Here is a 72,089-nt window from a genome sequence, read left to right as displayed (position 1 = left end):
CTAGATTTACGAAAAGTTGCTATGACCGCAGTAAAGCTATCAATACTATTAAAATAATGGCATGTATTCCCTTTAGTGTAATATCAAATGTAGCATGCCAAACATTTAATATACATATAAGCTGTTTATAAACTATTAAAGTTCAAAGAAGTACAGTCATATTTTGTGATGCTTCTCTCTCCTTAAATGCAAGTAGAAGAAAAAAATGACTTATCAAAGAGAGCCTTACAAGTCCACAGAAAAAGACAAATACATAAGCAACCTTAATTCAAATAGAGTAGAATATTTATTTTATTAGAGAAATAAAAATTATGTAAAAAGTATAAAGTTTTTACATAGTTATATGTAAAGTATATATATATATATATATATATATATATATATATATATATATACTTTATATGGTCTAAAATTGGTCTAAACAATGAAACTCCTATTCATTTGGATTTCTGACTAAACTCCTTTGGAATAAGACTATTAGGAATAAATTGAGGCCAGGAGATATAAAAATCTGTTACCTAAGACAAAGCCAGAAACACATTTTAGAATTGACATTTGAACCTAACATTAAATGGAAAATTGGAATTTTTCAGAAAAATATATTTTGGGAAAGATCACATGACTTCAAAGGAAGTAAATTGCTACATGGTTGATTCCTGTTTGTAATCTCACTTTTGCTTTATTTTAATTGATCAACTACAAAACATTTTCAACAATCTTCACTAATAAAGTATGACATTGTCAGATACTTGTATCTCTCTTCTTCTTGCTCCTGGAATGTTTCTCCATGACTCTTTCTACATATTGCAAACACACACAAACATATACAAACACATCATTCATCTGTTTTAAAAATTTTAATTGATCAGAGGAGTTTTAAGTTTGTATCATCTTCTTATAATTTATTGATCTACTTCTGCAGTTTATTGTATTGCACTGTTCTATGTCAAAATGAAAATATCTTCATTATTATCATTTTATATTTCTTCATATTTGATAATATCAGTACCCTCTATCTTTATTCTTCTCCTTTAATTGCTTGTTGAATTTTGGGGTTGTTTACTTCTCCACAAAAAATTTAGAATCATTATGCCAATTTCTACACAATAACTAAATTCTACAGTTTACTTAGAATTTCTGTTGAGATTTCATTGCATTTACACATCAATTTGGCAAAAATCAATGTCTGAACAATGTTAATTTTATATCCATGAATACAGAACTTATAGATTCTGTAGAATAAATACTTATCCTCAATCTTTTATTCAGCATTTGCGGTTGAACCATGAACTTTAACTATGTTTCTGGACACCTAAGTTCCCACTCATGTGGGATAGGATGACTGGTATGGTCTAAAACTGGGCGTTTGCATTGCCCTAAAAGGAAATTTTTATCTCTCTAGAGTTACACATTTCCCTGGAATAAAATGGCTACGAAAAATCTCCATCAGCTTAAAACTTGGTTATTTTTTTCCTGAAGGCAGAGTTTGTTTAAGAACATCTGGATTAGTTCAACATAATGTATTTCCCCTTTCCCATACCAGAAACAACATGTTCTGTAAGAATTTGCTTGTGCTGGGGCTGGGGATTTAGCTCAGCAGCATAAGCACCTGCCTTGCAAGCAGGCAGTCGTGAGTTCAATCCCTGGTACTGATAAAAACGAAAAAAAAAAATTTTAAAAAAGACCAAAAAAAAGAATTTGCTTATGCCCTTAAAGATAAATTTCACAAAATGTGGGAGTAATTAATCTATTGAATTCATCTGCACTGAGGCTCCAAAAATCAGTCAATTATATTTTGATAAAATTTAGATCTAGATGTCCCCTACCAGTCTCATGTTCTCAGAGGTGGGGCTTTTAAAATGTTATTGGATCATGAGGGCACTATTGGAACAGCAAGGTTCTTGTCCATAACCAAGTGGCACCAAATAGATGTGAGTATCAGCTTTATTACAGGGGCAGTCCTAAGTGAGATTGTCCCCAAAGAAGTTAGACCCCAAGTGCTCAGCAAGGGAGGTTTTGATGGGGTGCACAACAGAAGTACAGAGTGGTTTGATATTTGGGAATTGGTTCTTACAATGTACCTCATGGTGACCAGCCATGTACCATACTGACCAGCCATCCACCAGACTGACCAGCCATTTCTGGCCAACAATGTGACAGAAACTGAAATAAATACTGGGAATTTACATTCCAGTGAACCAGCACTGTCTTACAACCCTAGGGGTGGCAGTGGGGATTTCTGTAATACTATAACTGATTTACTCTTAGGAGATGGGATCTGGTCAGAACAGCAAGGCCCCTCTGCATGTGACCTCAAAGGGTCCATCTCTATTCTTGCTCTATTGCCTTTCTCTGCTCCCTAAATACCATGCAGCAGTCCTGCAGAGCTGGCTTTTCTTTGTGTTTGAGCCTGCCAACTATAGACTGAAACACTGAAAATCATGATCACAAATAAACCTCTCCTTTAAATTGTAGGTGTTGGGTCTCTGTCTAACAAAAAAAGGGGGGGGGGGACTAAAATAGACTTTTGGTACCAGAGAAGTGGGATTTTGATTACAAGTAAAATTGAAAATACGAGTTCACAGGTTCAGGGGAGAACTTTGGAAAAGATTGGAGAAGCTAGCTAAAAAGGGCCAATCATCTGTGAGCTGAAATTGATGGGAGATTCTGAAGGGAATTAAAAAATCAGAATGTTGATAAAATGCAGACAGTGAAGACCAGGCTCAGAAGATTTCATTTGCAAAAAAGAATCCCATTGGCATTTAGATTCAAGACTATGTGCATTACGCCCTGGCAGAATACTAGTCTATATTTTGCTCATGTCTGAGACTTTGCAGAGGACTGAGATTAAGAGTGGCAGATTAATTAATTTGGTGGAGGAAATTTTAAGGCAGCCTGGCATGGTTATTACTGAAGTCTTTTAGGCACATTTACCATGACAAGTAGGACCAAAACAGAAAGCTGAATAATTGAAGGAAAAAAATTAAAAAAAAAAAAAAAAAAAAAAAAAAAACAAAACATCATTTCTAGTGGCCAGGAAGGAAGCAACTATAAATTTGAACTAGTAAAATTTTGGCCCAGAAGACTTTGATTGCTGAAAATATGAGCATTAAAATGAAGCTAAGTACTGCCCTTTTCATCAGTAAAAGTTTTAGCTATTGAAATTTCAGATGGATATTTATCTATCTGGATATAGATAGAATAGATTTATATGCAGATAGAATGATTTTATATGTCTTCTTGAATATCTCTAAAATTTAGGGGCAAGTGCTTTGCCCTATGATATCATCTTCCTTACAGATCTAAGAATTGTGTTTATATTTGTAGGGTTTTTAAAATTAGCATTTAGGATACAGTGCTGACATCTTAAATTTTTATATGTGGAACTGATATTATCACATGCATCATTTTAATATCTAAGTTTTCTTTTAAATAATGACAAGTATTGTTTCTAAATCTCATGTTTCAGAATTGAAACAAACATTTCTGGCAAACTGAGCAGAAAGGTATCATGAAGATTCTTATTTGTCTGTAGCTTTCCAATGCGTGAAGAACAGCAGTTTGAGAAGAGCGCTTCACCATGTCTGATTTTCCTGCATTTTGCTAACACAATGTAATTTCAAGTTGTCTATTTCTTTTTTCAAGAAACCTTGAAATGTTATTTCACCAATACTGGGGCCACATTATTCTAAATGGGAGAATGACCATCTTAAACATGAAGAATGTGTGCTTATATGTTCACGTAGAAAATTCCCTATGTGTCAGCAGACAAGGGGATTACAAATGCAGGGATCAGACTGTAAGAAATTATATTAGTGGTTGTAGTGTGAAATGAGTTGTGCTAATTGGGTCACTAGGATTTCACTGTCAACAACAGCAATACAATAGGTAATTGAGGAATTAAGGAAATGCTTTAATTTTCCTTTGATCTATATGCAGCTTTTATAATGGTCACTAAGTTCTCAGAATGTAAATATTTGTTGGGTTGTTTGGACTTAATTCTAAAATAATTTGAAATGTTAAATGTTAAATATGTTTGGGGGTCATAGATTCATCTATGACCCCCAAACATATTTCTTGGACAAGAACTCTGAATAAAGCTGGGTGTGGTGACTCACACCTACAATCCAAGCACTCAGAAGGCTGAGGCAGGAAGATCATGAGTTTGAGGTCAGCCTAGGATTCAAAGTGAGGTAAAGACCAACCTGAACTGCAAAACGAGGCCCTGTCTCAAAAACAAAAAGGCAATTAAAAAAGAACTCTGATATCAGAATGTTTTGAATTCTTAAGTAATACTCTTTCTGACCTTGCAAAGGTAAGTGATTGCAATCCTAATTCTCCAATGTCAAGTTCTTCCCAAGTAGAAATACATCCATTTCTTGAGGACCTAAGTACAAGATGCTTCATGAGTTGCTACTACAAGACACCTGGCAAAACATGTAATGTTGGTTTTAAATAATTATAGAATAAAGCTTGAATAATAGTAAGTAGGAGGTGGAATAGGACCTCATTAACAAATTGGTGTTCATTTTTGTGTTTTAAGCATCACTCTGGCCTCTCTGAGATGCACTTTTTCTTGTAACCCTTTCAGATAATATTGTGAAAGCCATGTAAATCCACCAATCACTGAAAGCATGACCTTACAGCTCTCTGCAAAGAAATAGCCAGTATACAAACTCAGAACTTCTCCCCTTTCTCTTTACCTTTTTGACATTGTCACTGTGCTGGTTTTGAATCTTACCAATCTAGTAATTGCCTATATTTTGTCCAGTCTCAATTTCTAAGTAAATCACTTGAGAAAATATCATTGCTCACCTCAACTAATATAAGAATTGATAGTCATCATGTGAATATTCATTAGATTGTAGGTTCTTAAATATTAGCATCAAAAAGAGATTGGATATTTACCTATATGACATTTTTTTTAGAACTTGAGTTCTTCTCTGAAATATCCACAAACTCTTGGACACCTTAATGAATTTCAATGATAGTAGACAAGAGTATCTTTTTAAGATAGTTTACTTTTTGGCTCACTGAAAATCATTACAAAGCAGTCAGTATTTGATTACTTAGTTTTAAATGACTGAATTAGCAAAATAATCAAATAGAACAATTTATATTTAATATAGTCTTCTAATAATAAAACACTGTCATAGCTTACTTTTGCCATTTTAGTAATGTTCAAACCAAGAAAGAACTTAGCAATTGTTGAGCTATATTTTCACACCAAATACCAGCACAGGCACTGTAAGTATTTCATTACATGTGATAGTTATGTCTATCTTATAAAATAGTCTTACTATCCTATAAAGTTCCAACACTGAGGTCAGAGATAATAAATTGTACCATATTTGAAAAGCAGAAAATGTGTGATTTGGATTTACATCTGAGTTCTCCTTTTCAAACACAATTAAAAACATGAACACTTTTGGGAGTTAACAAAAAATTACACACAATACAGTGTTAATCATGTGCTTACCAAAATGGTTTCTAATAATGAGTTGAAAATGATAAATTAGCTCATTCATTATATGGGGGTTTAGTCTGCCATACAAGGAAAAAAAAATAAGATGCAGATGCACACTCCTCATTCTTTGCTCCTGAGGTTCTGCACACTGAGCCTTCCCACTGACTTCTGAAAAGATGAACACAGAGAGCATTAAAAGGCCACAATCTGATCTTGCTTTACCCCCTGCTGTGCTAATCTGAACTCCCTGAAAGCTCCTGTGAATTCAATATGAGCTCAGAGTTCAGTTCCACTTCTCTAAAAGAAGGGATGTGTTAAGAATTTGGATCCCAGTTAATGGTTCTTTCTATATGTCTTCCCAGAAGAGTTCATCTACTTAAAACTTGCAAGTCAATGTTTTTGAGGTTTTAATCTTCAATCAAGAGTCAATATCTGTCTTTCTCTTTTTAATCTAACCACCCTTCTAAACTTGTGTGCTATTTCAACAATATTTATCCTCAGTTCTTTCAGAAATCTGTTTGGTTAATGATCCTGGTTTAAAAATCATTACTGCTAACAACCACAGATATTTCACTTTTCACATCTCAGCTTACACAAGTGTTTAAATGAAATGTTTCCTCCTCCCAAAAGACAATAAAAGTTTCCATTACAGACCCGCCTGTATTTTCAGGTTTTTTTATATAGATATATCATGGTCACTTTTGTCAAAATCATTAGCACAGTATTGAAAATTCCTATGTTTTTGACTGGCAAATTTGTCAAAAGTATAATTTTTGTAGATGTCATTCAATAAAAGAATACACATTATTTTTGTTCTCTATGTAACTCTCATTTGTCATTCCTTGTTATAGATATACACTCTCTGTAATCACTCTTCTCTATCAGCTCTTTATAACTATAAATCTTTCTGTGGATTCCGGAAGACAAAAGGGATTAGTGTATTCGTGATTAGTGCACTGATCAAGGGTAGTTATCATGAAGTCTCCAGCATGAAAGAGCCACTCTGAATGGAGGCATGTGTCCTGATTATTACTACACCTACAATTATTTCTTTCAGTCATGTATCCTTTTCCCACACACCTAAATACATGTGGATCCTCATTGGGATTAATCAGTAAAGGGGATTACAAGATTTTACTGCACAACTGCCTAAAAGAAAAATAAATGCATTTAAGACAAAACAAGTCTGTACTTCTCAACGTCTAGTTCCAACATTTAGTAGAAAAAAAAAAATGACCTACAGGATTTAAGAGAAAAGCGATGTTATTCAAATTAGAACTCATTCAAACATAAATTTATTCAGATATGTTCACCTTGATTATCAGATGTGGAAGTAAGGGAGGTACAGAGAGGAAAAAAGAAAAGAACTGGATTTCTGGAGATTGTAAGACTGTATCCATCACCTGTTCATAGTCATGGCAAAGACTCGAGGCTGGGTGTTGTGTAAAAAGAGGAAACTGCTTGGCCCTGACAAGGGCCTACTGACAGATCTCATTGCATGGGCACACACCCATGAGAGATCAGAAGGCAGGACAAGAAGACAGAGTGACTTTAGAGGCCAGGGTTAATTTTTCTTATCAGTTTAGTCTCTCCAAGGATTTCATGGATTACATTAAGCCCTGTCTTTTAAAGGTTCTGTTACTTCTTAACATCGCCACATGGCAGAGCAAGTATCCACCACACAAATCTTTGAGGAAAACGCTCAGGCCATAGCCAAACCTTAGCAGAGATGAAGGATTCAGTTCCTTTTCATTATATTCCCAACATTTTAGAGAGGATTCAGTGCCCCTAGGAGCAGGATAACTGGCTTGCAATAATAGAAATATAGAGAATATAAATTCTAGATTGAATATATAAGTTTGTATCTATAAAATACGAATATTGCCTAATGATTTTGAGTCTCAGTTTCATAGGTTTATTTCAAGTATTAAATGACAGAATGTAGTTAAAATCATTAGTACATTGATTGTAAAATTGCTTGCCCTGACTGTTTACTTTTTGAATCAATTCACACTTCATATGTTTACACTCTCTCTCTGTCTCTCTCTCTCTTAATCTCAATCTCTCTCTCTCTCTGTATTTTCCTTATTTATCATAGATCTAACCTACAGAATAGTTTAAGAAACAAAATTTTGCTGAATTCATGGTCTACATGTCATATTGGTATTACACATATTTTTATGTATTATTTACACTACAGTCTACTAACTTATATGCATAACCTATAAATTTCTGCTTTGGTTACATTATAAAACCTATCCAACTGAACTAAACCCACTGTAGTAAAGCTATGGGCAAACAGTATATATTTTGCCCTCAGGTTTTTTCTCAAAAAGATGCAACTACAAAAGCCAGTCTGAGTTTGTCCAACAGAGATGTACCCGTTTCAGCTTTTTTTTTTTTTAATCAAACTGAAGTCCTGTCCGAATTTCTCTCCCTTCTCAATTATTTTTTTTTTTTTTTTGGTAAAGAAAAAAAGAATAAGGGGGAGAAGCAGGAAGAGGTGGAAAAGGAAGAAGTGAAGAAAAAAAGTAATTGAACCTACCAGTTAAAATCCCATGGATGCTTCTCTAGGGAAATCATCAATTTTTTGGTTGACAAATATTATAGATATTCAATGCACTCATTGTGTTCATCAGCAGTTATTAAGTATTCATGGGTCCTTTCTGCTGCATGTCCTTTTAAGTTATCCATTTAGAAGTCAAGAACTATGATACGATGGCATAACCTTGGTGTTCTTTGAAAACATGGAAAAATAATAATGTAGGAAGAGGAATATTACTAAAAATAAATGTTACTCTCAAAAAAAAAAAAAAAACCCACAGTGCAAACAATCAAGTAAGTAAAGGATATAGAAAAGGTTAGCATTCAGATCTAGGTAGTTTTTATACTAAAAATAGCACAGTCAATCTATCAATCAACGGCTTGTCTAGGACCACATCAGTACCAAGGAAAATATTTATTTCAGTTAGAGAAACTATGACTGTATTTGTATTTAAAAGGAGATAAATGACATGAAACAGAGAGTTATCCTAAAATACCATCATTAGGGCATTTCTATAAAGATCAGTTGTTTTATGCCCCATATAATTTTGATTATAATGTAGTAATTTTACCTATTAGTGGAGTATAGTGATGTTTGAACATATTCATATAACGTGGACTGAATACTTCTGGGTAATTAGCATTTTCCTCTGATTATCAGAGGAAACTTCTGAGTTGTTTTTTTTTTTTCTATACTTTCATTTAATTTATAGCAGTGTTGTTGTGAACTGTGTTTACTTCACTGTGCTGCAGTATAGAATTACTTACTCCTTCCTTCTATTTGTGTTATGATTCCCCTGGTCCAACCTCCTCTTATTTTACTCTCCTCCTTCCCATCTTCTAATGGCATTATTTTCCACTTAGATTAATTTGTATTTGTAACTACGTGAAATGTATCATGGAGTGTTTTGTCTTTTTCTGCTTCATTTCACTTAAAATAGTGTCCTTCAGTTCTATACAAATTATAGAATTTCATTTTTCTAAGTGACTGACCAATATTCAACCTAGGTAACTGTTTGAGTCACTGTCCCATCACTGGGACAAAATATCTGATACCCATCACTTGAAGGAGAAGAGGTTTCATTTGCTTCCTAATTTAAGTTTATCTTTGGTGGGCTCTGACTCAGAAACAGGATAACTGATGAAAAGATGCATAAACCACAACAGCCCAGAAGCGGAGGAAGATGGGAGGAACTCAGGGCAAGAACACAGCCTTTCTGCTCATTCCCCCAGGGACAGACCTCTAAGGAGGCTCCTTCAAAATCATTCTGAGCTGAGCTGTGCGTGTATGAAGCCATTAATGCGTGTACTGCCTCCGAGAGCGAATCTATGCACATACCTAGAAGAAAGTGGCGAAGAAGACATTGTGGATTAAAACCATAGTAGCAACTTAGCATGATGCAATCTTAAATTAAAAAAAAAAAAATGAGGATTCAGCTCAGTGGTAGAGTGACCTCAGCTTCAACCCCAGGTGCTTTGAGAAACGATGCAGTGTAAAAGAATGAGCATCCTGTATTACCTGCCCATCACCAACGTTTCTTTATTCACCCTGAGTGATTTTGTTCTCTTTCTGTTCATCAAAGATTTTGTAGATTTTAATGTAAGGTTAAACATGCAGAAAGTAAAACACGCTTTATACAGTTTCATAACTCAAATTATTAGTAATTTGTAGTGAAGGCATAATTGTAATGACAATAATTTGACTGAGGAACATATAGAATACCTATAAGATCATTGAGAAAATATTCATATTTGAAATCAGAAATGTAGGTGGTGTGGATGCATGGATTTGCTTTTCCAAGACAGTGTTATTATTTTTTTTTTCTGAACTTGGTTGGGTCCTGATTTGATCACATGAAATGGTTTGGTAAAATGAACAATGCTACTAATAACTTCAAGGATATTTTAGTACTTGTTAAAGGTTTTAATAGTTCAGTAGTTTTCATATATACATATTGGATGATGAACAAATAATTCAGTAGCTTTCATATACAGATAATGGATGAAGAAGAAATAGTTTTTCTCTTGGGTTGTTAAGCAGACAAATAAACGACGTTAATAACAAAATTAAATTTTATTTTAATGAAGTGTGCATTGAGTATGAAAATTAAAGCAGCATACAAAAGCACAAGGATGGATGCAGAGACTGCAGCATGATATGTGTGCATTTTCCATTGATATAAACTCATAATTGCTCCACAGTTAGTATCCTGAACTGAATCTTAAATATATTCAATCATAAGAGTCTTGATGGAGGCAATATTGGCAAGCTTATTGTTAACCAAACTCTTAGATCGGCATTGGATGTTGCAAAAAAAAATTATTATTTTGTTTATTTATTTTTTACATTCCAGGAGTCAATGTACAACACAGCATGGTGTTTACTGAACTATTCAGATTATCAGTAATGTATCAATAGTTTGTCAGTCAAATTATTACTATATACCCCACCCTTATCCAGTGTGTCAGATTCCTTTTAATTGTAGAAATATGCCACTTGAGTGCCAAGTTCTTTGATGTTTTTGCTCCTTGTTAAAATTTAAAATCATACATATGATTTCAAAATAAAATTACATATTTACTTTAAATATCAATTAATGATAAGAATTAAAATCTCTTCCTTGTTAGAAAATCACATTATCAAGCATGAAATTACTTTAAAAGCCATTTTTGCAAATTTGACTAATAATATAACCCCATTACTCAGATCTTAACATAGGATTGGTTTTAAATTTGCAACCATTAAGGCATGTCTCCATTTAATATTAGGGTTTTAATTTAATATTTGTCACTAAGGAAACCTGATTTGCATTTTAATAGGAAAAATTACTATGCAAACTTTTCATACATTTCACCTAGAGGTTGACAGCAAAGTGGGAAGAAGTTGGTTCCTAACTTTAAAAAGAAGTGAGTAAAACTTTACAAATTGAAATTATCGTGTTTTTTAAATTAGATAAGCTATTAGAGATTAAACTCGTTTTGAAATTTCTCTAAATAAATACAACTATGTAATGCAATTGGGTTTCAGAATATGACAGCATTACTTCATTATTGACACGAACATGTGTACATATTCTTGTTTAAATCATGTGTTAATTAATTCCTATTAATATTGTAAACTATCAAGTATTCACATTGTTTCTTGTCATTGTAGGTATATTTTTTAAAATATTTGTTCTATATAATTGTCCATATGTTGAGCTTTGCATCCATATGTACGTATATTGAGAGTTCACATGAATTATCTTTCTGAAGATACACATTTATATAGAACAATTTTTCATGTATAATTAACTAAGTTTCAGCAACAATAAGAAAGATAGGTAGTTCCAAAGTGGCAAAGTATAAAAAATATTTGCTAATTTTCTAAAGTTATGGTTTAATACTCTCTAAAAATACTGTGGTTTAACATTTAGGATCAAATGTCTGTTATGATAAAATATTCATCAATTGAAGCACATAAAATGACAATGAATTTAAATGTCTAAAATGGTGGCATGGCATGTGTGTAGCAGCTGCTGGGCAGAGCCCTCTCTTTGGGCAGGAGAGTCAAATAATCCCATCAGCTGAACACCATGGAAGGGTCATTTGTTCTAAAGTAGAATCTAAGTACTCAGGTTTAATTGCAGTGTAGGCACTTTGAGTTAACTAAGTGGGTTTGGGGTTGCAGTTTGGTTATTCAATCTGAAAATCTTGCATCAGACTTTTTTTTTTTTTTTTTTTGTCTTTTCCCTTTTTATTGGTACCAGGGATCGAACTCACGACTGCCTGCTTGCAAGGCAGGCACTTATGCCGCTGAGCTAAACCTCCAGCCCCTCCATCAGACTTCTAAAGCAACATGTTTTTGGAAAAAGAGGTTACTCAATTGGTTATTTATGTTTTTAAAGTAATACTTTCTTGCTAATATTTGTATCTTAATTCAATCACAATTTATTTAGAACAATAGATGTAAAATACTTAGTGTAGTTGTCATTGTACCTGTCATCAGCAGACAATTTATTCTCCTTTTTCTCAGTATGATAACTATTAGCTATTACCTTATCTACACATATTGCGTGAGGTCAGGGTCAGTAAGTCTTACTATCTTTTTTCTCAATTGTGGTACAATAATCCACACACTTTCCACTTGTAAACTAGATATGTACAGTTTCCATAATGCTGTTATTTTCTCCAGCTAACAGAGAATGTTTAGGAACTTAATTTGCCTTATAATTTTCTAACTACTTTAGATTTCTTTTAATTTGAAGTTTAGTTCTTCTAATTTGAAGTTGCCTCTTGCTACTAGTTTGTCACAACACTGCCATTTTGAAAAACTCAGACCAGCTTTTTATAGATGCCCCTCAGTTTTGAGGTTTTCTATTGCTTCTAGTGTTGAGATTCAAGTACAGGGTTGAGATTTGGGTAGTGTATTCCTTGCCAAGGAATAGCACAAACGAGGTATCATATATATTCAAAGGCACAAAGCAGCCTGCTGTTAAAGTCTTCATCATTTAAGAAGTATGCTAACATTCACTTTTAAAAGTAAATGACAGAAGATCACTTTGCACCCTCTTTTGCACTCTCCACAGATTGAAATCAGCTGTGTTTTCCCAATTCTTGGTTTCTTTTGGTGGCAAGGGATTTTTATAAGCCAAGATCGGAATACCAGCAATGATCATTACTATGACAACTGATGTTAAACAAGGTGACTCCATGAAGTGAAAAAATAAATACAGGTGTACATACTTAAAACATACTTATAAATACATGTAACGTACTTAAAGATTTAACATAAAAACCCACATTAAATATACACTCAAACACAATTATGGTTCATATATTTTACCTAGTTCATTTTTCAATAGGAATCTCGTTTTCAACAGACAGACATTTATTCTTTATCATAACCTGAATTCGAAGAAATTTGAAATTTTCTATTCCTATTACTATAAAAATCAATCACACAAAAATGTTTTCACATAATTTTTGCTTATATTTTAACTTGCTTTCATAAGCCAAAATATCATACAAGACACACTTTGGAGCACTTGACTTTCTGAATTTAACATTTAGAACTTCTTTATATTAATTAATCCACATTTTTAGGATTTTGAAACAGATCATACATGGTATATGAAACAATTGGTTCATCAAATGTTCTGCATTTACACATAAAGCTATATGGCATAATCACGTATGCCTCTTGTTGTTTTAATGGAAGTGTAGCCAATAAAAATTCTTAAAAGTTAGTTTGCTGGTCAGAGTTTTGATGTATTTACAAATAGTTTTGCTAGATGTTGGTAAATTCTGTGCAAATTTTTTTTTCCATTTTATATGTTAACTGCATTCTAGGGTAGAACTCAAACTGATGAATTTGAACTTTTGGATTGTGACCAATCTGAAGACGAGATATAACATTTCAATTTTATTTCAGTTTTTATTGCTTATTATGCACACTATTACATCTTTTTTGATATGTATAATATCCATCTTTTATATATAAAGATTTATTTGTCTCATTCACTTTTTTTGTGGTTTATGGACTGTTGCTTTCTTTATAGTTAAATATTTTTTTTGGACAACACAATTATTTCATCACTGTCATTTGCTTCATCTTTTTCAGTTTAATAAGGAATATCACCCTCTCGTCCCCTCCTCACCCATTTTTCATGGCCTCCTAGGACTGATGCATCTCTAGTTTAGTTTTTCACACAGAATGAGTAAAAGATCAAATCCGACAATGTCTCTAAATGCTTTCTAGTTTTCCTTGTACCATCCATTTCCGCTAGTCTGATATTGCTTAATGATTTGAGATAACTAACATATATTAAATATTATAGACAGTTATGTAATACTAAATGTTATAGACCGTTATGTATTTTTCTCTGTATTCACATCTCACTTAGAATAATGTTAAATGTCCTAATTTATAATACAAGTTCCAGTAGATGAATAGGAGGAAAATTGAAGAAAAGTTATTTAGCTAACAAGGCCTAGGTCAAATGAATAATGTATTTTACCATGTGCATTATTAAAAGCTTAATTCAAATTCCATCTTCACACCCACATCCTACTAACAATACTGACCACGCCAGCATCACCCATCACTTCTCCTAGGCTGTTTATCTCCAAAGTTTCCCTACTTCATGTCAGCCTGTCTTTTTTATCTATAACCAATGAAAGTTGAATGGAAACAACTTATGCCTTCAGTCTCCAAATTTGCGTTATAAAATACCCTGCCTTTTTATATCTAGTGGATATTTAGCCACTCCTGTCAATCCTTACTGTTGCTGGCTACAAGAATTTGTCTTTCAACTGGTTTTGTCTTTCTGACTGGCATGTGTCATAGATCAGTGAAAGGGTTGCTGGCCCAGGCCGGATACTATAGCTGGTAAAGCCAAGGAGCTCCTATCTCCTCCCACCCTTAGGAATTACTGCTGGTGCCAAACTAAGACCAATGGGCTACCTGTGCATCCCTAATGCCCCTTAGGTTCCACCCCAGGCTGAGGCTACTTATGTGCCTCACTCCACGTGTTCCATGGAGAGATCGCCAGCCCCAGGGTGGAGATGCCATGCCCCATGGGGTCGGGGGTGTCTCTCCATGCATTCCCAATATAAAGGTAACTTATATTTTGTACTTCTTATCTTTTCAGCCACCGCCAATCTTTCTCCTCTTCCTCCCCTCCACAGTTCTATCAGATGGTGCTCCTGCATGCTGTGTGGTGGCACTCATCTCACCCCAAGCACAACTCTGCTTTCTCACTACAGGCACAATCTATTTCAGAGTTTCAAACTGCCTTAAACACTGTGCATTTCCAAATTCCCACGGCTCCGCACAAACATTTTTTTTTTTTTTTTTTTTACAATTTAGTTCCACTCAAGAGAGGCTATTTTTTTCTTACAATTTTTCTACTGTTTATTCAGTATTACTGGTCACCTGATAATTTTACCAGCCTGCCTGCCTTATAATCTTAAATGCCAATATTGAGCTCCTACATACTTACTTAATTCTACAGATACCTTTTACTATAGTCCAGATCTCAAACAACAAGGCAAAACTTGACCTTCAAGCTCCACAGAGACCTTGATATGGCTTTTCATATCTTAAATAACACTTACAGTTCTGAGACAGACAAATCTACACAAGGTAAAGCTACCTGCCCCCCTGCCATGGGCCACGCTCAAATGCAGCAGAAGATATCAGACAAAAAATGCCCCTTCCTGGCATTCTTTGAGACCTTACTCCCGGGTTGTTGGGCTATGATGGCCACCAGAGAGTGGCTGGGCCCTCCTAACTTCTAGCCCTCACAGGTCACTGCCAGATTCGTCACTGACAAAATTGCTGCCAGAAGACTGACAGGGGCCAACCACTTTTGTGGGTGTTTGTCTCAGAGTCCAAGTCACATTAAAACTCTCAAGGCAAGACATTCTCTATATTCGTGGACATAAGAGGCCACATATACAGAGTTCTTATTGAGTTTTCAGGCTAATAAATCCTCAGTGTTTCATGGAGTATTAAAGGTCAACCTATGCCAGTTATAAACAGGGCCTATTTTATACAGGCCCCAGTCCTAAATCTTAAAATGCTTTTATTCCCTTTTAAACTGCCATCCTGGTTTCACATTACTCAGGCCCTAGATCTAACCATCCTTTTGATACTCATCTCTGCCTTACAACTCATAGGTTTTCATGTTTTGTTCACCACTTTAGTTCTTAATTTCTTACATTCTATTAATGATAATTTTTATAGCAGGACTCTTTAACAGGATTGCCTACAGACTCCAACATCATATATACCAGAGACAAGCCTTCCCTACCTACCTTTTAAATTTTATGCTTTCATATGGGGGAGTAAGCACCTCTCATAACTTCACTCCTCCTAATCCCACATTTAATTTTTCAGAATTCTGCCTTGCCATAAAAATGTTCCTACCTCAACATCATCCTGATAGAATAACATGTCTAAATCAAAGGTACCTTTCCCTCTACCTCACTTGGGTCCATAAATATGACAGTGCCATGTCTCTTCATAACATCTTGTCTCTTTGTTTTTTTCAGTCTAACATACGTGCATTCACCAGTGAAGTTGTCCTGGCTAAAACTCCTGGCACCAGCTTCTACCTAGATATCAACCGTCATCCCGTTGACTCCCCTAGACCCCGGTACAGCGCCCTCAGTCAGCAGGAAGTAGTTAAAGAGAGAAATCTTCTCCCCTTTTCCTAATAATCATAAGACAGGATATGAAAGGGTTGCTGGCCCAGACAGGATACTGTAGCTGGTAAAGCCAAGGAGCCCCTATCTCCCCCCACCCTTAGAAATTACCTCTGGCACCAAACTAAGACCAATGGGCTACCTGTGCATCTCTAATGCCCCTTAGGTTCCACCCCAGGCCGAGGCTACTTATGTGCCTCACTCCACATGTTCCATGGAGAGATTGCCTGCCCCAGGGTGGAGATGCCATGCCCCATGGGGTGGGGGGTGTCTCTCCCCACATTCCCAAAATAAAGGTTACTTATATTTTATACTTCTTATCTTTTCAGCCACCGCCAGTCGTTCTCCTCTTCCTCCCCTCCACAGTTCTATCAATCAGCCCACTGTTAAACATCTAGGGTTCAGGAGTCTAGTTTTGGCAAATATATCTCTTAAGTTAATAATACTAATATTTTAAAACATTGAAACTGTGAAACATATTTAGAACTCATATGATAGGTATCTCACTATTTTCTTTATTGTTTCTATGCAGGTTTTTCCTAGTAATTCTTACAGGTTTGTACTTTTCAAGGTTTTTTTTTTTTTTTTTTTTTTTTTCTTTTTTGCTGTATTAACGTACCAACCCATGAGGAAAACATCTTGAGAGAAAAATTTTTGGGTAAAAACAATTTATAAATCAAACTAATCTAGGAGAATATAAAACAAATGTTCAAAATATTTCTACTAAAAGCAAAAGGTAAGCACTTGTATTTACTGAAGTCTGCCTTTGTGTTTCTAGCACACACACTTGTGCACAATCACCCACATGCACACCACACATACGTGTGAATGCTTGGAAATGGGATGCACACACACAGTTCTTTTCCTTCTTTATCACTATCCTGTCATCTAGGCACTTTTATTCCATGTGATTTTTATTACAGAATGTATATTCGACTAGGTCTCAGAAGAGTCTTTAAAATGCTGCCATTGATGAAATATCTATGATATGCCACAAAGGTTGCCACATTTTTTATTGTACCTATAATTCTTTCTTTAGACACTGGATAAATCTTTCTTAAGTTGGTGAAGCTATATTAGATAAGGAGATAAAATTCCAGGTAAAGAACTGAATGTAAATCCTGAAAAAGTTCTTTCTTACCAGGATAAGTTATTCATTTTAGTACTTCACCTGCTTAATTTCTCAATTACTAGACTAATAGATTTTCAAATGGAAAATTTTATAAATGTGAAACACTTTCCAGCTTTGCTGTGGAGAGCAATTCAAGTTGAGGTGTTTCTTTAATTTACCAAGAAGATGGATGAGAATCTTCTTAAATTCATAAAAACAGCCTGCAGAAAAAGAACTAATTATCATGATCATACATAGAACTCCCAAAAGGAAATATAGGCTACCCATTTAATTTGAGTACCTTAGAAAAGCTTAAAAGCCCTTGATAAATTCTAGGTTCATCACAATGTTGGATTTTAATAGAACCTTTTATGTATGTGTTGCACAAAGAAAGAGCAGTGTTATCCTATGCAGAAACCTATAAGTCAAGGAAAAGAAAAAAAAAAAACAAACAAACAAACAAACAAAAAAAAACATTTAAGAGAAAATCTCTTCATCCAAAAGATTCACTTTCTAAAATATAAGTGAGTCCTCAAACTCACTCCTGAAGTTAGCAGTACATGGCCATTTATTTGGAATTACTTGTTTTAGGAAACCTCCTTCTCTGCTTTATTGTGTGTGGGCACAGCATCCTACCTGTGTAGCCCCTAGACTTTTCCCAGTTGCTGTTACTTATAATGTATGAGCTTCCTGGTTATAAAATGTTTAAGTGCTCCTAAGTTATAAATTAACTGCCAAGAAAACTCCAGTGCTAGATAGAGTATTAAATTGCCTATAATAATTACATAGTATATATTTTCCAATTGCAATTATTGGAAAAGTGGTGAAGAATAGATTGCTAAAAAGATAGAATGATATGAATATTTGAGAGGCAATAATTTCCCATGAAAACAATTCTACAAGATGCATGTTTTTGAGATATTCCTCCACAAATCACACTGAATATGCTTTCAATTTTTTCATGTATCTCATGGCAGAGTTAATACTGTATAACCTGTGCTTACAGTATTGAAACCTAGAGAAAGATTCTCACTGATAAGTTCCTGATTTGGGGTTTATGAAAAGCAGCCACCTTCTATACCCATGACTGTTGGGAGCCTGCCATGTTATTCATGAGAGCATATTCATAAGATGGCACCCGCCTGCCGCCTCCGCTGCTCCCCCGCCCATCGTGTGCCCAAGATGGCACACACATCCTGCTTCCTGGTTCTTGCTCGGCTTACTGTCCCCGCCATATATGGTAATGATTGATTGCTTCCTTGTTGCCGCCCAATCGCCTGTCCCCACGTGTAATCCCATGATTGGATAACATTAGCTATATAAGTCCAAGTATAGGAAGTGCCCGACGCACAACACGTAGGAAGCCGTCAAGGACGGATGTGTATTGAGGTTGTAGCCCAGTCAATAAAAGAGCCTGCAGAGACAAAGTGTTCGTGTGCCTCATTCTGCGGGACAGACGCGGCGCTGGACAGCTGGTGGCCCGTACGGGGACCTGAAACCATTCCCGTGCCTTCTGCGGCTCCTGTGACTGTGTTGAAAAACGGTACGTACCTGCGGGTGAGCGGCGGCTTAACCCGGCCCTTGGTGGATGCACTTTAAGGGATCTACTGGTCGACCCCTTGCGGGGATCGACATTGCCCGAAAAAGAAGGGCAGCCCTCTGTTGGCTATTGCGCCTCGGGGCTCTTTAATTTTGTTAAGATGGGCAATGTTAACTGCGGCCCCCTCGCCTTATCACTGTGGTTGTTGCTTAAGGCGCGAGGGATTAGGATAGATAAGCAAACGGTGCTGCAGTTTTTCGAATGTATCGATGGTTTGGCCCCATGGTTTCTGCCCACTGGATCCCTCCCTTTACCCTCCTGGGAGAAGTTAGGATGTGATATTCAGTTTGCTGAGGAACAAGGGATGGGTGTCGACCCTATGGTCCGCCCCATATGGGAGATGGTTCGTGCATGTCTCAGAACCGAAAGTATGGTAGGCGCAGCCCAGGGACTCAAAGAGGCACACCACGCTTTCGAGCAGGCACGCTTGGAGAGCTCCAGGGAGGCCTCAGAGGTTGGCTCACCGAGCCATTCAGATTCAGAGGGGGAAGACCCTAAGGTGGGACCAAAGGAGGAAACTGACAGTAAGATAGGCCCACATCGCAATACAGGGCAGAAAGTTCATAAATCTGCTGGAGCCTTGTGTGAAGGGATGATGGAGAGCCTAGGGGAGGAGCTGGAGAGGGTGGAGAGTGATCTGCAGGAAATGCACACCCCCGGCGAGGCGGGGTTAGTCCCGTCGGCCCCTCCCTGGGAACCACCCCAGGGAATGAGTGCACCTGGAGGCTGGGGGCCGCCCCCTCCTTTCCCTGCCACACTCCCGTCCTCCGGGCACCGCTCATTTCATGGCCATTTATGGGACGTCTTGCGTAGGGGCCTTGCCTCGTATGACGCTCCCAGCTTCTACCCGGTCCTCCAGGACCAGGCCGGCGCGCCTTATTATCAGCCCCTGGACATGAAAGTGGTTAAGGGGTTAAAAGAGGCAGTCTCCACTTACGGCCCCAACGCCCCCTTTACGCAGGCTCTTTTGGAAAACGTAGGAGCTACCCCTCTGACACCCTCGGATTGGGCACAACTCGCAAGGGCGTGTTTGTCCCCAGGCCAATTTATGGACTGGAAGGCATGGAATGATGAGTATTGCGGAGAGCAGGCTGAGAAAAACGCTAGAGAGCGCAATGTCAGGTGGAACAAAGATATGTTATTAGGCCAGGGAGCCCATGCGCAGGATCAAATCCGGCACCCTCAGGCAGTTTATGATCAAATTACCAAGTGCGCTATTGCCGCTTGGAAACAGCTTGCCAAGCCAGGCGAACATACCGCCTATCTTACTAAAATTGTGCAGGGAACAACAGAGCCTTTTTCTGATTTTGTGGCCAGGATGTTAGATGCCGCCAGCAAGGTCTTTCCAGACCCTAGTGTAGCCCAGCCCCTGGTAAAACAGCTAGTCTTTGAACAGTGTACCAAGGATTGCCGTGCAGTGATTACACCGCACAAAAATAAGAGTCTAGAGACTTGGACCAAGTTATGCAGAGAGGTAGGGGGGCCGCTTTCCAATTCAGGCCTTGCAACCCTGGTGAGTGCGTCTATTAATGCCGCCCTCAGCTCTCGCACCCCAGCAACACAACAACAGACACAAAGAAATAAAAAATGTTTTGAGTGCGGCCAGACAGGACATGTTAGGAGATTTTGTCCAAATAAAGAAAGCAGAGGTGACCACCCTCAACCAAGTGGGACACCCAGTGGAGGACAAGCGGGCCTATGTCAACGGTGCCGTAAGGGCCACCATGCCGCCAAGGACTGTCGTTCCGTTTTTGATAAGGAGGGCAATTCTCTAACTGGCTGCAAAGAGTCCCAGTCAAAAAACGGCCAGAGGGGGCCCTCCTACAAGGCGGGCCCCCTTTCCCCCAGCAGCCCCTTTCTGGGAGTGAACAGCCAGTCAGGGCTACCCCAGGGTCAGCAGGAGTGGACCTCTGTGCTGCCTCCGGACTCATACTAACACCTGAAATGGGAGTCCAATTGATAGAAACTTCATTTAAGGGGCCATTGCCACCGAATACTGTTGGCCTGCTTTTAGGGCGCTCTTCAGTGGCCCTTCGTGGCCTTACAGTTGTGCCAGGTGTCATCGATTCTGATTATATGGGCAAGGTTAAGATTACAGCTCAGTCATTACAAGGAACACTGATTATAAACAAAGGGGATAGGATAGCCCAGTTACTTATTCTGCCCAGCTTGCATGGTCAATATCCAGCTAAGCAACAGTCTCGGGGTGCCCAGGGATTTGGGTCCACAGGCGAAAATTTTATTGGCCTTCATATGACCTTGCAGGAACGACCCATGTTGCTCCTCTCAATCAATGGTAAGAAAATTAAGGGGTTGCTAGACACCAGCGCTGACCGCTCTATCATTGCTCATAAAGATTGGCCGGCCTCCTGGCCCCTCAATGTGGCAGAACAGACCCTTCAGGGATTGGGATTTGTGCATTCACCCAGTATAAGTGCGCAGTCCCTTCCCTGGCAGGATGAGGAGGGACATGGTGGGTCTTTTCAACCCTATGTCCTTAACCTCCCAGTAACCCTTTGGGGCAGAGATATTCTAGTCCAAATGGACATCACCCTACATACGGGATGTTCTGAGGTGTCTCAAAACATGATGAAGCAGATGGGCTATACCCCCAGTAAAGGCCTGGGAATCAAATTGCAAGGAAATACTTCTCCTGTGTCCACTACCATTAAACAAGACAGGAAAGGGTTGGGTTTTTCTTAGGGGCCGCTGCAATGCCTCTCACACCCACTCCCATAAAATTGACATGGAAGTCAGATACCCCTGTCTGGGTGATGCAGTGGCCCCTGCCTACAGAGAAAAGAGAGGCAGCATTTCAATTGATACAAGAGCAGTTACGGCTGGGGCACATCCAACCGTCCACTTCCCCTTGGAATACCCCCATATTTGTTATCAAAAAGAAATCTGGAAAGTGGAGGCTTCTCCATGATTTGCGGGCTGTCAATGCACACTGTCCAACTGCTGGAATGGTTACCCTAATTTCGCCATTCTAGCTTACCGCCCAAGTTATCTTTGGATTCCCGTGCAAGCCCAGGACTGGGTTGGACCGGTCTCACAGCAGATCTCGCTCTCTTCCTTACCAACCAGAACTAAAAGAGGGATAAAAGATTGGTTGTGGCAGGCAGCGGGGGTGGTCTCTTCTCTGTCCCTGCAGTGGGGCAGGCTGTTTTGCAGGCATGGACCTCCGAGCAGCTCGCGCTGTCCATGGATGCAGTCAATCGGCTGAGCAACGCCACACGAGAGACCATCAAGGTTCAAAGGCAACAGATAGAGCTAAACAGCCAAGCAATACTCCATCTACAAGAAGAAATCCAACTCATCGGACAAGAGATCGATGCCCTGTGGCAGGTCGCCACTCAACTTTGCGACCAGAGGTGGCTGTCCTTCCGGGTATGTGTCACTCCCGTTCACACCAACTTGACTGAAACCACAAAACTATGACCGCGTGGTTACAGGACACTTATCTGCCAAAATTTCATAATCTGTCTGTGATTGTTAATCACGAGTTAAACGAGATAGAAAAGGTTCAATTAAACCCAGTTAGGTTTGATTTGTCTACCCTGAGGGACGTCCTAAAAGGTTTGTGGGACCATGTCACTTCCTGGTTCTCTTGGCCCAATTTGACTACTTGGATTCTGATTGTTGTTGCCATACTGGTGGGGTTGGTGGTCGTCAAATGCTTGCTAGACCGCTTGATGCAAACCCAGCAGCAGGTCAAGTTCACAGCTATGGCGGCAATGCAGCTGGCGGAGGGGGGCCCATCCGGTAGCCAGGCGGCTGCATATCTCCTCCATGTCGCAGAGCATCAGTTATAAAATGCTGGATGGGTGAGCCAAAGACGGGTAAGACTGAGGTACCCCACCTTACTCAACCTAAGACAGGCCCCATTCCACACAATGACAGCAAGAGGCACCAAGGTGCGAGACCAGATGGTACTGCATGATGTTCTACTCTTGGGGTTTTTGAAGAGAGATGTCAGGCTATATGTCTGTATGCATCTAGGTTTCATCCGAATTACCCTAGCCCTGCGCAAAAGGATGAGGCTTGGAGGTCCCTTCCGACGCGGGGGTGGCCAACCTGTGCCGGGGGATGACCTCAGAGCCATGCACAGCGGGGTACAGGCCACTGTAGTCACTTGGAAGACCTCGCTGTCATTTGCTTGTAAATAAGAAAGGGGGAGATGTTGGGAGCCTCCCATGTTATTCATGAGAGCATATTCATAAGATAGCACCCGCCTGCCGCCTCCGCTGCTCCCCCGCCCATCGTGTGCCCAAGATGGCACACACATCCTGCTTCCTGGTTCTTGCTCGGCTTACTGTCCCCACCATATATGGTAATGATTGATTGCTTCCTTGTTGCTGCCCAATCGCCTGTCCCCACGTGTAATCCCATGATTGGATAACATTAGCTATATAAGTCCAAGTATAGGAAGTGCCCGACGCACAACACGTAGGAAGCCGTCAAGGACGGACGTGTATTGAGGTTGTAGCCCAGTCAATAAAGGAGCCTGCAGAGACAAAGTGTTCATGTGCCTCATTCTGCGGGACAGATGCGGCGCCGGACACATGACCTTTATGATACCATTCCTAGAGTTCTTGATCCAGTGCTCCCAACATTCCGGGCTCAGCCACCTGGCATATAACACCCATCAAGGTGACATACAATGGGAAAAGCAAAATAGGATCTTTGCTTAGCATAGCCTTACTGAGTGAAATACAAGGAGAGGTTCAAAATCTATCTTCATGAAGCAAGAAGAACTTTTGCTGTTTTGTAGAAAAGAAGAACAAAAGGAAGGTTCCGGTATTTGTATAATGAGGGAGGTGCATGGTTGACAACTTAGATCTTGGTCAGTTCACTTTCTAGGTGTGTAAGGTTCTGAGAGAGACTTCATGACTTGTGGGACAATTAATTTCATATCATATGATGATATGATGGCTTCTGCAGAGAGAAGCAGCCAAGGCAATTTGTCCCTCCTTTTGGGGTGATCTCCTTATGGAGCATTTAACAAGGCTGTGCTATCTCTGGCACTCAGGTGACAAATTGAGGAAACTGACTAGAGACTTCTAGGCATTGCTGTATGTGGTCTGCAGCTGAATTTTAAACCTCCAAGTCTGAAAATTGTTTCAGCTATTCTTTATGTTGCTCTCAGTCCTAAATAAGGGGGACAATAAAGTTTGGATTAATTTTAGACAAATATTAAATTACATACATTCATTAAGAAAGTTACTTAAATAAACACAATGTTGGGGAAGGATATGGGCTACCATTTTAAGGTAAAAAAGGAGATATACCCAAACTGAAAGCCAAGTGTTGTTGGATTTTAGTTATATATTGGTCGTCTGCAGTCACAGCCATTAGGTCCTTGACACAATATTGGCTTGTAACTAATTAATGACTCAATCTATTAATGGCTATAGAGAAAATGATCACATTGTACACATTACATAAATTCTATTTCTTAATGTAGCCACACACTTAATTTCATCAACAGGATTGACATATCCTACAGTGACTAATTTTCACTTCTAAAATCATTGTCATTTTCAGCAACTCTAAGAAGCAAAGGATTTAGGTTAAATTTCGTGATTCTTGAAGAATACTGTCAAGCTCCTAGGAAAGTCATGGGGAATTGAGGAATTGTGACATAAGGGGAAAAAAAAGAATTTGAATTCAAAGCATGGCATATGCAGGTCATGGGAAGTGTAAGAGCCAGGTACGGTACGAAAGTGAGGATGTAGACGAAAGGAAACACTTATACACTGCTAGTGTTGATATTAACTGATGGAGCCATTATGGCGAACAATACAGTTCCTCAAAAGTTAAAAATTAGAACCACAGTATAATCTAGAAATTGCATTAGTGAATACATACCCAATGGAAGGAAAATCACTGTATTGAATATATATCTGTACTCCTGTCACTTATGGCAACACCAATGAAACAGGAAGACATTTTAAATGGAACAAGCCATTCATAGAAAGACAAATACTGCCTGGTTTCCTTTACATGCCAAATAGAGTAAAGTAGAATTCATTGAAACAGAAAGTGAAATAGTGGTTACCAGAAGAAGTGAGTGAGGGTATTATTGGGATATATGAGACAAATGGACACAAAATTTATTTAGATAGGGACAATTAAGTTCAAGAGAGCTATCACACATCATGGAAACTATAGTTAATGACAATATGCTGCATGTTTGAAAATTACCAAGAGCAGAGATCTGCAGAATTTTTGCCACCAACATCAGTAAGTATATGAGGTAATGAATATGTTAAATAGCTTGCATTTCCCTTTTCAGAATATATACATTTATCTTTCATGTTGTACTACATATGCAATTTTTACTTACCAAGTTAAAAGGAGATTTAAAAGGCAAATATGATTAAGACAAATGACTTATGAGGTGGAGACTGGCACTGGAGAAACGAGGGTACTAAGCAGAGATGAATATTAAGTTCTAATTAAACTCCCAAATGGTATTTGAGACTTCACAAAATCTTTAATCTTTATGATAGGCAATTTGGAGAGACATTGTTATTTTGTTGCTAGAAATTTCATATAAAACAGAAGAAATAATGCTGTGTGTGAGGAAAGAAAACTGCTCAGAGAACCAGAGAGAATCACCTACAGAGAGAGAATCACTTGTGCTTGAGTTACCAGGGCAGTCGTCACATCACACATCTTGAGATTTCACCACAGCTACTGAAGTGGGCAAAAATGCTGTAAACACAAACACACTATGATTAAAGATTTTTGCAGAACTATGTAGATGTAGAAATATCAGACACACACTTTTATATCTTTGAAGGCTAGAGAGTCATTCATTCTATTATTTGAACACTCACTAAAATCTTAATTGAGAGTCCTATGACAAATGTGTAAGAGCTCCAGTGAGGTTTGCAGTGCAAAAATACAATTCCTCAAGTAAAGAAAACCAACTAGTAGGAAGGTATCACAACTTGTAGAGCAACAGAGACACCTGAATCTATTTCCTGATTGTATTAATGTCAGCTTAAAATAAGATTACAAAACTGACTATATATTAAAATTACCTGAAAATTTAAAAAATAGAATTCTTTCCAGTGATTTTTACTCTGTCTGTGTGTGGGTCCCTTTTGTAAATCAGAATTTGTGATTTAATGCAGGATACATAAATTTATAAGGCTATTTTACAATATTCACCCACATTGTTAAATGTAGAAAAGTGCAAGAGACTTGTTCACGCTACACATCTGAAGAATCCCGCTGAGAGCCTGGAGGCATGGCAAAGCCTCCTGCAAGTTCATATCAGGAGGCCCTGGCTTCAAGCTGTGATGGAAGACTGAAGGGTCTGTGCCAAAAGTCACTGGACACAAAACCAAAGACCAGAGCTCCACAGAAGAGAACGACCAGCATCCTGGCAAAAGCGAGGCCCTGCACTTCTTCTAACAGAAGAGCCAAAGCTCTCTCAAACAAAGAAAACAGCCAAGCTTCTCTCAGAAAATCAGCTGAACTTCTCCTCACATGTTCTCTTTTTGTACCATTCTGGATCTTCCTCACCCAGATCCCCACTGACTCAATTCAGCTGGGCATTCTCACGCTAGATGATCATTAACCCACCACAGTCCCAGACTTTGCTAATTTTCTCTTAAATTTCTCAGTTTTTAACCTACAACAGATATGAGAATCTGTGTACGTACCATGTATTGTAATGGAGGTGAAGGGGTATATATTTAGGCTCTTTGTGATCTTTGTCTGCATAATTATTTAATATCTGTATCCATGATTATGTCACATGTTAACAGGAAGCAAATCAGTCTCACAGATTTGTCTCTTCTAATCTACTCCCATTGCTATGGCACTTTACTCTGTCAGTAAAAACTGCATAATTTCTCATTTCCTTATGAGTCCTGACTGAACAGCGTCCCTACTAATTGTGGAGAAAATGAAAGTAAGTTCCTACATATCCTCCATTCCCCTTTGTTTAGAAAACAGAAGGGAAGTGAGGGAAGGGAGGGAGAAGAAACTGAAGGGTAACATCTTCTTTGCCAACACTCAGTTCATTTTTATGTCTTGCTGCAAATGCTAGCTGCAGGGATTTCAGGAAGTATCGAATGAAAAGAAGGAAGCAGCATTGAAGAGCAAATATGTGTGTGTGCACATGTGTCTCTGTATATTTTCCTACAAAACCTGCCTCTTAGCTTCACATCTACTGATTTCTATATCTATGTCTGGTCTTACTCTTCTGAATAACATTGTTGACTAAGATACTCGATTCTATTTTTAACACGCAAAATGACTTTTGCTGGTTACACCAATATTTTACAATGCTCATTATTTTCACTATAGCAGCTGATTTAAAAAAAAATACCCTTCCAGTAAGAAGAAAATAATAATATTTAATTTATCATATTTTTTCTTAAAAGCTATGGATGTGAAAATGTCATTTTAGAAGTCTAAGACTGCCAAAATCTCAAGAATAATGTCATATGTAGCAAGGGAATTAAGGGATGAAATCTGTATCTCCAAAGATATTTCTTTGGATCAGCAGAGTGAACTGCAAGGTCTGTACAGTTAGGCCTACATTGAGTTTCTGTAGATCAGGATCCAAGGACAAACAAAATGATACAGAATAGGTCTGACACACCTTTCAATAGAACATAAATATAAATATTGTTGAAATGGCTAGTTTTTAAATTTTATTTCAAAGAGTAAAAAACAAAGTTTCAAAACAAGATAAGAATGTAACAATGGCTAATATATTTTGTACTGTTATCTTTAATTTAGCTACTCAGAGTATTAAATATCTGCATTTAATTGTCTAATGTTAGCATAAACCTTTCTTTACATCCAACTAGGAAAAATTAGTAGGATAGCTATCTTAACTATCAGATAGATAGACATATGGATATGGATATAGATATAGATTTCCTTTTCCCTTCCTTTATTTCTCCATTCTCCATCCTAGATTATCCTTCCCTTTGAAGTCTCTTTCCATTTTACATCATTTATTGTGCATGGTGGATGTTATTTACTCTTTTTGTTTCTTACATTATGGAGCCAATAGGATGTCTACACATGTACAATAGCTCTATTTCACATATGAGTATGGTTTTGGTTTGCATCCATTTACCTATAAAAGTCTCCAGTTTTTCATTCTTATGGATGAGTAGTGCTCTTCTGTATAAAAAACACTACATTTTTATCCATTCCTTGGTTGATCAGCATTTAGGTTGTTTCAAGATCTAGCTGCTACAAATTGTGCTACTATAGACATAAGTGCACATTTATCACTGTGCTAACATGGTTTTAATTCTTCTGGGGAGATACTCACAAGTGGAATAGCTGAGTAAAATGAGACCTCTAAACTTGTTTTTTTGAGAAGTCTCTGTACTAGTTTTCACAGTGGTTCTACCAATCTACACTCTCACCAACAGTGGAGAAGGGTTCTTTTCCCCCCACAGCCCGTCCAGTATTTGTTATTGGTTGATTTCTTGATAATAGCAATTCTTTCTGGAATGAGGTGGAATCTCAGAGTTGTTTCAATTTGCATTTCTCAAATGATGAGTGACATGGCACACTTTTTCATTGATTTATTTGCTGTTTGTATTTCTTCACCTGAGAAGTGTGCATTCATCTCAGATGCCCATTTCTATATACATGGTGCTGGTAAAACCGGCTTTGCACATACCAAAGATGAAAAGTTTGGACCATATCTTTCACCATGCACTAAAATAAATTTGAAATGGATCAAAAATCTAAATATTAAAACAGAAGCACTGAATCCGCTGGAAGATAGAATAGGTAAGATTCTAGTAGGCATTGGTATAGACAGACTTAATAAATAAAACACTGATTACATAGGACCTGCCACAAAGAATCAACAACTGGGATCTTATCTCCTTAAAAAACTTTTGCACAGCAAGAGGAACCACCAACAGAGAGAAGGGGCAGCCTGAAATGTGGGAAAATGTGTTTGCCAATTGTTCCACAGATAAAGAACTACTATCAATAACATATAAGAACTAAAATAAATAAATAAATAAATAAATCAGACGTCCAAATTGAAATGGCTAGTCTCTTCAACACAGGATTTTGAAATGTAAGTCAAATATTTAAAAAATGTCAAATACTGACTATATTTTAAGAGGCTTATATTTGTAATCACAGAAAGTGAGCATTTGCAGCCTAAAAAAGACATAATCTATGCCTTTCTTTTTAGTTTTTCAAACAGTAGTATTAAATTTTCATTCGTGTACATAAAATATAGAGATTTTTTTTCTAGTTCAATGAATTTTAGAAAATATGATGTGTTCAACAGGCATCATCATCATCGCTAAATTTAAACTTTCAGTCATCCCCAGAGACTCATCTAAACTCTCTACAAACAATCCTATTAGCCACAACCAGCCCAGGCCATACTAATCCACTTGCTGTCTCTGTAAATGTTCCAATTATCACATTTTCTATAGGTGGAATCATATAACATGTCTTTTGTGTTATATTGTCACTTGTTGTAAAGAATTAGATTCATCTATGCATATTCATCTAAGCGTTGGTTTTCTTTTCATTGATGAAAAGTTCTCAAGTGTATCAGCACTTTGAATTTAAAAATAATAACGTTGAAATCAAGCTAACACACAACATAACATAGCTACTGTGTCAGTTTCTCACAGCAAATCTGCAGTTTTATTTCTAACTGGTCCTGCTCGCTGAAGAGAGAATTTCTACTTTTACCTATCAGCTTGTGTGCGTGCGTGCGTGCGTGCGTGCGTGTGTGTGTGTGTGTGTGTGTTTCTGTGTCTGTGTGAAAGAACCTTCACATCAGATGCAAATTGACTATTAGTTGACTAAATCAAAAAGTTTATCTTTTGATACTTCCCTGTTCTTCATAATAAATTGAACTCCACAAAGAATCATAAGTATCCAATGTCAATTTGTTTAGTGTCCCAAATCACAAAGGACATGATCATAAAGGACACATAGAGACCTTTGTCTACAAACAGGTTTCTGTCCAAATATTTTAGTTTGAAAATGGAGAACTTTACTGTACACAACACTCTAAGATTGCATAAGTTATGAGTGTTGAAGATAAGTGATTCCAGGTTTGGGGTGACTCATGTTTGGAAAAATTCTATAATTAAAATGAACTTTGAGTTCTATTTTCTCTTCAATATCCATCATGCAGTTAATGGTAATCTCCGTGAACTTTAATAAAGGCTATCACTCTCTCTAATTATTCCCCTTTAATTTACATTTTATTATGAACACCATGATTCAGATTTGTACTTTTACCTATTTCAATTCGGTCTCAGGAAACACAATTTGGCTATTTAACTAATACAAAGGAGACAAATTACTAGAAATCTGACCATCCAAATTCATATATGAGAAGACTGATTATCCCATACAAGGTTGCAAATGAAAACAAGAAACTGCGTTTCCTTTCTGAAATTAATACAAGTTCCTAAATAATAAATATTTGCAATAGATGCAAACCATCAATTTTTAAAAAGCAGATTGATTATTTAAATAATCTAAGCCTAATAACTCTATTGGCCCAAGACACTACATAATTAGCCCATTAAAGCAAAGAATGAGTTGAATATGTAGTGTATTAAAACATCAGTTTTTGTCATTAAAGGTCCTGAATTCAAATCAGGATAATTCATCTGTTTTGTAACCATTAACACGCATTCTGTCTGCACTTTCACTGCACAGAATAATAATTATATTGTGTTACAGTGCATATTGGATGACACTGCAAGTTAGCAATGTATAGTAAGTGATTGTGAAAGTACATAAACTCATCATTATAACAATTATTGAATTGAAACAGTTCCTGTGGCTGGATTTCTATGATTAATTTTAAAATATCTTTTATAAAACCAGAAATGTCTGTAATATATGTTTTAATATAACTTTTCTATTAATATAAAATATTCTAATATTTCATTCTTTGACTCATTTCTTTGTGAAGAAGCATACATAACTCTTATATTCATATCAGACAGTATAATAAATATGTAAGGTAACTTATAAGGCAATATGAGTCTTCAAAACTTCATACAATTTATAGTATTTCTGTTGCTGTAAATGAACACAGTCTTAATTTTCTTAATTTTGTTATTTAATTTTCTTCATTCTGTGTCATGCCATAAAATCTGACTTCATAAAAAAATGAAAAATTCAAATATCAGTGCAAATTTAAACATACAAGTAAGATGAGCACAAGAAACAAAAAGAGGGAGAGAGAGAAAGGAAAAGACAGAGAATGTATATCTGTATGCTACCAATATAAGTAGTTGACTTAGAATATTTGCATTAAAATCTAATGATATACTATTAAAATACACTGACATCATAATTTTGGTTTACTTGAAGACTACATAGAAACTCAGAATAAACTTATGATGTCTCATAAAACATAGAATAGAATAAATATCAAAATCTTGACAATTTACAAAAGGAAAGAAAATAAATTCATAGTCCATGTCTGATAAGGGGTTAATATTCAGAACATATAAAGAATTTCTGCAGCTCAAAAACAAAATATTGTGATCAATCCATGACAAAGAGCTTCATGAGTCATTCTGTCAGTGATGACATGGGAAATGATGCTCTTGCATACGAAATTTGCTAAGCATTACTAGGAATCAGAGGATGAAAATCATGTAAATCCAAAACACAAAAAGATGTCTGTCTTACTCATTTGGGTGCTCAATACAAAGCAAGAGCAGCAAAAAACGGAAATCTTATGTGTGGACACGAGAGAAGAGAAATTTGAGATCTATGATCTATTGATGGGAAGGCAAAGAGTTGCAGTCACTATGGAGAATAGTGGACAGTTTCTTCAAAGAATAAAATTAGAATTACTATATGATTTAGCAACTGTACATCTGTTTATAACTCAGAAAAGATCTAAAATGGGAAATTAAAGAGAGATTTGTACTTCCAAGTTCAGTGCAATCTTACTTACAATAGGCAGTGAGTGATACAAGTAATCTGAATATCTATGCACCATAGCAAAAGTTAAGAAAATTTGCGATACAATGCAATTATGTGTGTGCAATGAGATATTGTTTAGTTTTCATATAGAAGAAATGTTTGCTGTATTTTAATATACTGGAAAATATGGAGGAAATTTATATGAAGTAGAATAAATCAGTAACTTATATGATTTTTTTCCTGAAAGAGATCTAAATAGTCATACTGCTACAAATAATAGTCTTAATTTTGTAAGGTGAAAAGTTTCTAAAGATCTATTTCTTATAGTGCACTTACTTTAACTCTAGATATAGATTTTGGCATAAATATATTCTTAAGAGTATCATTTTTATGTACATTTGATTTTATAATTCACTATTATAACCTTGTCTATACATAGATTATAAATGGTAAGAAAAGTGCACAAGTACATTCTGTGATTTATTTCTTGTGAGGACAAAAAACACGTGAATTGTTTTTCTCATTTTATTAATATTTGGGGGATATTCAGACAGTCCAACTGCCTGTATTTTTCCTAAACACCAAACTATTTGTTTGAGGAACAGCTTTACTAAACCCTCATAACAGTTCTGGAAAGAGTGTAAAAATATATTCTATAAATATGCTCTCTCCTGTATGGTTTGTTTAGATGTACTGGCAGCAAACAGAGAGGAGTCACATTCCAAAACATGTACAAGGGCTCATAGTCATTTCTGTATGAATATTTCTGCACATCCAGCCCAAACCCTCTAAACCCTTTTATGCTTCTCTCTTTGAGTTTTTATATTTTCTTTTTGTTAGACACATTCATCTGACTGTCACAATATCTTCAGATTTCGTTATAGGGCGATTTACTTTTGGAGTATAGTTCCAAAGCACTGTCAAGAAATTCAGTGGGATCCAGAAATAAGTTAATAAGTGCTTTCCAGCTATGAATGAGAAATTATTGTAAAGGTTGCTGTGAAATGTTCTTTCCACAGTCCATATAAAGTTTAAGAAACTCTCACACGGGATTGGAATGTTTGGATAAATGTTTCTCTCATCTTGCAAACTATCTTTTACAACTGGGTAGTTTCTCTCTTGTAAGAACAAGTTTCTCCCACAGGAAGTTGAATGACCTCTTTTAAAAGGTCATACAGGAGAAAAAGTAACAACAAAAGGAGAGATATTGACATACAAAACACAAAAATTTCATTTTCTTACATAGGCACACACATGCTTGTCATGTATGTTACAATCTATATTTCAAGTACAATATTATTATGTGCATTTTATTAGTTAAATTAGTCTTCAGCCTTCACCATTTTCATTATTTATCCTATCTTATAGTCCCTCTTTAATCTAATACAGAGGTTGATATCTTGTGTTTTTATGCAAAAGCAAAAAACTTCAACTTACTTAACTAAGATTTATCACTTTTTTAAAATTTTTTTTAAAATAAGTGTTCTTTTTAGCCCTCCTTATCTCTAGTAATAAGCTAATGATTTTGAAACAATATTTAATATCAAGTGTATAAAACTCATCCACCTGCCAGAGCTGTAGAAAATGCAGCCATATACATTGTCATTTTTAACTACTGTCCTGCCATTCAGCTTGACACCCAGATATCATTTCAGATTCAATAAACTGATATATTAGTTTATTAACCTCTGAATTCAGAAGTTGTAATTCAGTGTTGTCTATATCTCCAATAGCAAAAATTTTGCACAAGAGTTGTGTACAGTTATACTAATATATTCTGTTTTGCTTCTCAGTTTGCATAGACACACCTCATTGGTATAGGGATCTCATAAGTGTGACTTTTATTTTCCTCCATACAAGCAGGTAAGATTTTTTAACAGGTTCTTTTCTTTCTCTTGTCAATCCTCCCCTAAGCATCTGTCATTATTTCAACATCTGGAGGAGCAGATAAGCTACTCCAGTTGGAACATTGCAGTCAGCAACTTTCTCCAAGAAACTAAATTTGTCACTGCTGCAAAGCATCAGTCTTCTGCCAGCTTTTGACTTCCTATCCCCAGGCCAAACTTGAAAATCAGGCTTCTGAGTTTGTAAGGCCTCTGTGCTACTGACTCATTTGGCTATGGATAAATTACGGAGAGATCACGATTAATTAAAACTAATTTCTAGAACAGCAGGAGCCCATCTAAATATGATATAAAGATTTAATCTTAGCCTGATGCCTCTGCAGCTATTACATGTGACTCCTTTCTGACATACTGAACATTACCTTGCATTTTCTCCTTGTAATTGGTTATACAGTTATTATTTCTCTTTGATTTGAGGATGAAAAATCCAGTTTTAGATTAACCCTATTGACTATTAAGTAGTTGATAGTTAAGACATGATATGAAATAAATTTCTGCAAATATTTTCAAAGGCCAGTCTCTGTTTTACTCATGACCTGATAGGAATAACCTTATTGTAAGTCTACTCAGATTTATCTATTCTTATTATAAAGCTTCCTGAAATTACCCTGCATATAATTAATCCCGGTACCTAAAGCCTTTCATGACTTGAAACATTCTTTGCCTTTGATTTTTATTAATATCTCATAATGACTATAGTACCCGAATCATATTCCAATCAATAAAATTGAATAAATTGTATCATACATAAAGGAAACATATGCAGAGCTCCTACACTCAGTTTTGATGGTACAGTATTATTGAGAGGAGGATTTAAATTTTTACTAATCTTTCATGTTTTCTTTCAAAACCTTTTTCCAAGTTTCATTAAAATACTTTCTATTGAATTTGCAAATACAGTATTTCTAATAGTAAAATGTAAACTTATCTTTTCCAAACAGCTCAGATTGCAGAACACGTGCTTCGTTAGATAGAGCTTCTCAGAAGGACTTTTATAAATTGTTTTTTAAAGGTGGAGGTTATGAGTTAGGGTAGGTAGATCAAAGGAGGATGTATTAAAGGTGATAAGGTTATTTTTCTGTGATTCCTGTATTGTAGGTTTACCAGCATATTTCTTTCTTTCTCTTTTATCAGTACAAGGGATCAAACTCACGACTGCCTGCTTGCAAGGCAGGTGCTTGTGCCACTGAGCTAAATCCTCAGCCCAAGTATATTTATTTCAAAAACAATTTGGTTGGAAAAATTAATCTTCTGTTTGTATCATTTTCTCTTTTTATTCATTATTGATGTTGAACTGAGATGTTTAGTTTTTTAGTACTAATTCACTAACTTATAAATCTGTAAAAATAAATAAATGAAATGTGAAATTTCAAAGACAGAAACATTAGTGCTTAAAACTTAGCATTAGCCAGGGATTTAGCTCAGCGGTGTAAGTGCTTGCCTGACAAGCACAAGGTCATGAGTTTGATCCCCAGTACCAAACAAAACAAAACAAAACTTAGCATTGGTAATCATTGGTCAAGTTCATTTAATTCATCTTCTGAATCAACGTGTAAACGTGGAATAACACATAATCATAGAATATATTTGATAACAAACCTAGATGATGAAGCACAAGCCAGTGGTGACTTAGAATTGTTACATTTTTTTAAACACAGAAAAGATCATATTCCATAATTTATGCCTCTTGATTTTGCTACCACTGATGACACATTTGCTAATTCTTAATGGCTTTGTCATTGCTTTAATATCTTTTCACTTGGATCACACTTCCTAAAGGCAGGGTCTCCATGTAATTTAGAAATCTAAAGTTTGCTTACAATCTACTTGGATAGGACAGTATTAAAGATCTATTAGAATTGCCTGCTGTACACTTCACAGATCAAGAATGCAATGAGATGTAACAATATTTTTCAGGGAAGAGACAATACTTGTAGAAAGTGCAAAGGCTGAAATACAGTTTAAATCAGTAGATTCTTTTTGACCATGTTCCTTTTTAAATTTAAAATTTTAATAAAAAATAATACATGGAAATATTACATTAGACAATAATGTGATATACTACATTTGTTTTAAGTGCTCAAATACACACATATTTATATAAATGTATACAATGTGGACTTACTAAATCATAGAAAGGCGGTCCTGTGGCATGTGATAAAACAATATATCAAATGACACATTTTAAAATAATTTTGTCAATATTCACTTTTTAAAATTTTTCGTGCTGTTTTCACATAAAAAAATAAAAATGCATGGGGATTACTGAACGCAGAATACTGTAATAGGTGTATTTTTTATAAATAATTTTTATTAAAAAGGTCAGATAAAACATGAGTTTTCAACCTGTATTATCAGGGAGGAGCTGCTATGAATCCAATTGCCATGGGACAAACTATTAAAATGTTTTAAAAGCAGGGCCCATAAGGAAATGATATTAGTAAATATTTAAATTTTTTACTGTCATTGAAATAATAGATTCTAGATTAAAACAAGATGAGAACAAAAATGTCTCACAGCTTTGGCAGATCGTGAAGATTACTTTTAATCAATGTCTAAAGAAAAGACATAATCATGGGGCTGAGGATTTAGCTCAGCGGCATAAGCACCTGCTTTGCAAGTAGGCAGTCGTGAGTTCGATCCCTGGTACTGATAAAAATGAAAAAGACAAAAAAAAAAAAAAAAAAAAAAAAAAACAATAATCATGACCACCAGTGTACGGTAAAATATTCCTGTCTCTCAATCACATGGCTAAAATATGATTATTTTATCAGTTTTTGCCAGAATAGTACAAAATAGAGCATATTTTTCCATTACACAAATACACAGCTAGTAAGTGAAAGATAGAGTAAGTTCATTAGCCCAAGTTCTGATTAGTTTAAATACAAGGGATCAGAACTCATGAACATTATCACTCTTAATACTCATGGTGTATGAAAATAAATCTACTAGTGAGTATTAACAATGTAAACCTGATGATTAGTGTATGACTCCTTAAAATATGCTGGTGTTTATGTATAATATTATCATGACAACATTTCAGCAATAATATTCTGAAAGCGACTGATGAAAGGAATTTATATCTCAGTTTTAGACTCTGTTGACAGGAGAATCTTTTAATGCTTTGTTTTCATTTTAGTTTTCTGACTATGCAGTCAAAGGCTCACCTTGAACTCACTCTGTAGCCCAAGCTGGCCTCCAACTTGTGGCAATCATTTTACCTCAGTCTCCCTAGTGCAGGGATTATAAGCATATGCCACCACACCAGGCATTAGGAAAATCTTTCTAATATTAGAGTAGTCAAAGAACATTTAGTTGAACAGTGAGCTATCATTCTCAAAAAAATTATCTGTGGGTGGCAAAAGATTTTCCAAGGAAATTAAGGACATAAACATACAGTATAAATAAACCATGTAAATTTATAATATCAGTGATAGTCTAGTACCTGCCCTTTTGAATACTACCATTACATGGCAAAGTAGATTACTCAAAAATCTTACAAATAATCAGTACACTTGATTCAGAGTATACACTGACCTCAGTTTAAGAGAAAAATTCTGCCAAGACAGAGTTTCAATTTGTAGCATTTCTTCTTGAGGGACCCCAGGTAAAGGTAGAAAATAAAGTAAAATATGAGCTTCTAAATGGAAAAGTCAAAAGCAGCACATGATTTCCTACAGTAAACAACCCTTCGGCCACTGTGTAAATCGTCCTCTTGCTCTTTCCTGTGTTTTAAGCTACCAGAAAAGATCGGTAAAAGATCTTTGGAACCGACAGCAAGATGCACTAATGAGTCTCCTGATACTGCTCCAGTGATGGGCACTGCAGAATCCCATCAATAAAACATGAAGACGAAGCACCCACGGCCCTAAAGGTGGCAGCCAAATCTCATTTTGGGAAGTTGCATTTTGTGTCAATTAAAGAATAGACTTCAAGAGATGAATTCGCTTTGCTCAGGCTTGTAGGATACCTCAGGCAAGGATTAGCACAATAATCACCATCATATTTTTTGTGCTTCTCAGGTCCCTGCACAGTGAGAATCTCATTCCTCACTGGTGTACTACTGTTCTAATTTGCTACCCCATACCTGCATTTAAGTCCCCATTGAGCTTGTTGGACAATGAATTGGAGTAACAGTCACAAGGTTATTTTTCAAACAGTATGCATTTCCTATATTTTTATCAGTAAACCTCTCTCTCTTTTTCCTCTCTCTCTCTCTCTCTCTCTCTCTCTCTCTCTCTCTCTTCTTTCCTTTCGATCAGAAGAGTTTTAAGACAACTACATGAGAAGTATTTTCTTGTTTGTTAAACTAATACCTCTATAAATAAATACCTCTATAAATAAATTTAAATTATGGTTTCCTTCTGGTGTATGTCTTTCTCTTATGATTGGTTCTTAGATTGGAAGGAAAAAGACAGGGAATGAAGCAGATTTACCATTAACTCACTCTGTTTTTTCCTTTGTTACAAACGCAAATTTTATTCCATAATGTAATTATTAAAATGGAACTTACAAAGAGTGTTGGTATATTTCTTTAAAACAAAACAAACAAACAAACAAACAAAAAAACCAGAAGGGCATTTGTTTAAATGATTTCTGCTTTTGATTAAAATGTAGTTAGAGTCATTCAATCATAAGGTTTTACATTTGGAAATCTTTTTCATTTAATTGTTGTTATTGTGTCATACTTAGGTCTATAAAGAATAATTAAATTTACATTTTCTCATGTGTTTTGCTTCACTAAGAAGTGCTTTGCATATTCAAGTATGTGTAACTTGTCTTTCTGGTCACATTAGGTTACAGTGTAATTCTCCTGCCTTTTCTAAGACAAGAAAGACACCATGATTATACAGGCCTGAAAGTGACAGACCAATCGAACATTTTAATCTCACAAAAAGAACAGGTGTATGAAGGTTAGAAAGCTCCTCGCTTTCACTCATCCGGCAATACAACAGATTCAAATACTGCCCATTATGAGATTCGACCTCAGCCCTCCTCCCCAGAGGCTTGGCACTGCAGGAGTAAGCTCTCACCAGTGACAAATCCTTTACCTCGGACACTCACCAAATTCCTGTCACCATCAGCAAGAACCATGCCATGTGCTCTCTACACTCTGTCTGGCAGCTCCTGTTACAAAGCAATTTGAAATGTGTAGAATTGAGTGAGAGAAAATGTGTCTCTATTATTACTGTCCCTCAATTAATATATGATAAAATGCATTTTACTTTGGCACCGAAGATGATAAGCAGTTTATCTGAATTTGATAGTCTACTTGGGGTTAGAATTGAAATTAAGAAACATATTTTTAAATTTTCTGATTAGAAATGTGCTCCAATGTATTATTGTACATATTTAAAATATAGAAACAATGATTAGACTAGATGTTTCAATTGTTAGTATAGTGGAGAACATAATGGGATGTAAATTTGCAATTAAGAAACACAGGAATCTGTTTCAGACCAACAATTGTTCTTCACAAGTAAGAGGCTTTTTTTGTGTTTGGCCCCTCCATGACATAACATGAGAAAGTTTTTATTCAACATCTCCTTCAGGGACTAGGAAAAATATATATTCAAAGGAGTGATTTTCACAGCTCCCAATTTTGCATTATGTGTTTTTATGGATTCATTAATATGATTCTTGCATATAATATTATGACCCAGTTCTTCTGGAAGCAAAAATGGTACTTATGTCTCATTTGTGTTTTGCTAGGAATGCAGATTTGACAAGGTACAACAGTCCTAATGCTCACAATAATTCTAGACTAATTAGAAGAAAGGGTAAAAATATAGTTATGAGTAAGTGTATAATTATAAATTATAACCATGATCAGGTTATTAGGAAGAAGCTAATAATGAGAGCGTGACGTAAGATAAAGGGATGGCTGGGGCAGATCCAGGGGTAAACAAGTCCTCCCTCTGTGGTATTAACTAAAGAACAAAGTAAAAATGGAAATTGTCTGAAGCAAAACTAAAGCCAAGCAAAAGAAATTACAAAACAAAAATCATAAGAAAGAAAGAGTGAACAATGTAAAACCTGCAAATGTTAAGCTAGGAAAAATAAAAGACGAACTGATACAAAGATAGCTTGAGTTTTGAGAAAAGCACATTGTGTTAGATCATATTAGTGACAAAGGCCAGTCCTTACATCTAAATTAGGTCCTCTCACTCCATACCACAACCAGAGTTTGTTAACTCAAAATTTATTTTTATGTTTCATGCATCAAGGCAGAGAAGCAATTTGGTATACTCCCAATACCTTAAACAATCATTCATTCCATACACTAATCTGCACTTTTCACAAAAACTTTCATTTTGATGGTGTAATGAGAACCAATGGCAGATCTGACCTGCTAAATACAGTTACATTAAGTCACATTACATCCAAATGTGATGCTCTCAAGCAGCGACAAACGCTTATCATCAAATAGTTGCAATAAGCATCTATTTTGCAAGTTTCACCATCTCAATCCGTATTTGCCCTCAAACTTTCCTCAGGCGCTGTCTACACTGTCAAATGAAGAGTTGAGCAATCACCCTGGGAAAGGTATTGATGGAGACAGATTAGGTCAAATGAGTCCTCTTTTCCCAGCTTCTGCTCTATAATAGGCTCATGTCGCCTCTTCAATTTACCTGCATAAACAGAGCCTTAGGGCAACTGTGAGACTAGCAGATACTCCAAACGTGCCTCAAATAATATTACAAAATTTAAGGTCTTGTCTACAAAGCAGATTTGACCTGTAACACTTCTGTGCTTAGGGAAATGGGGAGAAATTCCATTCTAACTTCTTCAGAAAAAAACTGAGGAAACTGAGACTTATTTAACAATTACTTGTCTCATGTGGCAACACAGATATAATATCTGGGTGGGAGGGACACTCCTGAACACAGACAGTCACACCCCTACATCGCAGCTTTTCTTGGATATCAGTATGGACAGTTGGAATTCATTGATTCTAACAACACTGTAGCAAGTACTTAATATTTATCAGACTCCTACAAAGCAAATAATCATCACTAGCTACAGATTTCACTGTGTGAAGAATTGTGCTCAATGATATACATTCAGTTCTTTTAATTGGCACACCAGGAAAGAGACATGATTACTAATCCCATTCTATGTAAGAAGAGACTAGAGATATACAGTTCAAATAACTTTTCTCAAAATTCCACAGTTTTATTTGGTTGCTAAGGTTTCATGCTCAGCCTGACATCTTAAGCACTGTTTTATTCTCCCTGTGCCTTTCATCTTAATCGCCAACTTGACTAAATTAAAAGGCTCCTGGAGAGATGATTGGATCATGGTAGTGCTGTATTCATCAAATGTGTAAATGTGGACTCCAGTGGAGGGGGTGAGTTGGGCATGTACCTTCAGAGATCATATCTCTCCCATTGCTGTTCCCTTGCTCTGTTTCCCAGCTGCAATTAAGTGAGCACGTTTGTTCCTCCGTGCCCTTCTGCCATGATGGTCTGCTTTGGAACTAACTCTTCATGGAATAATCCATCTGAAACTCTGAGTTAAAGCAAATATCTTCTTCTTTAAGTGGTAAACATCAGATACTTTATTCCAACAAAGGGAAAACTGTCCTATAAGTAATAATTTGAGTATTCTTTGGAAGGAAAAATAATTGAAAAATTCATTTTACTCAACACGGGTGGAGTCTGAGTGTTTGGTTAACACAGGCATAATACTCAGTAGTATAATACTCAGTAGTATAGTCCTGACTTCCATCCTTGGATCAAAATAATTAAAGCATCCAATTATGTATCTGGAATTGTGTTTCTTGCAGAAAGAGCTTTGAGACATACAGTACACATATTTCTCACATTTGTAGAGCTAAAATTGTCTAGTAGGTGATTTAAAATGATATGAAGAATGATATGAAGAAGAAAATTTTCTTCTAGACATAGCCACATTTAAAGCTAACAGGCTATGAGTGGGGAGAGCTCAAGCCTCCCTTTCTAAATACTTTCTCAAGACTTTTTAAAGGCTCAAAAGAGATTCCTTTTCCTTTTGCCCTTGAAACATGCTTGGTACACGTTTCATTTACGCACAGATTTCCATAGCAGTTTATCTTAACATTTGAGAATGCAACAATTTAAACAAGGTACTCTGAGCAAAATATTTGTCCAGCTAGCATTTTTTCTAGCCATGGGCTGATGCCAGTTTCTGCCTAGGATTTCCATGACCCATGAAATGTGTATCAAAGTAGCTCACAGAAATTTTTTGTTTGTCTTTAAAGCTTTCTCATGTTTTGAGAACTCTATAATTTATAACTTGCATGGGTACTCCTATTGCAATGCTGTGTGATTCACAAATAAACATCATTATTCATTATAGAATATCTCAAAATTATGTAGAGTGACTATGAAAACCACAAATATACTCATGTGCTAAGATAACTTTTAAATGAACTTAAAATGCTATTAAGTACCAAAGAAGAAAAAGAGAAGCTATAAAATCATGTAATAATAGCTTGAACCGTGTGATGCTTAGGAAGTTACTGGTCAAGTTTGGACTTTAAAAAAGGTGAATTTGACAACACGCTTTATGGCATTTCTCTTGCTTTAATAGAGTATCTGAGATTGTGTAAAGAATGAAAATTTATTTCTCACAGTATTGCAGATTGAAAAATCCCCATCAGTGCACCAAGTTTCACAGCTCGGGAGCAGCACACGGTGTCTTCAGCATGGGCTGTGCTGTCCCTAGGAACTGATTGCTGTGATTGCAAAGCAGAAGGGCAGGAAAGGGCCTAAACTGGTTTCCCTCAAAGTGATTTCTTAAAGGTAGCACTTAATTTATGAGAATGCAACACTTTTAATTTAATTGTCAAAAACTCTACTTCTTCAGACTTGCATTTTGGAGAGAATGTAAAATCCAAACCATATAGCAACAACAACAAAAAATAGAACAAATGATGCCTGACCAGAGATGGAACAGTAGATAGGATGCTGGATGGGAAGGGAGATTAATACATATGAAGCCTGCCGATGAAGTGACACATGGCATGGACAGGAAGGGTGTTACAAAATAAGGCATGAAAGAGAGTATAGCTGGAATGGAAAGTTGATTTCACACTGCTGAAACATTTTTGTCTGTCTTTGGGAAAATGTTACCAGAAGTTTTAATAAGGAGGAATTACAATAGGAGTAACATTTTCAAAGTGCTATGTACCAAAGGAGTTATGGAAGGTCAAATTGGAATATTTACACAATTTCCTTCTCTTACTAGGGTATTTGAAACCTGGAATATAAATAGAAGAGGGCAAGCGTGTATGGCAAAGCCTCCAGAAATCACTGTCATTTAGATATTGTAGAAAATAAAAAGTGTGTCTACTCTCAAATATGAGAATAAGGAGAAAGTGGGCCCCTAGTAGAAGAGGAGAAATAAAAGAATGAGGTTAACTTACAAGGATTCATATTTTGGCTCAATATCAGATAACCATCATTATACTCATATGTGATCAATATTTCAGCTTTGTATCCTGGAAGACATTCAAGGAGAAAAGATATATTTCTGTTTCTTAGGTTGTGCATAGTAGATTACATATCTGGAAAAGAACATTTGACCTATGTCCTCCTCCAAAGTTGTTTTTTTTTCATCACTAAGTTTCTTAATTTGTTTATAGGATTTGAATTTCAGTAATCTGTTGCTAAAGATGAAGAAACATAACTTATTTTTGAATATAATTTATATGAAATTGCCAAATCCTACTTACGAAGCTATGACTGTTTTACCATCAAAAAGTTGAATAAATTATTTTATATGAAAGTAAAGATTACTTCAATTCAGCTCAATATGTGCTCTATCTGTTAATTGGCTAGGAATTTAGTCTAACATAACAGAGAGCACCAATTTCAGAAATATCTACATCGCTTTCTCTTGCATTCTATCTGTGATTATGCAAATACTTGAAAGAGAAATCTATACTGTTACATTTTAAGAAAGCATTATCTAGAAACCAAAATCCAAGAACTAAAGTATGAGTCTACCTCAGCTTTGCTTCAGTTTTCATTAACTCTAATCTATCCTATCCCAGACTTCCCTGTTTACCCCATCCCATACTTATTCTTCCTCTTCCTCACTGAAAATGATATTTCTTGTATTTCCTTTTACATCTCCATGTTCAACACATACTTGCATAGTAAATTTGTTTCCATGGCTCACAGTATAAATTGCATATAGTTTATATGACATAAAATGTGTTGTGTATTTTAATCTAACATACCCAGTCATTCTCATGGACACTTCTCTGGTTTTCCTCATTACAGTATTAAAGATACTGTACAGTAAAGTTCGGTATTGTAAAGATACTGTTTCCTCATACAGTATTAAAGATACTGTAGACAGCTTTTGATTTGTTTCTCAAAGAAACAGATAGCAGCCATTGTAAGAATTAAATAGAAATAGTAATTATTATATAAAGTGGATTAGATAGTAGTTTATATTTTATTTAACATCACTATATTCTTGGTTATAATGCAAACTATTATTATCCTTTGAAGAACTCATAAAACATGTATGTTAAGCAACTGTTTGTATAACTGGCCTTTAGCACTTTTAATTCACTTATTTAGTACATATTCCTCAAAGAGCACTCAAGAACTGGCTCAATAAGTCAGGATAGTGCAGTAGTCTTCCCCAAAGATATTTTCCAGTGAGTCATTATATTACATTTTAGAACGATAAGTATTCAGTATTAATTTGCTTCCCTTTTCACTTTCTTCTCTTTCCTAAAAATGCATGAAAACTTTGCTTTGAGGAAAAAATGTAAGTAAACAAAACTTCTTCACGTTTAAATTAAAATTCAATACACATAATCAGCATACCTTGATATGTTCATAAAGGGTAGATACAGCGTTCAGAATAGTAGCCTGAGTTTGTTTCATTCACTTACATTGTCAAGGAAGTCTGTCACTTGGACTGTAGTTCTGAAGTCTCGCCTTTGGCATCAGTATTCATCTTAATGTCAGGCCATCAATGTGTCACTTCAATAGGAGATCATTTCATTCTTAATATAGTCGAGTAAGTAAAAATGCTTTTCACTCTGGGAGATGCAGGAAATACAGAATGGGCAACCTTCTGGACTATGGCACAAAGTACAAGGAAAACCCCTGGTGAGATCGTCAGAGGCAGAATGTGAGGAGATGTGAGAAAGTGTCACATGTTATCCACAAGAAGAAAGAGTGATTGGCAAGGTCAGGCTATTTGGAGAGACAGCATTTGAGTCCAGTTCGATTGAAACTTGAAAGCTTAGATAAGTCAAAGGGTGGTGAGCCAGGGAAAAGAGAAAAACAAGTCATGCTTTTCCTTATAGGAAACTTAGTAAGGAAGAGTAGCATCTGTATAAGAGGAATTTCATAAATGGAAAGGGAACGTCAAAAGAAATTTAGTGTATATGCCCTTATAATATATTAAAAATGCACATAGTTTTATCAGATTAATGAGAGAACTAATTGTCAGTATAGGTATGTATAAATGGAACATACTTTACATGTATGAATGGGACATATTTTAAAAATACCCAGAGGGTGAAACTGGGTAATATTAATAACCACTTTTTAATTAAAAAAAAAAATTAGGCAGTTTTGGTCCTGAAAAATTGAATCAGAATCATCAGTTAAACTTTGCTTTAAAAACACTGTTTTTCTTGCCTGTTCAACCCAGATCTGGGAGAGATGATCCCAGGAGTGGAGTTTTTAAGCAAGCTCCTGGGGTGTAGAATGTGCCTTCTTTGTATAGGTCAAGAGGAGCCATACATGGACCTCTCTGGCTTCTTCAAGCCCTTGTATTTTTTTGCTCATCCTCACAGTGCTCCCTGCACATTGCTGCAATTCCAATGTGAAAGCCATTCTACAGCGATGTTAAATGACACTAGATTGCTGATCCTTCCCTCACTACCATATTGATATTTTTTATCTTTGTTTCCAACATTTTTCAAAACACTCTTCTTTCGGTTGCCTGACTGATTTGTACCTTTCTTTCAAAACCTGGTTTACGGTCATTTTCATTTGGGGGGAAACTCTATTGAGTATATGTGGGGCTATGCAGGCAGGTTTTTCATATTCTTCCATAGATCCTAAAACAGTGCTGTTTACCTATGGTGGCAACAGTAAACCTAACATGAAGGTGTGCTCCCTGTTATCACAAGACTATTTCTAACTCTGTTCAGAAAATTCTTAAGAAGCACAGGGTTGGTTGTTGGCAACATGCTTATAAGTAACTCCATGCCTAGTGCAGGAAACAAAAAATAAAATTTACAGTATAGTGGAATTATTGCTATGATAGGATAAACATGGAATAATATAGGAAAATTATTATCTATAATTTTTAGTGCTATTCGGTAGTACGTCATCACTCATAATGTTTTAAAGAACACAGATTAAAAACAAACAAAAATCAAGCACACGGCTAAAAGTAGGTGAAATGGAGACATGTTAATGAATACAAGCTACCTCCTCTCACTGAGCTCAGTACATATTTAAGGCTCAGCATATATTTGAAGAAGCAGGTAGAGAGCTAAGCCAAGGTAGTTCTATCATATTCTAGAATCTGACTGTTAAAAGTAGCTGATATTATTATTGTACCTGTATTTCTATTTTATGTATTTTTCTCCAGTCAACCTGTTGCCATTCATCTATGAGTGAATTTTTTTTTAAAACCCCTTTCCAAGTTTAAGAAAAAGTAGAAGCCACAACAGGAATCATTTAAAATCACTCAGTATAAAAATGGGGATAAAGAGAAAGAGGAAGAAGGAGAGAGAGAGAGAGAGAGAGAGAGAGAGAGAGAGAGAGAGAGAGAAAGATACAGAGAGAGTTGTGCATCAATAAAAGGATGCAGTAATGCAGTTATAGTATTGTTAGTGTCTCAGAACTTGAAATTTACCTATTTTCACTTCATAAAGCTTATATGAAGAAAGCAGGAGTGATTTTAATGCCCACATTTAACAATTGAAACTTTAGGAAATTTCTTGAAGGAAATAATCTCTTGCTCATTAAAAAAAAATAATAGGTAACTATCACATTTTCAGTGTCATATTAAATAACTCATTTTATCATTTGCTTTTTAATATTTATACACGTCCATAGTTTATTCACTTCTAATTTATATGCTCTTACATCTCTTCTGTTTTTTTTTTTTCATTGTTTAGTTTTGGCCATTAAATGACAAACTTTCCAAGGACAATACTGTATGAAATAACTGTGCACCTTTTCAGGTTTTGAGTGTGGTTTGTTTACCAAGGGTTATGATTGGAATCTATTAGGAAGCGCAGTCTGGTCACTGGGTGAGTTGGTTGAAGGGTATATCACCCTACCTAGCTCTTCTTCCTGCTTCAGCTTCTAAATTGCCATGATGTGCCAAGTTTCCCTCCAAAGCAGGCCTATCTACTATGTCATTTTTGCATTGAAACTGCTGAAACTGTGAGTCAAAAATAAACCTCTCCTCCCTCAATGTGTAGATGTCTGGTATTGTGTCTTAGTGAAGAAGAAAGTAACCAAAATCGATTTTGGCAGCATAAAAGTAGAATTATTGCTGCGAATCTATCTACGTGATTTAGAAGCCTTTGGAACTGACTTATGCAAGGAGTTTGTAAAACTTTGGAGATACAAGTAGAGAATACATGGAACACAGTAAACCATGCTTATTGGTGAATTCTAGTCAGTGCTCAGAGGGGCAGAATGCTTATCAAAAGTAAAAACAGGATCAGAAGGTTATAGGTGTGAATAAGGCAGCTGCACTTAAGACCATGTGTGTTATGTCTATATTTTGTACATGTTCTGAGCTTTTACAGGAGACTGAGGGTAAGGGCAGTAGATGAGGCTGGTAATGGAAATTTCAAGGAAACTGCATTGAGGCTGCAGCATGGTAGTTTTGGTGTTTTGGTGATATCTACATTGAAAATTCCAAGGAAAACTCCAAGGAAAAGAATGTTCATTTGACATGTTTCCAGTTTCCCCAGAAAGGAAGCACTTACAAAGGTAGGGACTTGGGTTTCACAGGTGTTGAAAACACAGAGGCCAAATACTTTGAATCAGTACACTAGGAAAAATGGCTTGAGAGTTATAAGGAATCAACTAATCTCCATACTTCTCCAGTTCCAAGGTATACATTGCAAGAGTTTGTATTCATAAATGAGCTCCAGGGCACTCATTTCCAGAGGGCTGCCTAAAAATTTGGTTCCCTGGGATTTTTCACACAGTGTTCACCAGGTACTGATGGTGAAAGATCTGTCTCCTGAGAGGGTAGTACAGTTTGACACCATGATTGTGGTGCTGGTTTTATAGGCATGCAGAGGTCAAGAATGCTCCTACTCAGATTTTAGAAGAAGAACCAAGAGGCTAGACAGTGGACACCTAAAAGGGCAATGAGTAAAGCTGGGAGAGTAAAGCTGAAAATGCAATGGAAATCCCAGGAAATTGGACATACCAGGAATGTAGAACATCTTAGGAAAGCTACACAGGGTGAGCAAAGTCAGACCAAGAGAGAGATCAGGATGGTTACTACCAGCAATGTCATAGTGGTGAAAGTGGCAGGTTCCTTAAAATTGCCAAAAATTGCTCTTGGTTCTAGATATGAAACTCCTAGGTTCTGGGTTTCAGTATTCTCCTTTCAAGTTCTTTACAGGTTATTAGAGAGATGAACATAGAATTGGAGAAGACATGAAAAAAGGAATCAAGGTTTTACATTCCTTCAAAATAGAAAAAGCAGTAAGGGGAGTGAAAGCAAACAGAGGTAGGGAAAGAAGAGACAGCTCATGATGACCACGAGGTGAATGACCAATGTCTTTTTTTATCCCTCATCCCTTTTTTACCTCTATTATCTAGATGGTCATATCAGAAACTTGCTTGACTTCATGCCAAAAGAAGTGAAGATAGAAGTTTCTGATTGCTCCATAGTGCAGGGCTTCAGAACTGATTTTTTCTGCACATATTTCCTAAATCTTCATGATTTATGCCCATTTGCCCAGTTGGCTGGAAGTGCCCTAATCTCTTACTTTATATTTATAAGATTTAATGTTTGTTCTGCTAGATGTGGGTTTTGATTTGGTCCTATTATTTTCTATCCCCTTTTGGAATGGGCCTGTTTATCCAATGATATTGGATATCAAGTGTTTAATTTGTTTTGTTAATATTTTTTTTCCACAGTATTTTGCAGCTAACAGTTTCCCTTGAGTATCAGAGAGAATTTTGGACATGGACTTTTCTTCAGTGCTGAGACTATTAAAACTTGGGTGGCTTTTAGTGATGGACTAAAATGCATTTTGAACAAATGGATGCACAAAGGGTCTTTTGGCATCTGGAGTAGATTTGTTATGATTTGAATCTGGACTAATCCCTGAAAGCATCTTGGGCTCAGAGATGGAACTTATGGTAGGTTATAGGACCACAGGAGCACTATATCTAAATGTTATAGAACTAAGAATATCTCAAAGAATCATGGTTTGTTTCTAAGGAAGTGAATTTTTATACATGATAAACACCTCACTGCAGCCTGGTTGCATGTCGTTCCATGTGATCTTTTTTCTGTTACATACATTCGCACCATGATCTTCCATTGGGTAACGTAGTTGAAAAAATTTTAATAAATCAAAGTCCATATACTCACAAAGGTCAAGGGAATAGAAGACACATTACTGAGCCAGGCTAAGCAAGTCCCCAAATAAGCAGGAAAAACTGAGAAAATTGTGGGCTAAGTCCTGAAAGACCATCTTAGTACAACTTTTCAGCTTCCTTTTTACTTAGGCAAGTAAGAATGAAGTGAGATTTAAGCTAGGTTAGGAAATGACTGAGACCTGAAGACATAAGTATCTCTGGCAGTCTGGAGAGGATGTTGTGAAGTCTGGTAGCTTGTTATCTGTTGATGTGCTACATAGCCACAATAGCCCTGTAAACTTTGATACTGTCTTAGTTATTTTCATCTCATTGTCATAAACTCCAAAATGAGAGAAGAAAATTAGGAATGTTTCAGATACATCAAACCTGTGCTATTAGTTTTAGATGTATATTCCTTAAATGACTACCCCATATCTTCTGTGAGGCCTTGAAAAACATTCTGGACAATTTTTATCCTTGTAACTTACAAGGAAATGTGTCATCTACAGCAAAATCATTGAGAGACTAACACCTTGCTGCTCAATTCCATGATATCTAAAATTAGTAATTCATAAAATCAACTAAAAGTAAGGGATTTAAAGTGAGATCAAGTAGTGTATGTAGGATTTTTATTTAGTTTCAAGGACCAGCAACAGAACTGAGCCAATGTTGATACAAAATCCTTTGACTTCCAGAACTGTGAGTTAAATCAGATTTTATTCTTCAAAAAGTACCCAGCCTTAGTTACTTCCTTATAATAATAAACAAATGACTAATACAAAGATTCTGTACTAAAGAATTCACTATTACTCATTTTTTCTATTTTATTTATAAATAAATTCTCTTATAATATATCATTCATATCTGTGATTCAGGTGTTCTCTATTGAAAACATTACAAAAGAATGGATTCTTGGAACTAAGCATGAGAAAAAAAGCATGTAGATTTTTTAATGTTTCAATACATTGTCAAATTACTTTTCCATAAATATAGATGTCATAGTCAAGAGGTTCTTTAAACAAGAGACATTTAAGAAAGACTACTTTAGAAAGCAAGAAAAGAGAGGTTAAATATTAAGAAGTTTGATAGTAACTTTAGGAATGAAATATGGGAAGACTAAGCCAAAAGGGAAGAAATGTGAAATAACACTTGTTTTGAATGCACAGCTGAGATCCCTCACTGTACCCCCTCGAGCAAGGTCTGATCAAACCTTTGGTACTCACTGGGCCATGAGCCAAGAGATTTTATTGCATGACAGCTCAGAAACCTCACCAGATGTCGAAGGAATCAGAAGCTCAGAGACCTTTAGAGATCTGAGCCGAAGTGGGCAAGCAAACAACCCAGTCATCAAGGAAGGTAACTCCCCATTCTGTGGGGAAACCCTCTTTTCACCTTTCTGGGTGAAAAAGGATTTCTGGAATTTCAGGATCAACTGACCACCATAGGGAGAAGACTAGACTGTGGAACTAAAGGAAGTAAAAAATCAATAAAACAAAACAGTGATAACACAAAGCCGGGCATGGTGGCTCTAGCCTGTAATCCCAGCACTCGGGAGGCTGAGGCAGGAGGATCATTTGAGACCAGCCTGGACAACAAAGTGGGCAATTTTTCTACACATCATGCCTGCCAGACAGCTTGTATGGAGGTTTACCAGGGATGAAAATGTTCAAGATAGCTTCTTCCTAGTGACTCTCAAAAGTCCATGTTTACCTAGACTTTCAGAACATAGTGGTACTTGGCAAAAAAGACCTTTACAAATACAGTTAGTTAAGATATGACCATGTGGAAAGCCAGCTTAGAATCTAGGAATGGTGGGGTGTGAGGAGTCTTAGGCAAGGGGAGATATACCATGCCGACCCAGGAATGAACTAAGCTGAGAGAAACCATCTGGAAATACAATCTCAGTGCTATAACCAGAACAGACAAAATCTCAGCTCAGAAGCTGGAACTCGTGCCTCTGGAAACTGCAGTTTGAATTTCTGGCCGTCACTGCTGCATCTGAATCGGCACAGCTGGGACAGAACACAAAAGCTCTGAGAGCAGGAATCGACAAACAGAGTTGAGAGTGGGACTGGCAGGGAGCCTGCATCGACCTGCAGTGAGTTAGAGGAACGAGGACCCTTCCATAGACTAGGAGGCCCCAACAGAAGACATTCTGGACCAAGCAGATTAGCAGGAACAGGACGCTGCAGTGACTTTAATCACATATTACCCTCTCAAGTGGGATTAGTGGGGAGCTCTTGGCCTGAGTGACATCATGGACTAAGACCCAGTAGGCTAGCCCAAACCAGGTCCCAGAGCCTGGCTGTGTACCCTAGCAGTGAAGCCTTTAGTAAGTTGACCTGGAGGGGTGGGCCTAGCAGAGGCTGCCCAGTCTGTGTCTCCCTAGTACACTGCAGTGGGCCGGAACACCTAGCCAGCAAATTCAAACAAACTGTAACCGACAAAGAAACTGGGCCTCCTATATACACTTGTATGGAAGCAGCAAAAAAGTATGGGAAGAGGCAGCAACAAGAAAGGGTCCTCAGTCCCCAATCCTGAGAACACTGATCTAGGAAAGGTTAATGCAAAGGAGAATGAGGACAGAAAACATGCAATATCCGGCATGGCACCAATAGACATAAAGCGATATCTCCGGAGCCTCATAGACGAGTTCAAAAGTGAAGTATTTAATGAAGTAAGGCAAGATATAAGTAGAATAGTTACAGAAATTCTAAACCACCACCAAAGAAAAAACAGATGGTGGAATGGAAGAACAGAAAAAAAGGGGAGAATTGTTTGATGGAGAAAATAGAGAAAACAGAAAACATGAAGAAGGTTCAAAGAGATTACCAGGAAATTAAAAACTCTATTGAAAGCTGGCATAACAGCTGGAAAGAAACTAAGTAAAGATTTTCTGAACTGGATGACAGATTTATAATGTGGGAGCATGAAGTGAAAAACTTCTTAAAAATAACAACGAAACAAACAGTAATAATACAAAGGCTAGAAAATGATGAGGATATATAACTTAACAATTAAGAACATAAAAGAAGAAGTAGGGACACAAAGAAATTAACTACAAAGGCTACTCACAAATATAATCCAAGAGAATTTCTCTAATTTAGTAAAAGGTAAAGATATTCAGATGTATGAGGCACACAGGACCCCAGCCAAAAAGAATTACACCCAGGCATACAATAATCAAAATTCCAGAAATCCAATATAGAAACAGAATATTAAAAGCCGTCAGAAACATGAAACAGATCACTTACAAGGGAACACTCATCAGAATTACAGCAGACTTCTCAGCACAAACCATCAAATCATGAAGAGCGTGGTGGGGAGAATAATTACAGTTTGAAAGATAATACCTCTAGCCAAGATTGATATATCTCACATAACTGTCCCTAGAAATTGATGGAAAAAAACAAGGTACTTCCAGGATAAAGCAGAACTAGGGTAATTTGCAACCACCAATGCAACTCTACACAGAATACTGCAGGACATTTTAAAAAAGAAAATTTCCAAGATTCCAAAAACAGTGGCAGAGAGGCCACAATGAATGGAGCAGAAAGCAAAATGAAGAAAACAAACTGACAACTAATGACATAAAAATAGCTCAACAGAAATGAGGCAGAGAAGGTTGGATGGTAGGAACAGCTATTTTGGAGAAAACAAGACATCATAATAGCTAGTGCTGATTTAATATCTTGTTTTGAAGTCCCATCAAGTTTTGTTCTTTTGTTTCCTTCACTCTTAACATGTATATTACTGGATTTTATTATATGTGATAATACAAACAAAAACTTTTATAGACAAGGAGATTATACAGAAATTATTGTTCATTTTCTGTCAGTTGATTCTAAATACCCTGTAATATTGTCATTCTCTTGAATGGTTTTACATTGTCTTGACATGATTGATGGTACAGTATACGAAGTTATACTCAAAGATTTCAAGGAAAGAGACACAATGGTAACTATTTATATGTCAGGATATCTTGTTGTGAAACACTATTTTCCTTAAATGGTTATGTTTTGACCTGTGCTGTTTTGTTCTTATGTTCTCTTTTATCTCCATCTCCTTTTTTATTTTTATCTTTTTAATTAATGGAAAAATAAATTAAAAATAGGATATATTATAGTAACCCACTTTGATTTCCTATTAACTTGATTTGAAACCCTGTATTGCTCTCACCATCTGTTTTGGCTGATTTTCCTCTATTCTGTTTTGCTTGATAATACCAAGTTCGAGAGTATAGGCAACAACTGTGAAGACAATAAGATTCATTATGACGCCCATTCTGGCTTGACTGTTACCTTCTTTTAAAGTCCTGTAATGTCTCCAATGTTTTGGTTTTATTGGTTTTGTTCTTTACTGTTTTGCTCAAATTTATTATAACTGATGATATAGGCAAGTCTTTTTAAGATAACAAGAGGCATTATGGAAACCATTGTTGATAACCTTGTATTTTGTTTTTACATTATGTATTATGTCCATCCTTTTGATTTGACTGACTCTGTTTTGTTATATCACATTTGGTTTTATTCTCTTCAAAAAAGTGATAAGAACTGTGGGAGTAATAAAACCCAAAAGGTGTAATTGTCATTGTACAAAGGAGAGGAAAAGAAAATGCTCTAAATGATATAACTGCATGTATATTTAAGTGTATAAGATAGATAACCATATTACTGAGTTTTGTTGGATCATAGAACAGAACTGTTTGCAGTCTCACTGTTTGAATGTCCACTTTATTTGCTTAAATTTTGTAACTTGAACAACTATTTCTAAGATGACAATATGTAATCTATTAAATAGTGATTTCCTACTGTTTATTTTTTCTGAAATTACGTGTAACTTGTACCCTTTTTCTGATTTTTTCTTTTTCTCCTTAAATAAAAAAAAATGCACAGCTGACTAGAATATATAATATATAAAGTACATGCTTCTTTCAAATTTGAGCCCTTAGTTTTAAAAATGTGCATGAAAATATTTTCAGAAATTTGTTCCGTTCCAGTGTAACAAAAAGGGCAAACGTGTGTTTGGCATTGTGTACTCATATTGGTGTTGGCTGATGGGATTTCCTGGTCTTTTGATGCAAAGCTTGCCTGTGTACTTGCTAAGCTCCATTTGAAACGGAGCTGATCACTAATGAAGCAGTACTTTATCACAGATACATCGGAATAATTATAAAAATACTTAGGGTGGCTTTGGCAGCTGAAGGCATTAATCCATTGTAACAGTTGAATATTAATTAATTTATTAAGACACTGACTTCCTCTGCAGCCCTAAATTGTGCCAATAAAAATTAAAATGGAGCCCTGTCATTTTATATTTAATTTTCAAAATAAAAAATACAAATAGTAACACAATGATAATTACACCATATTTTCATAATTTTTGTAGGGGACACAAAAGTATTATGCATTTATTCTCATTTAAATTATTCTCTGATATTTTTCTCTTTTGCCACTGCTTCTTTCTTTCTTTGTTTTTCTTTTTCAGTCTCTTTCTTCTTTTCTGAGTCTTGCTGCATTTCTAATGCCAGTCTCGAACTATTCATCCTATAGTTTCAGTGTTCAAAACATCTAGTCCTAGCCTTTTTCTTTCTTATGTCTTTTTTTGTTAACCTAAGCTTTTATTCCTGGAATTCACTTTTTAAAACATAATTGTAAGTGGAACATATAGGTCAAATAATTTTACTTACTATTGTTTCCCTTTAGAAATCCATTTCAATTATGAGGTATTTAAGTACTCTGGCAAACAAAGTTAAGTGGGAACATTCATGAAAACATTTAACAAACAATTACAGAGATATAATTAGACAATATAAAATTAATTGTATCATTCATTTTTTAGGAACTCACATTTTAATAAAACTAACAAAATCATAAACTACAAGATTTCTTCCAATACCCTGTACTGTTGTGATGGTAGAGTATATACAGGGTCTTGGAAAAAGAAGCAGAAAAGGCATATTATAGAGTGCTTGGGATGTTACAGGCCATTCTACAGGCATGTAATGGTTAAGCTGAATCTCACAGGTAATGATAATGTATCACAGTCTTGCAGGAGAAAGCATCATGACAAAGTCGGGAGAAAGTCTAGGAGTCGCTAGAATTAGAGCATCAGAAATTAGAGTTTAAGTGAGTTTCATGAAGGGGTATGAGACCAAACCACCAATGACTGCTATAAATTTAAACTCTGCATCAGTACAGCAATTTTGGAAGATTTTATGCAGATGATACAATCACATGGATGGCTTAGGGAGACCTCCCTGGTTGGGATATAAAAGTAAATTTACTGAGTTTGGAAAGTGAGAGTGTATGGTAATTGATAACTACACTTGTTTAACTGTCCAACAGAGATGTAATGGGCACCTTTACTATGACAATTAGAAAAACATAAATGGAGAAGATGGTGCATACGAAAGTTCTTATTGCCAAGGATATTTTATAAGAGTTTCTTGAAGTGGCTCTGGATTTTTTGTAAGCTCTCTTAGATTTATTACTGGGCATCTTTCAATACAGAGGCAGCAAAGCTGCAAAAGAATGAGAACTAAATTGCCTTCAACATGGAAGCATTTTATTCAATTCTGCTTTGCCTATGTTTGATGAAGAATTAAGAATTCAAATCCACTCAAGTTTCTAATTTTCAGCTTCTTTGCACCCACAGTTGTGAATTTGCTAATGGAACTGATTCCCAGTTAAATTTAACAAGTACCTCATTAAATCAGTGTCCCCACATCATGTACCTTTCTGTAAATAAAACCTAAACAGTGTGTATATTCATAAACTTATGGGTCTGTATTTAAACAAAATTCTCCTGAACACTGACGTAAGCATACAGTCTTGATCAAGTTTTAACAATCAGATCTAATGTCTTTCATACTAGTTAAAGGATTGCCTTTTACACATTCAGTGCTCCTGAGATACAGAATAGGCTTGATTCTTAACTGTCAAAAAATCAAATACAAATAAGTCAAATGTGAAATGATTGAAAATCAGACATTTCTAATATGTGCTCTTGGAATCCCTTATTTATGCAAAATTAGAACATTTCCCCTGACTGGTAACTGATTTCCATCATTAAAACAAGTTAAATATATTAAAATACACTGCAAAATCCTGGACCATGACATACATTTATAGTACTACAATATCTGGAGCTGGGCCTTAGGTTCTGTATTACTGTAAAAAGAACACTGAATCATTCCTAGATTCACTATGGGTTGATAATGATTGTTCTAAGACTATAAAGCCCTCTATGACTCTCAACGTACTTGAACCCGTGATTTCACTTAAACTAACCTGATGGTTTTACATAGAACAAGTGTTTTGAAACGTAGTGGCTGCTTTGAAATATTTCTGTTCTCATCATGTAGGAAATGTTTAAAAGGATAAGACAGAAGAAAATTTATACATGTGGTTATGTGTGAGCATGTGGGCCAAGTGGATAGAGGGACTTCCAGTAATATATTCTTGTCTGTGTCCCTTAGCACCTGGCACAAAGCCGGACGCATGGCAGGAATCCAGAAAATGTGTGGAATGAATTAACAGAATTGAAAGGCAGTGACTCTCCTCTCTGTGGGGAAGTAGCAGAGGTAAGTTTCAGCTTCTGAAGTGCAGCCTTGAATGCTCCCAGCAATGAACTCTGCAGTCATCATTTAATGGGCATGGGAAGCAGCTCCTTCAGAGATATTCTGCAAGGGTTATACACTGAAAAAAATGAAGTTATGTTTTGCTATGCTAAAGTAATAGAGAAGGGCTCCCTTCTTTTTCATCCATATGCAGGATTGCCCTGTACCTCTAGATGGTGCTCCTGGCTCACAGCTAAACAGCCACAAATTCCAGATACCAGGGAGTATGAGGAACTAGATCTCAGAGATACCATCTCTGAATTTGCATCTCTACCTCTTGTTAATTTACAGGAAGCTGTATTTTTAAGAGCATCCATTTGGCCAACTTGAATCACCTTTCCTTTCTCATCTTTGCTCATTAGCTTTGTTTTCAAATTAGGAATCTTTTTTAAGTTATTCTTCATAGCATTTCTAATTATGTTTATATTCTTTTAGTTGTGGTATGCATAGTGGAAAGCTAGAAATAATTAATCCATGTTAGGGAAAAAGAAAGCTTTTTTCCACCTGGAAATCTTGTATGTTGCACTCCATACCTACAATACTGCATACTTACGCCATCTATGATCTGGTTTAAAGTATTTGATAATTATCTGTCAATCTAACTATCTTTAGAAAAGAAAAACCCAGCAGTAAAAATATAGTATTACTGAAATACCAATACAAGGAAATGAAAAATATGTGGCATATGCGTACACACACACCCGAATCTTTCTTTTCATGTTACTCTTTCCCAGTTTGTATTATATGGGATTAAAATTCATTTCAGACCCATCAGTGAAGGCAGATGAATGTTCATGTATGCTTTCAACAAATCCCTCATTGCATACTAGGTTTTAGCTGTGACTTATATGCTTCCCTTGAAGTTCAAAAAATTGGAAGCCTAGTATTCAGTGTGACTATGCTAATAATAATAATAATAATAATAATAACACCTGTAAGAGTTTAGTCTTGTGCAAGATCATTAGGTCACTGAGGCTGGGGCATTCAAATGAGATTATGTAGTGCTTCTTGGATCCCCATTAGTTCACATGACAAGGATGCTTTTGGAAAAGAAAGTCATGTCCTAAAACTGCTCTCTGGTTCCTGTCTTGTCATACAAGATTACTTATGTTCTTGCTTTTGTTTGTTTAATGCATGTTTTCAGTGCCTAATGATTTATTGGGTGGAATTAGAACATGTGTGTCACACATTATTCTTATTGTAAAGATAATAAAACCCAACAAAACAAACAGAATAAATACAGTCAAAACAAAACAATGAAATTGGTACATAACTTCAAAGTAGGACAATAAGAAATTAGCAATGGCCACCATAGTAAATCTTATTTTATTTATAATAGATGTCCATTCCTTCATACATGACAAAATCAAAACAAATGGAATAAAACTAATCAAAACAGAACATTGAATAAAGCAAAATAATAAATTATAACAGAGCAAAACAATGAGAATAATATTGGATTAAAAAAACAAGATAGAAGGAAATCCCCCACATTTGTCACACTGTATACTGTTATCCTCCCAATAGATGCTTAGACCACCAATCCCAGGCCTGCGAAGCCAACCAAACAATACAACTAAACATTCTATTGTTCTTTGTACTGCAGTTGCTATGAACTCATCCTGCCCTCCAATTCCCTTGGTTGCTTGCCAGGAGTCTAGGAATTCTTGTTCTTGATTCTCTCTGTCTGCAGGTCAGTAGGTACACAGGAAGTGTTTTCTGGCTTCTCTCATCCTGGGCCCTGCATGACTTGCTTGGGTGGATTACCAGAGAGGCTAATCAGCTTCTTCTTGAGAGGTTCCCCCTAGAAACAGTATTCTTCTGGAGATTCATGGAAGGTACCTTCTGTCTTCTCTCTTCCTGCGTCCAACATGGCTACATTTTCATTATTTTTGCAATGGCACCTGTCATAAGTCCCTACAAAGCTAAGCAAATGCCAGTGTATGACCTTAAGTTTCCAGTGCTGTGAACCAACTAAACCTCTTTTCTCTATAAAATGTCAAGCTCCAGGTATATTGTTATGATAATGAAAAATCACCTAATAGACTCTGACAGACTAATTCTCTTATATTAGTTAGTTGGGATCCAAAGAAACTAGGTGAGCTGCCCATAGTCCCATAATACAGACTGCAGAAACAAAGGTGAAGTAAAAATATGCTAAGTCTCAGTTACCTACATGTACAATGTACTCACTACTTTTCTTATATCTCTAAAATTGCAAGGCAAAATACCAATATCATTACCACACCTCATGAGAAATAAGTTGCAATTCATTTATTAGTCAAGAAATATACATTCAATATGCACAGTGGGCACAGATTGTACCAAAGAAAGAAAAATAATAGTTCCTGTCTCTAAGATTTATCACCGTAAGAAAAGAGAACAGTCATATAATGCTACTGTATGAAAGAATTTCATCAATTATATTTCTCACACTAAAATACTACTAAGGTACAAAAAGGGAACATGAATATATATATATATATATATATATATATATATATATAATTAATACTGCCTTGGAGGACAAATGCATGATTTAGATTCAATTCATCAAAACAGATAAACATAATAAACATGGTTGTTTTCCTAGAATGGATAGGAATTGACCAGGAGGATTGGAGATAGGTGAATAAATCCCTAGTAGAAGAATGATAATAGCCAGAAACACGTATTTATTATTCCTGTGTGATAAATGTCTTATTTAAATCACATATCACTGCTAATGTCAACTTGTAGATGACAACACATTCCCATTTTAAAGTTTTGAAAATTGAGACTCAGAAGTATGCAGAAGTTTCTCAAAATCCCTCAGCAAATTAGAAAGGTAATTTCAAAACTCACATTTATATTCTCAGCATTAGGCATTTTTTGATTATCTTTTGATTAGAATCAATGAGAAGAGTAATGAAATACTTGACCCAGTTTATAACTAATGTTGTATTTCAGCTTCATAAGCAAGTAGTAGGATATTTCCCAGATTGAGAGAGCAGACAAAGCTTTACCTTGTAGGGCTTTAAAAAGCTACAGGGAGCCAGGCGTGGTGGCTCAAGTCTGTAATCCCAGCACTCGGGAGGCTGAGGCAGGAGGATCACTGTGAGTTTGAGACCAGCCTGGGCTACAAAGTGAGTTCAAGGCCAGCTTGAATTTCATAGAAACCCTGTCACAAAAAGACAAAAAAAAAAAAAAAAAAAAAAAAAAAAAAGAAAGAAGAAGAAGCAGCTGCTACTGGGCTCAAAGGGACATGGAGCTGCTCACTACAGCAAGGCTTACAAGACTCTCAGATTTAATGTTTGGTGGCTAAAGAAAAGCAGGAGATAGATGATCACTGATGTAAGCTCAGGAATTCATTCTCATTTTTATGGAACCCAGGAAGATATGAAACATTGGATATATAATAATCAAGTGAATAGACAGGATCCCTAAAATAATCCTGGTAATTTTAGAAAAATATTTAACTTTATAACAAAGTTTCATGCCAAAATATGTTAAGAATAAGAGTGCAGAAAATTTCAACATGCAGATAGTAAATTAAATAAGCTTGGCCCTTTCTTCCTGGTGCCTTGAAGCCAGATTAAAGTATATATTTTTAAATTTCTCCTCTTCATCAATCTTTATGGCTTTTGGAATTTTGGAACAATGGAACAATGGAAGGCTAACCAGGAATGTGTTGAATATGAACATAGCCTACATCATTCATTCATCCACTGAAGAACTATGCTACGAGAGGAGAGGCCAAGATGGAAGACCAGTAAACAGCCAAAAAAGAGACCCTTGGAGAGTCAGTGTCCAGATGCTAGAATATAGCAACTCAAGGAAGTCAAGAAAGAGAGAAGTGGGCCCCTGGATCAATATATATATATATATATATATATATATATATATATATATATCAAAAATATATATATATATATATATATATATATATCAAAAATATATATATATATATATATTAAGAATAAATATAAGTACATGGAGACAGTAAAAACATCTTTAATGAAGAAGGAATTAGCCAGTAGCATGCTCTTCCTGAGACAGGACTCACTGAATATGAAGAGCAGTTCAGATCTACGGACACATATTGACTGTTGGTGACACCAGAGGTCTTCCCAGAAAAATGATGCAGTGGAGGCGAGCAGCAGATGTAAAGGACAACACTGGTTGACAGTGAGTGTGGAGAGCTCAGCCTTCCCATGGGAGAGAGCAATTGACCTGGAACCATCTTGGACACACTCAGCTGATATAAGAGCTCAAAACTGTTGCTGGCTCCATCTAGTGACTCCAAGATGGGCTTAAACCTATGGAAAGTGCTTGATCAGTGGTAAGTTGAATGAGTCTCATCTTGGCCAAAAATTACATGTTTGCTGACAATATCCACTACATTGGCAAAAAGCTATTGCTGGCTTGCTGGGATAGATCAGGTTGGATAGGGACTCTGTCTACACAGGTTGTCTACAACTGAAAGCCGAGGCAAACCTGGAAGTGGATTTATTTTTTGTCTCTCTATCATTTATTGTTTTGATGATGGATATGATATTGCTTTTCATTTTTTGTTTTCATTTTTTCTTTGTTTTGATCTCTTTTTTATATGAGTGTGAATGTGGTTTCTAGCTTCTTGATGGTTGTCATTCAGTTCTTTTTATCTCTTCATTCTCTTTCTTTCTGGTCTTCTACACATTTTCCAAAGTTAGTTTCCAAAGAGGGCACCACTTTGCCCTCTGACTTTACTTCTAATCACTTCTTCTTCCACTTCTTTATGTTCTCCTTAATCCATTTTAAATTTTAAGTCATGAGGGCAAAAATCACATATTAAGGACTTATATACTGCATATAATTTTCTGGGTTTTTTTTTTTTTTAGATTTTACTATATAGCTAGCAATCTAGTTATATTTTTAAATGTGGCAAATTAATGGTTGCATCAGTTTATCAATGTCCAGGCTATGTTTGATGCTATCGGTAGGACTATAGCCAAAAGTGATGTAATTGTTCTAAACATTGGTTAGTCCCAATATTGTATGATTGAGATTGACTAAGGGTCACAGAAAATATTCTGACATAGTTCCAAATACCAGGAAATGGACCAAAGAAGCAACAGCCTCTCATCTCCAACAAATTGAAGAGGTTGGGTCTTTGAACTGGCTCAAAACTCTCAAATGTGCTATACCTTTAAGATATCTCAGAGGAGTAGTTATTACCTAAAGATCCTAAATACTAGCAAAATAGCAACACACCATAGGCAATTTACAAACATCAGTCCAGGAATTAAAATAAGAAAAAAAAAAAAAAGAAAGAAAATAAAAAGGCTTCCCAGACAGCTAGTTAATGGAAGGCAATCTCATAGAGCAAAGAGTAAAAGAAACCAAAAAACCCCCATGTGGCCTCTCTGAAGTGGTAATAACAAAACAATTGCATAAGGTTCTGGAAAAAAATCAAATCAGAAATAATCTCTCAGAGAACTGCAGAAATGGTGTACAAAATGAAGGCTATGCTTAGTGATGCTAGACAAGTTACAGACCAAAAATTAGAAGAATTTAAGAAAATTATGGAAGAATAGGAAACAAATGAAATCAATAAGAAATGGAATGCATAAGGCAGATTCACGCAAATATACAGGAGAATAAAAATTCCCTTAAAAGTATTTGCAGCAGATTTAGTCAATGTATGGACAGGATCTCAGATATAGAAGATATGCTTGCAGTTGGCAATCATCAAATCAAAGATTTCTTAAAAATATCAAGGCACCATGACACTTCAATCCAGCACCTCTTAGATGAGACAAAGAAGAATAATTCAAATTTGATTGGAGTTAATGAAAAAGCAGTAGATACTACCAATGATATTTTAAAAAATACAGATATCATGAAAGAAAACTCCCATGGTAGAGAAAATAGTTTACAGACAGGAAAGTGAGGTATATACAACTCCAGTTAGCCATGATTAAAACAAAAATCTATAGACAGGCATATCATAGTCAAGATTCTAGAAATTTAGTATAAGAATAGAATCTTAAAAAGTTGTTAGGGACAAGAAACAAATCACCTCTTCAGGAAAAACTGACAGAATTAACAGCTGACTTCTCAAATAACAGCACACATTTCTCAAATCAAGAACAACTTCAAATGAAGTATTTCAAATTCTAAAAGAAAATAACCTTCAACACAGACTGATGTACCTCACAAAACTATCTTTCAAAACTGATGGAGAAATAAGATAATCCCATTCCAAATAGAATCTGATGAAATTTATAACTAACAAATCAGAATTTCAAAATGTTTTGAAGAACACTGTAGAAAGACATAACAAGGAAAACTCCACGATCCCCTCAAAAATGAACCCACTAAGCAAGCCAACCAATTAAATGGAGGAAGTAAAAACAAGGGGTGTCAACAACAGGCAACTAACACGATAAGGATAATCAGTACATATCAGTTACAGTTGGCAAAGTTAATTGTCTCAACTCAACAATCAAAAGACAGAGACTGGGAGAACAGATCCAGAGGCAAGATACAGCAATATCCCACGTACAGGAAACACATTTAATTCAATTTCATAAATTAAAAATCAAAGAATGGAAAATAATATTCCATGTCACAGAAACTCAGAAAAAGAGCAAAGTAGCTTTTTATTCACATACAAACCAAATTTCAAGCCAAGACTGATAAAAGATATAAAGGTCATTACTTCCTTGTAAAGGGAACAATCCAAGAACAAAAGATAAAAATAATAAATATATATGCAACAAATACCACTGCACCCAACTATATAAAACAAATACTAATGTGCATGAAAATGAAATAAGCACTACTACAATTATATTAGGGGATTTCAATGCCTCACTGCCACAAAAAGGCAAACTAGACAAAAAATAAACAATGAAATATTAAAACTGAACCAAGCTTTTGAACAAAAGGAATGAATATATATGTACATGGTGTTCCACACAGTGACATCAGAAAACACTTTATTCTTAGCTCCAAACAGGAGGTTCTCCAAAATAGACCATATACTGCCTCATAAGACATATTTAAGTAAATGCAAATGAATTGAAATTATCTCATGCATATTATTAGACCATAGAGCAATGAAATTGGAAAGTCATAGTAAAAGAAACTAAAGCAATTTCATACACACATGGAAATTATATAACACCCTCCTGAACAAGAAAAAGGTCACAGATGAAATTAAATAAGAAACTAGACAGTTTTTACATCTGAATGATAATGACATTACAATATATTGGAACATATGAGCCATGATGACAGCAATCCTAACAGGGAAATTTACAGCACTAAATAACCATATAAGGGAAATGAAGCAAGTGCATATAAAGAACTTACTGGTGAACCTCAAAATTCTTGAAAAACAAAAGCAGGTTAAACCAAAATCTGGTATGAGAGAGGAAATTATAAATATCAGAGCAGACATTAACACATTGGAGAATAAAAAATACATAAATCAATGAATTAAAGAGTTGGTTCCTTGAAAGATTAAATGAAATTTAAAAACTTATGCAACCTTATAAAAAAGAAAGAAAGAAAATTCTTAAATCCACACACTTAGAAATGAAAAGGGTGAAATCACAATAAACTCTGCAGCAATTCAGAAAATCATCTATACTTACTTGGAAAACTTGATTCTAATAGGAGGGAAAATGTAGACGATATGTACAGATTCCTAGATACATGTGAATTACCAAAGCTGAATAAAAATATATGAAAATTCTCAATAAAACAATATCAATCAATGAAATCAAAAGTGTAATTAAAAACCCATCAACAACAACAACAAAAAATCCAGGCCCTGATGGATTCCCTAGTGAATTATACAAGACATTTAGAGAAGATTTAACAACATTACTTCTCAAACTTTTTAATGAAATCAAAAGGGAAGCAATACTCTAAAATTCCTCCCTGGAAGCAACTATTACCCTGATACCAAAACTGTAGAAGGACCCAATGAGAAAAAAAAAAAAAAAAAAAAAAAAAAAAAACAATTACAAAATAATTTTCCTAATGATAGTTTATGTAAAAATTCTCCATAAGAACCTGAAAAACAGCATTCAGCAAATCATCAAGAAGAGGATATACCATTACCAAGTGGGAGTCATCCTAGGTATGCAAGTACAATTCATCACATGTAAATCAATAAATATAGCACACCATATTAACAAAATCGAGACAAAAATCATGACCATCTCAATACATGCATAAAAAGCTATTGACAAATCCTAGCATTCATTCATTTAGAAAATTGGAAGAGATCATCTTTATCTCTTTCTAATAAAAGTCATCTGTGATAAAACAATAGCCAAGATCATATTAAGTGGAAAGAAAACTGAAAGTTCTCTAAAATTAGGAACAAGACAAGGATGTCCACTGTCTCTGCTCTTATTAAACATGGTCTTGGAAACTACAGCCAGAGCAATTAGACAAAAGAAATAAATAAAATAAAAAAGATAGGAGAGATACAAGTTCAATTACCTTTACTTTCAGATTACAGACTCTATATAGAATACCCCAAAAGTTCCACCAAAAATACTGGTAGTTTAGTAAGCAAATTTAGTAAGCAAATTCAACAGCATGTCTGGATACAAAGTCAACACGCAAAAATCAAAGTCTTCCTGTACGTGAATAATGAGTTCACTGAGAGAGAAATCAGAGAAAAAACTCCTTTCAAAATAGCATCAAAAAAAAAAAAAAAGAAAGAAAAGGATAAGCCTAGGAATCAATCTAACAAACGATGTAAAAGACCTCTACACTGAAAACTACAGTACTCAGAAAAAGGAGATTGAACAGAATATTATAAAACAGAAAGATATACCTTAGTGTGAGGTGGGAGTTCCAATAGAGTGAAAATGGCAATACCTTAAATTTGTTATACATACTTAATGCAATTCTGATCAAAGTCCAATAGTATATCTCAGATAACTAGAGAAAATAATCCTAAAATTTATCTGGACCTAGAATAACAAAGGCAATTCTGAATTACATAAGTAAGATGGAGTACCACAATCCCTAACTTGAAATTATACTGTAAAACTACTGTGATAAAAACAGTGTAGTACTGCCAGATATATCGGAATAGATTAGAAGATGCAGGAACAACTCTAGACCTACTAAGCCATGTCATGTTTGACAAAGATACCGAACATTCACTGGAATAATAAATGTCTCATTAATGAATACTGCTGAAAAACTGGCTGTGCAAATGCCAAATGTTAAAATTAGATCCATATCTCTAACCATGAATTAAACTAAATATGGAATGGATCAAAGATATAAATATTAAAATAGAAACATCACATCTTTTGTAAGATAGAATAGGTAGGATTTTTAAAGCCACTGGCATAGGCAAAGACTTAATGAATAAATCTCTGGTCACACAGGAACTATCACAATGAATCAATAACTGGTATCTCATCTTATGAAAAAGCTTTAGCAAGGGAAACCATCAATAGAGTGAAGACATAACCCACAATGTCAAAAATAATGCTTTCTAGCTATTCCTCAGACAAATGATCAGTATCAAGAACATATAAACAACTCAAAATATCAGACCCTCCAAATTTAAAGTTGCAATCCAAAATGGGCATCTAAGGTGAACATACACTTCTCAGATGAAGAAATCCAAAGATCAATCAAATATATGAAAAATGTTCAACATCACTGGTCATTTGAGAGTTATAAATTAAAACAACACTGAGATTCCACCTCACCGCAAGAAGAACGGGCTATTACCTAGGAATAACAAAAGCTGGAGACACTGAGAAGAGAAGGAACAATTCTCCACTCTTGGTGGGAGTATAGACTGGTGCAATCACTGTGGAAATCAGTGTAGAGATGCCTCAAAAAAACTAGGATTGGAGGTCCCATTTGACCCAATTATATTCTTAGTGGGTACATTGCAGAAGAAATAAAAACATGATACCCAAGCACTATAAATGCATCCACGTTTATAGCAGCACAGTTTTTAATGGCTAGATCTTGAACCAAACTAAAATCACATCAATTGAAGAATGGATAACAAATATGATCTTTTTATACAATGGAATACTAGTCAACTGTATAAAGAATAAACTGGAGACTTTTATGGAAAAATGGATGCAACTAAAGAGCATATTCATAAATGAAATAAGTAAGTCTCACATGTGTATGCATTATATTGTCTCCCTAGTGTGAGAAGCTGAAGGAAAAAATACATATAGAAGTTATTTAAGGTAGATATACTATTAATTTTTCTCAGTTCACAGAAAAGAAAATTTTGTGCTAATACTTTTTGGACAATTAAATGCAGATATTTTGTAGACTGTGTAACTAATTTAGAGATTAAAATACACAATACATTAACATTTATTACCCTAAAATCATCTTGTTTAGAAGTTCTATTTTATTTTATTCTCTTTAAATTAAATGAAAAAGAACTATACATGAGTACTCACAGCAGGGAATTCATTTTTACATTCATTGATGCACATTAGGTTAAAATTTATATAAATATCATAGCAAATTTAATAAGTTAGGAATTGATGATGTAGGGAAAATTTTGGTTTCTTGAAATCTTATTCTGAAATTCAGACAGAACATGGATTCTTACAAAGACTAAGTTCAGGTGGATCACAGAGCGAGCTCCAACTATAATCATTCATGATAGATGAAGAGAACACATATTAGTCTGTATTACTCAAATTATTTACTTCTAGTAAGTAAAGGAAGATGCATTCCTAGGCAGTACTATTCTCAAAGTTCATAACTACAATAGAACATTTAGCTGAAACAACTTGGTCTAGAGGTATCATTTGTATGCGAGTTACCTTATACCTTGCTGTCTTCATTTTCTGGATCAAATATTGAAAGATGGAATTATTTACATATGAATTTAAATGTCTGTACATGATCAAGCATATAAAGGAGGAAGAAACTCCTCAACCTGAGTATGCTCAGACCAGTGGACATCATAGCAATCATTGGCTTCAGATCCAGACACTTTATCCGTGGCATGCCCTGTAGGTTTTAGCAACATCACTGATTATTCATTCACAGAACTGCTCAACCCAACACCCCTATACACAGGGCACAATTGCTCATTCTTCTCCACTGATTAGGATGTGGTGATTTATAAATGGATGATGCAAAAGAAAAATAGACCAAGGCCATTCTTGTAGGTAAATTTTTTTTAGTTCTGAGACTCTGGCTTAATCAATCTTCTAAGGACTATCTCCTGTTCACTAGCTGTTGGAATTTTTTAAGTGACATTCTGCACTGTCAAATCTGCTAAACCCCATGTATGCCCAAATCTAAAAGACAGTTTAAATATTACTTTTTCATAACTTCAAAAGTATCTAATTTACTCTAATGCTACCCTGTATGTGCAAACCACAGTGTTCAATTTAGAGATTCTAAGTTGACAGACTAAAAGGCTAAATAGAAAACGTATTAATAAATGAAGATTATCACTCCTAAAATACTCAAGATGCCTCTTATCCATTAGTTGTTGATGAGCAATAGTTTAGACATAGCAAGTGTTATTTTATTCTATGGTACATCTGTGGGCTAGGTTTTAGTGTTAAAACTCTTTTAGATCTTGGGTTATATATGTTTCTCCTTTCCTTAGTTAAAAAAAAAAATAAAGACAGAAAGGGAGAAGTCACAGAATGATACAGGAGAGAAAACTAGTTGCTTTTACTTCTGTCCTGAGTGACATAAACAGCGCTCACATACTCCATCATTTTTAGAGCTGTGATCACACTCTTGTGATTTCTTGATGTCTCAAAGCTATCTAGTTTAGCATGCAACACACTACCTTGCTCAAAGCATTCCTCAGAAAGAATTATGACAACAAGAATTATGTCATTTAGGGCTGACTATGTAGCTCAGTGGCACAAAGCCTGCCTTGCAAGCACAAGATCCAGAGTTTGATTCCCAGTACCAAAACAATTGGCAACAACTAAAAAAGAGTTACATAATTTACATTGACATAAAGATGAAGATTAATTAATGATTTTCAAAGCAAGTTATAAAAAAAGAAAAAACTGCATTTATGATTATAGATCCTACAGCCTAATTCCTGTAGTTTGTGTGTGATTGTCAACCTCACATCTGAGAAATCTGAGATTTGAAAGATGAGAACTTCCTTGGTGCACATAAACAAAGGTATGCTTTCTTTAAATTCAATGACGAAAAAAATAAAATACTATCATTTTATAATTTAAAACTATTTAAAAATTCACTGATGAAAGTAAGTTCAGGGAAGTACAATGTAGCTTTATAATACATTCATGTTTAAAAATGTTGTTACAAATATTAATACTGATTCCTTGCCTTTTTAAAGCTTGATTCTTTGATTTTTGCAACTGGCAATGTCTACCTACATGGTGTGCACTTGTTTATCATGATACACACTTGTAGAGTGATATACGATATATACTTATAGACTGACCAAGGTGCCAGTGACAACATCAGCTTGCTTTCAAAAATACATTTAGGTAAATTGGTTTTTAGCCTTGATGTACATTTGGTAGAAAAATCTAAAGACATCTGCCTTCCTATTCAAATGCACACTTCACTAATGCAAAATGTTTTGGGGAGCTGGCAGAAATTCAAGTTTAGAAAATAATGTTTCAGCGTCTGTGAGCTTCTTTAGTAACCTAATAACTACTACCACCCGAAATGGGTTTAGTCCTGGAAAATACGACTTAATTGTTTGGAAAACAAATTATAAAGAGAAATCTGATGGAAAGAGGGCTAATGACACTGAAGTGATTTTTACAGGTTCTTTTTCTACACCACTCTAAATGTTATGAAGTTTAATTATAAGGTAGAAATATAAATTTCTAGAAGTTGCCTCACGTCAAATTTTCTTTGATACAAACAAAACTTCTATTTACTTATCTCTAAGAAGAAAATGTAATGTAGCAAGAAATGTATCTGGGGCAAAAACTAGTCAGTTCCTTAAAAAGTAAGAGAAAATATTTCAAATATTAACCCACCTTTTAACTTACTTTCTTATATGCTAATTTCTTGTACTCATCGTAATGATTGCAGACCTAGCAAAAGCCCTAACATTCACAAGAAGATTAAATTTCATTCATTATATCTTGTCTAACAAAACAGGAGAATGTCCTGGTGTATGTAACAATGATTTCCAATAACTTGTTCTGTGACCTTGGAAAATTTACTTAGCTGCTCTGGACTTCATTTTTAACATTTTTAAGAGTAAGTGATTGAATATAATAATCTGAAATTCTTTGAATAATTAAAAGTCAATGATTTTTATGATGTTTCCCAAATTTTCATGAGTTCAAAGTGTCTTTCCATCCAGAAAACTAAATTACTAATGTACTTCTCAAAACCATTAGTAGCTCTTCAGTGATACACAGACAACTCTGAAGAACAGTGAGGATTAGGTATCACTGTATCACACAAAATACCATTACAAAAGCAAGCATTGACTGGGTGTCAGACCAGACAGACAAACGTCAAACTTCTCAAAACTCTCCTCCATGCATTGTACTCAGCAAAACACTCTCATTGCAGGGTTCTAGGGTTTTAGAAAAATTTAACTTTGGAATGTAGCAAGCGGAGGAAAAAATAAAGTTTTTACCCACATGGAAGCTGGTAGTGGAGAGAGGCATAGCAAAAGGGTCTATTTCCTGAAGAATTTTTATAAGTCAATGAGAACACATTCTCATCTTTATTCTTTAGGGTAACTGCCTGCAATATAAGGGTCAAGAATAGAACAATAGCATGATTTTAAAGTGATAGAGAATACAGGCTGAAGTTTAACTAACTTTAATATTTTGGAATTCACAGCCTGGACTCACTCCAGTGACCATTAATTTTAGAATGGTATCAAACAAAAAAAAATCTTTTCACTTATGAACAGTTACAGAAAAAAATATCACATATACACAAACATGTAGGCAAAAATATAGAAAACAAGCAAGTATATGCTCTTAGTTTTAGCTTTGCTTTATTCACTTATATCTTTAAAGTCTTTGTACCCATGTGTCTCCAGAGACGCTTCTGTAAATATATTGTAATTTTCATTGTATTTCAATGGTTGACATAACATTTGCATATATTATATTTTATAGTACAATGTCTTGATTCATGTATACATTGAGTCCTAAGTATTCATGGTCATCAAACTATCCATCCACATAAACTTTCATCATTTCATTTTGATAAATATATTCAAATCTCCTCTTCTGCCTATTTTGAGATGCAGAGGCATTACTGCTAATTATGTTCATTTTGCTGCACCATCTCATTCCTCCTGTTTCATTTACATGTTGACCAACTTCTCCCTATTCTTTTTTGTTGTAAGACATAAAATTCTATCAAATGAATGCCTTTGACCTAAGAATTCCTCTAAATTTTCTTAAAGTTAAATAAATTCAGTCTTTGTCATTTTTATAATAAATGTTCCTTTTAATATTCATACCTTACAATCAGGTTCTGTTATTTTTTAGAACCATATAGAGAATGATTTTTTAAATAAACTAGCAACAGTTCCTCTCTGACACTTCAAATGCTATAGAAGAAAGCCAGATATTTAATCTTAGTCTTTAAGATAGTGACCTCTGCTTGAGTCTTGTGTCTTTGATTATTTACTGTGCAATTTTGGAGAATTTATCCCAACTTCTATTCCCTCACCTAAAAAATGTTTTGATAATTGTCTAAGCATTGCACAAAAAGAATATGTAAATAAGCTCTCCTGAAATAGAAGAAGTATGATAAAAGTATTACTAATTAAAAAATAAAAGCAGTCAACATCTTTCTACTGGAATCTTCAATCAAGCACTCTAACAAAAATCCAAGCAGATTTATACTGGGTAATACTCCCCATATTGCATTTAACCATGACAGTGCCTGGGGATTGAAATAAAAATACACCATACTACAGGACAGATATGAATAAGATAGACAAAGGATCTGGGCATCTCAGCTCAGAAGTATTTCAGGGCCCACTGAAATATTAAAGTAGTATAATTTGTACACAGTGCCAGCCACAGTGTCTCAAAGAGAGCATACATCCTGAAGTATTTTCAAAAGCCTTTCCTTCACATCTTTAAATTGGTAAAAGTAAATAAAGAGATTTTCCAGAAGAGTTGCCAAGATGCAGAAGGAAAC

The sequence above is a fragment of the Cavia porcellus genome, unplaced genomic scaffold (genome assembly GCF_034190915.1).
Source record: "Cavia porcellus strain 051 isolate PalLab524CR breed Dunkin Hartley unplaced genomic scaffold, mCavPor4.1 scaffold_4, whole genome shotgun sequence".
Classification (NCBI taxonomy): Eukaryota; Metazoa; Chordata; class Mammalia; order Rodentia; family Caviidae; genus Cavia; species Cavia porcellus.
This window is presented reverse-complemented; position numbering follows the sequence as displayed.